Genomic DNA, 68,791 nt, shown 5'->3' with positions numbered 1-68,791 from the left:
CTCCACCCAAATTGGGTTTCTTTTGCTTTAATTAAAAAATTACGTGTGTGTGTGTGTGTGTGTGTGTGTGTGTGTGTATATATATATATTCTTATTGATTTCAGAGAGGAAGACAGAGAGAGAGAGAGATAGAAACATCAAAGATGAGAGAGAATAATTATTTTTTTCTTTTTTATTAAAACTTTATTGTTCAGATTATTACATTTGTTCCTCTTTTTTCCCCCCCCATAACTCCCCTCCTCCCAGTTCCCGCCCCACCCTCTGCCCTCACTCCCCACCCACTGTCCTCATCCATAGGTGCACGATTTTTGTCCAGTCTCTTCCCGAATCTCCCACACCCTTTCCCCCCCCAAGAATAGTCAGTCCATTCCCTTTCTATGTCCCTGATTCTATTATAATCACCAGTTCATTCTGTTCATCAGATTATTTATTCACTTGAATCTTAGATTCACTTGTTGATAGATGCATATTTGTTGTTCATAATGTGTATCTTTACCTTTTTCTTCCTCTTCCTCTTCTTAAAGGATACCTTTCAGCATTTCATATAATCCTGGTTTGGTGGTGATGAACTCCTTTAGCTTTTCCTTATCTGTGAAGCTCTTTATCTGACCTTCAATTCTGAATGATAGCTTTGCTGGATAAAGTAATCTTGGTTGTAGGTTCTTGGTATTCATCACTTTGAATATTTCTTGCCATTCCCTTCTGGCCTGCAAAGTTTCTGTTGAGAAATCAGCTGACAATCGTATGGGTATTCCCTTGTAGGTAACTCGGTTTCTTTCTCTTGCTGCTTTTAAGATTCTCTCTTTGTCTTTTGCTCTTGGCATTTTAATTATGATGTGTCTTGGTGTGGTCCTCTTTGGATTCCTTTTGTTTGGGGTTCTCCGCGCTTCTTGGACCTGTAAGTCCATTTCTTTCACCAGGTGGGGGAAGTTTTCTGTCATTATTTCTTCAAATAGGTTTTCAATATCTTGCTCTCTCTCATCTTCTGGCACCCCTATAATTCTGATGTTGGTACGCTTGAAGCTGTCCCAGAGGCTCCTTACACTATCCTCGCATTTTTGGATTCTTTTTTCATTTTGCTTTTCCCGTTGGGTGTTTTTTGCTTCCTCGCATTTCAAATCATTGACTTGATTCTTGCGCTCCTCTGGTCTGCTGTCGGGAGTCTGTATAATATTCGTTATTTCAGTCCGTGTATGCTTAATTTCTAGTTGGTTCCCCAATATAAGATCGAGGGTCTTATTAGTTTTCGTGTAGATCTCATTAAGTTTATCGGCAGCTTCTAAACAGTTCTTGAGAGACCTTAAAAGTGTGGTTCTGAACTCTATATCTTCCATTGACAATTTTGTCCTGTTTCTTTGTCTCCGCATTTTGTTATGCTTCCTTGGTGCACCCTCTAGTGGTCTTTGTTCGCAGTCTTATAGTTAAATCTTGATTGTTGTAGCTAATTCCAGGGAGGGTTTGACCTCCAGGCCAAGTGGCTATGAGAATCAGCTGTGTCAGCAGTGAGAGAACTTCTGTCCTCTAGGGAGGTGCTAATCTAGCCTTTGCCTGAGGCTATCCGGCAAATGCCTCTGTGCAGGGCTTGGGCGGGGCGGGTCGCACAGGATCAACAGGGTGGGCCGGAGAGAGCAGTTATGGCGGCTCTCAGTCCTGTCCCCAGGGGCTCTGCCTCTCTGAGTCCCAGCACCCGCTGCAAAGCTCGGAGAGAAAGCTGCACTCGCTCTGACCGAAGCCAGACAGTCCCCGCTTCTCCCGTTTGAGTCTGGGTCCCTAAAGACTCGCCTGGATCTGGTGCTCAGAGTCTGCGACTCCCTCCCGATTGAAAACAACAACCGCGCCCTCCGCCGCCAGCCCGCTCCGCGCACTCCGCACCTCAGAATTTGACTTCAGCACTGCGTCTCCTCTGAGTGTCCGTATGCGTTTCTCTTTCCTCCTAGTTGTAGGACTTCCACTCAGCCAGCATTCCTGTGGTTCTGGGTGATGTCCCTTCCGTTTTTTGGTTTCACTTTTGAAGTAGTTGTTCAAAGCAGCAAACTCCGGCGTTAACCTATGCCGCCATCTTGGTTCTCCGAGAGAGAATAATTGAACGACTATCTCTTGCACACCCCTCATTGGGGGTCAAGCCCATAACCTGGCATGTGCCCTGACTGGGAATCGAACTGTGACCTCCTGGTTCCTAGGTCAACACTCAACCACTGAGCCACACCGGCCGGCCATGGGGTTCTCTTTATATGTTCTTCCTGGTCAATCTTGCTTACACCCATGTCTTCTTGTCAACTACCCAAGATGACTCCCACATCTCCACCTCCTCCCACCCCTTCCTCCCAGATACAGAACATTTTAAACTGCACTGCCTGCTGGGTTTTATCCACTTGGATGTTTCACAAGCAAAGAAAATTCACATGTATAAAAACTGAACTCACACCAGCTCCTCTTCACATAGATACAGGCAGACATCAGAGATATTGACTTTAGGTTCCATACTACCACCATAAAGTCATGATCGCAATAAAGCAAGTTGTAACCTTTTTGATGGTGGGGGGTTGTGCCTTCCATTCACGGAAAACACATCTGTGAAACGCAATAAAGCTAAGCGCAATAAACAAGGTCTGCCTATACATCCCCTTCTGATTTTCCTGTCACTGACAACATTATCTGATACCCTATCCCCACAACCAATCAGATCTGTTAATTCTACAATAAGTAAATATCTCTTCATTTTCTCCTTTTCTCTCTCCAGCCTTATTCCTGCTCTAGTTGACCATCCTCTATATTTGAGAGTGGTCTCCCCAACCCCCTGATATAAACATCGTTTCTCTCTGCTATTGCTGTTATTTCACTTACAGATTTTATAAAATACGTCATCTATGATTTCATTATCTAGAAATAACCTTTGTCTACATTTACAGGTAATCCTTCCAATCTTTTTCTATGTAATTTTTAAAAAATGAAATCATGGCCGAAACCGGTTTGGCTCAGTGGATAGAGCGTCGGCCTGCGGACTGAAAGGTCCCAGGTTCGATTCCGGTCAAGGGCATGTACCTGGGTTGCAGGCACATCCCCAGTAGGAGATGTGCAGGAGGCAGCTGATCGATGTTTCTCTCTCATCGATGTTTCTAACTCTCTATCTCTCTCCCTTCCTCTCTGTAAAAAATCAATAAAATATATTTAAAAAAAAAAATGAAATCATGGACAGTGATTTCTGTGTCACCCACTTCTCCACTTACAATTCTCTGAGAGCCCCCCAGCTGATGGGCTGAAGTTCGGTTTCCCTGTTGGTGTTCAGGACTCTTCACCACTGGCCTGGATGTTCCTCACACAAAATTCTCCGTCACAATCAGACTCAGAGCAGCTGCTCTCAGCATGTGTGATGCTCTTATGTTCTTCCCCCACCCGCTCTCTCAGCCTAGAATGTTCCCCAGCTCAGCTCATGCAAACTGGTGCCTCGCAGGCCTGCCATGGAGAGAGCTTCCGGAAGAATTCAAGTGTCTTACCTTTTATTCCTTACCTCATGGCACCTGGCATAGAACTGATGCTCAACAAATATTCAATGACAGAGGAGTGAAGAGAACAGGGGTCTCAATCTCACCTCTAAAGCCCACCAATAACCAACACTCCAAAGCACCAACAGACTCCTTTAAATTACATTTAGGTGAATTTTGTGTCTTCCAGATACCAAGCAGAAATAATATACTTAAAATAACTTCTCAGATTTGACAAACCACCTGGCAGGAACCCTAGACAATGAGAGAACCACACTTGTGAAATTTAAAGTAGTGAGGAAAGTTTGGAGAAAGTAGGTAAAACTTGTGTGTTTTCCAGTGTAACCTGAGAATACACTACACACCTGCTTTTAATTAGTGCTATGATCAGCAGGATGGGGAGCAAACCACAACCACAGTCCTGCCAACCTTACTTAGAGACACAAACAAAAAGCCTGCTGTGATGACTTTTGCTCTCTTCCCCATCCTTCTAGCATCGGGGTGTATTACAGATTAAATTGTCCTGACCCAATTCATATGCCCCAATTCAATCCACCTGGATTATATTTAGAAAAAGGGCCTTTAAACAGGCAATTAAGGATAAATGAGGTCATAAGGAAGGGGCCCTGACCCAACAGGTCTAAGAAGAGGGAGGACACAGGAGAGGCTTCACCCAAAAAAAGCTCTGGTGGCACCTTGGTCGTGGACCTTCCAGCTTCTAGAACTGTGAGAAAACACATTTCCGTTGCCTAAGTTCCCAGTCTGTGGAATTCCATTCTGGCAGCCCTAGCAGACTAATACAGGGTGTCATACAAAATCACCTGCTCAAAATGGAAATTTAAGGTAGTTTAAAACTAGAATCATTAGATATCAGATAAAAGTATAAGGTATTAGGCTGAATATTTAAGTCTCATCCTCAATCTGTTAGGGCAAATAACAGCTTTTAAGTCTAATGAAAAGATAAAGTATAATTCTTCCCAGGATAGGGCAAGGGTGGGAAGGTGGATATAATCTCCCACAGAAGGAACAGCTGGAAAGGAGGTGACAGTGAGAAAGCGCCTCTAACTAAGGAGGCACCTCCTCCCTCACACAGAAAACTTGCTCCTTACCATTCCTTTGGGGCTCCTGCTGGATCTTCTCAGGGTAGAGCTGGACAGCCAGGGACTCATGTGGCTGTCCCAAGGGGGCCAACTTGTCCAGAAGTGTGTCCTGTATTTCTGACTTGGCCAGGACCTAGGAACAATGAAGCATGGTTGAACTTGTAAATTTTGTGAAAGAACTGAAAGAACTTCAGAGAAGAGATCAAAAGTAGCACCTGCCAAAGACTACGGATATAGAAAAAGGGACAAATTCTTGTTAAGCTGCAAATGGGAATAATGACTAAAAAATAAGAGAACTCTGGGGGCTAATCTCTACTGTCTGGACACAGAGTGACAGTCAGTGTGCCTTCTCACAGTGACCTGCTGAAGCCCAGGGTTTTCAGTCCTGCAACATGGAAGGCACCTTAAAAGCCATCGAGTCCAACTCCCACCCAACGGGGTGTTTCTCCTATCACTTGTCCCGTGTCACAGCCACGAGCAAAATGTGTTTACAGAACACCTGAAACGGGGCTAGTAAGAACTGAAATCTGCAAAGTGTATAATAAACACCAAATTTTGAACACAATACAAAAAACAGTTCACTATTATCTTGACTACATATTCTGTGATGAATAAAATATACCATCAGTTTCACTTTTTGCTTGAATGTGGCTCACATTATATTTGTTTGATGACGCTGTTCTGTCATGCCCCTGCTATCTACTAACCCCAAGCTGAGTACTCCAATGAAAAGGTGGTATTTTTTTCATTACAAGGTAGCCAAGCCTACATGTGGCTACGAACGTTAGAAAATTGTTTTCTTCTGATGCGCACGTGCCTTCCTGTAGCTTCTCACTGACCCCAGCCTTCCACACCCACACAGATTCGATCCGGTGTCTCTTACTGCGCCCTCCCCAAGTCTGTTCTTCCCCAGAATCACACATCAAACAACCCGGGGTGTCCTTTCCAATGCCCTTTGCTTGGCTGCTCTGACCTCTGCCGGCCGCTCCCTCGCCACCGGCTCTGGAGGCTCATCGAGCTCCCTCTCCAGATCCTCCAGCACAGCCACCGCCTGCGCCCCGGTCTCGGGATGGTGCCCCTGCACCCACTCCCGCAGGTCCCCGGGCAGGATGCTCAGGAACTGCTCCAGCACCAGCAGGTCCAACATCTGCTCCTTCGTGTGGTGCTCCGGCCGCAGCCACAGCCGGCAGAGCTCGCGGAGCCGGGTCAGGGCTTCCCGGGGCCCCGGCGCGTCCCGGTAGCTGAGCTTCCGGAAGAGGCGCCGGTAGCGCTCCCGCCCGCGCAGCGTGGGCATCGGTGCCGCGCAGCCCCAGCCCCAGCCCCAGCCCCAGCCGCGCGCCTCCGCCGCCTCGAGCGCAGGTCCCGGCTGTCCCCCGGGGGCCGGGGCTGTGGCCATTCCGGGCCGATCTTCAGATTCGCCCTCTGTTTGGAGCTGATTCAGGAGAACCTTGGCGTCTTGTCTCGGGAAAGGAGTTGTTGCCACAGAAATAACGAGCTGCTGGGAACACAAATGCCCTGACGGAGGCAGAGGCCTCGCGGGGGCTGACGCGGCTCCGGGACTAACTCAGAGCGAAGCCCCCACCCGGTCCCGTCGGGCGATTCTCCCGATCGCCGGGGGGAGGCGTGCGGGTCGCGGCCGGAGCGCAGTCGGCGCTGCGCGGGGCGGGAGCAGCGGTGAGCCCGACGCCAGGCCCCGCAGCGGGGCGGTCGTGCAGGCCCCAGGCCGCGGGGGAGAAGGGCGGGGTGGCCGCTGGCGGCCGCGCCGGCCCCTCGTCCCCACCCACGAGGGGGACTCGCCACCTCCCGCACCGCTCGCTCGGGGCAGAGCCGGCCGACAGAGCGTCCTCGGGCGGCGGAAGCAAAGGCGGTTAACGACCACCCGGCGCTCCCGGCCGCTCTAGAAAGCCCGTCTCGGTGGCAGCCCCGCCCGTGGAGGACCCGGCTGCGGTCCTTTGGCGGATGGAGGGAGCTGGGGCCAGTGAGCACAGCTTTGAAGAAAGCTTTTCCTCCCTCAAGATTTTTCCAGCTTAATTATTTAAAAAGCAATATAAACAAGGAATGCATTCACATGGCTCAATATTTAAAATAGAATTTAAAAGAATTAGTGTCCTCCAGCATGTTTTCACTCATGTCTTTCATAACATGTACCACCCTCACTTTCTTCTACACAAATGACAGCATTTCCATACCTTTTTGCCTCCTACCGATTGATTGCGGAGATTACTTCCTAGGTCTTGCTCTTTAAAAAACACAAACTACTACATAATATTCAACTGCCACAACTTATTGATAATTACTCCATTAATGTTCATGCCGGTTGTTCCTTTTTTTTCATTCAGACGCAGCTCCAGTAAATTACTGCGAACATGTTTCTCATGTGTAAGGGCAGACCCATTGCATACATTCCTAGAAATAGATTTACAGAGCAGAGTACCAGCATCTACACTTTTGGTACCAACTTACCAATCGTAGAACACACTACGAGGCTACCTCTATACTTGTCAAAACGTTATAAATATTTTGATCTTTGCCAATCTGACGGGTTACTTAATATTTAGGTGTTTTCCCCTCCCTCTTAACCTTCCTTACACAACTATTGATTAATCACCTACCAGGCAAGGCACTGTTCTGGAAGCAGGTACTATAGGTTAAAGCAAAACAATGCCCTGCCTTCATGGAATTTATAAGTGTGTGTGTGTGTGTGTGTGTGTATGTAATACACAGATGGGGAGGCAGACAATAAAAAGAAAAATATAGTTTATTAGATGGTGGATGTCAGCACTAAGGAGAAAATAAAGGAAATACGGAGTTTACAATTTTCACAGGATGGACACTGAGGACCTCACTAGCACTGACACTTGAGCTAAGACTGAGGGCCATGAGGCATTTGGGGTGAAGATGTTTCAGGGAGAAAAGCAGCAAGTGCAAAGGCCTGGAGTGGAGTGTCTGAAATATTGTAGGAACGTGAAGGATGTGTGTGTCTGGAGCTGCAGTACCACAGGGTGCTGGGAGTACAAAGAGGGAGAGATATGAGGACTGTGGGTGAGTGCAAAGGTAATTGTTTTTTACTCCAAGATGGGAAGCCATTTGGAATTTCTAAGCAGAGGAGAACATGATCAGACCTAGGTACTGAAAGGTTTTTCTGGTTGCTGTGTTAAAAACAAACTTGTAGGGGAGAGATCAACCAAAGGACTTATATGCAAGCATAAAGGCCTAACCAATGGACACAGACAACAGGGGGGTGAGGGCATGAGTGTGTGTGGGGGGAGAGTTGGGGGGTAACATGGGGTAAGGACACATATGTAATAACTTAATAAAAAAAAACTTAAAAATAAATAAACTTGTGACAGCAGAAGTGGGGAGACAGGCTAGGAGGCTCTTGCTACCTTGCAGTGTGGAGGAACTTTCTAAGCATGACATAAAAGCCTAAAAACATAACTGAAAAGCAATAAAAGAAAAGATAAATAGAACTGGTAACTGAAACATTTAGGATTTTTGAATGAAGAGAATAAAAGTTAGAATATAGTCTATTGATGTTCTTTGTGAACGGTGACGCTGAGATGAGCTTGGCGTGCAGGATTGAGTTTAGAGAAGCAGAGGGGTACCGCTCGCTCAGGCGAATAGCAAAGCCCCCAAAGCTCTCATGGCTTTTATTTGGGGAGTCCAGCAAATAACAATGGAGTACAGCAAGTGACAATGATTAACAGGCATGCTGATGAGATCATCTGAGCTAAGTTGTACATGACACGATTCATTTCCTCTGTTATACAAAGACTCTTTCCACCTGCAGCAGTGCACCCTCCCTTGAACTTTCCATGCCCTCATGGACTATTTATCACCTCAAGGAAAGTTCTGCCTCTAAACAATAAGTCTTGTTTGCAAGACTTTGTTCTGACGTGGCCTGCTTGCAGGCTCCTGTCTTTTCTTGGCAGAAAAGTCCTCTTCTAGTTAACTTCTCATTCCACTTGTCCAGCTATAAAGTCAGACTAAAATATGTCACATCTAAACGACACAGGGCTAATTTTCCTAATATGCAAAGACCTCTTACAAAAAAGTAAGAAAAACATAAACAAGCCAATAGAAAAATTGGCTAAGGGTTTAAAAAGGCATTTATAGAATACAAATATTAACAGACAAAAATGTGCACAGTATTTTTATAAGAAAATCTGGAAATTAGATTCTATGTGAAATATGCAGATTCTTAAAGAGTTGCTATTATTTTAAATTACAAAAAACTAACAAACAAAAACTATGTGGGGCTTGTCTGCCACCTCTGGATAAAGACGTGAAAGGTCCCTGTGGATCAGCAGGTTGATCGATCCATCCAGCCTTGACCCATTCCGGCCCTGCAAAGCATAATCCATTCCAGTATAACAAAATAGTTTTTGTCTTTCACCATGTTTTTAGTTTAAATAATTGATAGATTAATGTATTTGATCAAGTTAACCAAATATTGAGGTGTTGGTGGTTTTTTTTTTCCAAAGTAGTTCAGAAAAATAGGGAGAAGGGGAAGAGGAATATAAACACTAAGATTTCCTGAGCAACTGACTTCTGAGAAGTTTGACAACACGAATGGGCCCATTCAGCGCCCCAGCTCAGCAGGTGATGTGTTCAGTGGGCAAAGCATCCCATGCTGCTTGGAAGCTGTGTTCACGTGACTCTGGAATGAGTGGCAGGGAGTGGAGAGCTCAGCACTGTTAGGGCAACACCATCGCCAGCGTGCATCTTGGTGTCCTCGGAACGAGTGCCAGGAGTAGCTCCGCACACTTGTGTCACCAGGGCTCCTCTCCCATGTGGATTCTTCTGGGTCCCAGATGTGAGCTGTAACTGAGGTCTTCCCACCCTCCTCACACTCATAGGGCCTGAGCTCAGGCTGAAGCATTTCCCCCAGTCGATGCTCTGGTGTGCCTTGTTCCCTGTGCAGGTCCTCTGGTGTCGGATGTGACTGAGCTGTCATGAAAAGCTTTGCCACACTCACCATTCTGGAAAGGCATTTCACCAGTGCAGGTCCACGGATGCTGAACAAGGTGTGAATTGTGATAAAGGCTTTCTGCACTCCTCACACTGATAGTTTTAACCTATAAAACAGGCTATGTATTCTCTGACGGTCAATACGTTGTGAGCTTCTGCATTAAAATTGCCACAGACATTACATGAACAGTGTCTCTCTCCAGTGTGAATTCTCTTTTGTCTAATGAGGCTTGAGTTCCGAGTGAATCTTTTCTCATGTTCATCACACTTATACCTTCTCTCACTTGAAGTGCTTCTTTGATGTCTTTCTGTCCATCCTTCCGGTTCTTGGGTGTCTCCACATCCAGGACCCTCTCTGTTGGTCGGGCCAGATAGCTTTTCTTGGGATTCCATATCTACAGTAAGATCTTGCTTTTAAATCAATTCTCCTTTCTTATTTCTGATCCTATCATCTGAAATAAAAAGTACAGCATTCTAATGTAACTGAAATATACAGGAACATTATTATACTACTAGTAGCCTGGTGCACAAAAATTTGTGCACTCGGGGGTGAGGGTGAGGGGTGGGGCCAGACCCCTCAGCCCAACCTGCACCCTCTGTCATGTTCCAGGACCCTTGCCACTCCTGGCCTAGGCACAGGCCTACAGGCTTGGGGCAGCCTGGCTCCTGAGGCCCCATTTTATCAAGAGAACAAAGTTGGCGTTAGTTACAGCCCTCACAGAACCCAGTACACTGCATCTGTGCATACAACTGCCTCGTTCATGTGCCTGCTTCGCCCTACTGAAGTACTAACATCTTGAGGACATAGCTCTGTCTTATCCTGCTTCAACTTCAGTGCCTGGCCTGGTGCCAGGGACCTGAGAGGGTTTGCTGAGTGAATAATGAGTGAGTGAATGAGTGAATGAATGAGCGAGAAAGTGAATGAGCACGCAGCTACTAGCCGGGATAGTTTGCACTTTGCTCTGGGCTGCCTGACGCAAACCCCGGGAAGTTCCCACCCTGCTCCCAAAGGCCCCACTCCCCTCTCCTGGCTGTATAGTTTGTGCAGGGCAAAGGCTGCCCGGGTGTGCGTTTTGGCAGATCGGTGCATTAGCACCTGTCAGCTGGGGATCCCCGAGGGAGGGCTGTTTGTGGGCGTGGCTGGTGGCCAATCGCTGCGGTCCCGCCACCAGCCCTGGGTCTGTTCCCATACGGGCCGCCTGCCGCCAGGGTCGCAATAGCAGGCCCGGATGGCAGTGGGGCAGGCGGGATGGCGCTGTCCTGCCCTGCCTGCAGTATGCAAATTAGCCACCATCTTTGTTGGCAGTTAATTTGCATATTTCCATGATTAGCCAATGGGAAGCATATCAGAGGTACGGTTAATTACCATGTTTGTTTATTATTAGATAGGATTATGTTATATTATATTACATTACATTATAGTATAACTAGAGGCCCATGCATGGGTAGGGTCCCTAGGCCTGACCAGTGATCAGGGCCAATCAGGTTCCCCTGCCTCCTCACCTGCCTGCCTACTCCTTCCCTAGCTCCCTCAGCACCACACTGCTGTAGCTGGTCACCTGCCATGTTCCGTGCCACCCCCTGGAGGTGAGTGTACGTCACAAGCAGCAATCCAACTCCGATTCTCCTGATCGAGCTCCCAAGGGGACACTTTGCATATTAGCCTTTTATACATATAGGTTATATATAGTTATAGATATAGATATAGATATAGATATGGACATACATACTAGAAATACACGGCTTACATATTCCAACAAAATGGTTTGACAATGTTTGAAGAGAAAATTAGAAGATGGCAAATGACAGGACGGGCTGGTGTGATTCCAGAGAAGGGTGCATAAAAGTCAGGAACAAGAGTGACCTGAAGCGCTGACCAGTTTGGCTCAGTGGATAGAGCGTTGGCCTGTGGACTGAAGGGTCCCAGGTTCAATTCCCATCAAGGGCATGTACCTTGGTTGCGGGCACATCCCCAGTGGGAGGTGTGCAGGAGGCAGCTGATCGATGTTTCTCTCTCATCGATCTTTCCAGCTCTCCCTTCCTCTCTGTAAAAAATCAATAAAATGTATTAAAAAAAAAAAAAAAAAAAAAAGAGTGACCTGAAGACCAAGCGTAGCAACGAATAGAATAAAGACCTGAGAATGGGCTCATCAGGAAGGCCAGACATTGAGTGGAGAGGAATGAAGAACAGAACTATGGGAAGAGGGAAATGACAGTGTAAGGACCAAGCTTGAAACATAAAACAGCTGCTACCTCATGGGGACAGACGGACATCACTATTCTTGCAAAGGTGACACTGGGAACCTGTCAAGCCTGAAGGTACACTGTAGTTCACTGACGACTTCCCAGAGCAGATCCTTCACCAGACCTGACACTCCCATCTGTCCTGACCCCAGAATTCCTATGCCTGTGTTTCCTAGAGGGTCCTCTGGGCAGAGTCCCAACACCCTAGGGTAAGACATGTGGCCACTTCCTCAATGGTCAGTAGTTTCTGAAAAAAAAAAAGTGAAATTGCCCCACTCAAAAATATGTCCCCTGAAGGAATCTCATTTTAAGACCAAGAGTGAAGGGCAGAATTTGTAATCATGTAGGAATAATACAAGGAAAAGTGGTATGCTTTGTGTCAATTAGAGACATTAAAATAAAAGAAAAAAGGAAAAGACAGCCAGGGGGATGACTGAAGAATGAGGGCACAGCACAGTCAGAACTTACCTAGGCATAGGAGTCAGGGACTTGAACTGGAGAGTGTCATGAAAGATACAATCACAGGCCACCAGGGTCTTGGGCTGCTATCCATAAAGGGCAGAGACCCAAGACCAGGCCAAGAAGGAAGGTTGTCAAAAGGAGATGAGCTTGCTCTGTCGGTGTACTCAGTGGTTAGAGCATTGGGCCACTCACCAAAGGGTCTTGGGTTCACTTCCTGGTCAAGGGCACATACCTGAGTTGTAGGTACATTCCGGAGGCAACCAATTGGTGTGTTTCTCACATCAATGTTTCTCTCTCTATATCCCCCTTCTACTCTCTCAAAAATCAATGGAAAAACATCCTCCAGTGGGGATTAACAAAACAAAATAAAAGAAAAAGAGGAGGTGAGCTTTCCTTGGGGCTCCTTCAGGGACAGGCCCTGCAGTAATTTCCTCACCAAACCAGCTTGACACACTGGTTAAAAATCCTCATGTTTACTGGTTGTATAAGGCTTCAGGGCACTTTAAACTTCAATTTATGTTTTAGCTACCTTACATATGTCCGAGTGCAGAAAATTAAAGCAAATTACACAAAGACACACATGTATGCAAAAACTAGTCTTTTAGAGCCATGAGCAAATAACAAATGACTCCTGTAGATGGGACCCAAAGAGCATCGCAAACAGAACTACACCCCCATCAGCATAAGAAGCAGATGTATGCATTATTACAAAAAAGCACAGAACATACACTCAATTTCTAACTACTAAAAAAGATTGGGAAAATAGTGTCCTTCTAGTCGGATGGTAGTGAGTTCATGCTCAGCTCCAAATACAAAGCGTGAGAGATAAAAAGTTAATCTAAAAGCTTATCTCTGCAGACGAAAGGACAAACCGCGCAACCGTGGCCACTTGACAACAGAGGACAGCGGGGGACCAAGTGCTCCACAAGGAGGACGGGCCCCAGCTCACGTGTGATCCTAGGAATAAGTCAAGATAAAGAACATGAAGCCGCTTCTAAATGTTGCCTTCCACTAGTTTATATCTTCCAAATAATAAAACATAGTGAGTTAACCAGTCAGACTATAACACCTTCCCCATTTACCCGGAATGCAAACCCAACTGGCACATCATCGAACAGAAACACCAGTAGTCCCGGATTCAGGGACCTGACAGACCGCAAAGTATGCGGGAGTTGGCGCAGCGCATACAGCGCGGACTGAACAAGGAGGGGACACCCACATCCGACGAACTGGAGTCCCGGACACGGCGCCCCGCTCTTCCGTGCGACTGAGGCGAGGGATGGACACTAACCAGCTCCTCCCCACGCCAGCCCCGCGAGAAAGTGCGTCAGCGAACCCAATGAGGAGAAACTGCGAATGCCAACCAGCCTAACTGAAATGCAACCCCTGAAACCCGCCCTCCAAAAGCATAACCTAAACCTAACCTGGAAAAAGTACACTGACTATCCCAATCACGAGGAAGTGCTCTTATAAACCCGGTCTGAAGGAAATACATTCAAGAATACGGTCCGGAGGAAGTGCTCACGTACTTTTGGTCCGGCGGAAGTGCATACAAAGAATCTGGCCCGACGGAAGTGTTCACGTAAATAGGGTCCGGCTAAGTGTCACATAAAGTAGGTCCGGCGGAAGTGCACTCAAGAATCCCGTCCGGCGGAAGTGTTCACGTAAACTCGGTCCGGAGGAAGTGCACACAAGAATCCCGTCCGGCGATCCGGCGGAAGTGTATCCAAGAATCCCGTCCGGCGGAAGTGCTCACGTAAACTCGGTCCGGAGGAAGTGCACACAAGAATCCCGTCCGGCGGAAGTGTTCACGTAAACTCGGTCCGGAGGAAGTGCACTTCGGCAGAAGTGCACCCAAGAATCCCGTCCGGCGGTCCGGCGGAAGTGTATCCAAGAATCCCGTCCGGCGGAAGTGTTCACGTAAACTCGGTCCGGAGGAAGTGCACTTCGGCAGAAGTGCACCCAAGAATCCCGTCCGGCGGTCCGGCGGAAGTGTATCCAAGAATCCCGTCCGGCGGAAGTGCTCACGTAAACTAGGTCCGGAGGAAGTGCACACAAGAATCCCGTCCGGCGGAAGTGCTCACGTAAACTAGGTTCGGACTGCCAAACCGGTTTGGCTCAGTGGATAGAGCATTGGCCTGCGGACTGAAAGGTCCCAGGTTCGATTCCGGTCAAGGGCATGTACCTTGGTTGCAGGCACATCCCCAGTGGGAGGTGTGCAGGAGGCAGCTGGTCGATGTTTCTCTCTCATCGATATTTCTAACTCTCTGTCGCTCTCCCTTCCTCTCTGTAAAGAATCAATAAAATATATATTTAAAAAAAAAAAAAACTAGGTTCGGAGGAAGTGCACCCAAGATTCCGCACCGGCGGAAGTGTTCACGTATATAGGGTTCTGAGGAAGTACATCCAAGAATCCGGTCCGGCGGAAGTGTTCACGTAAACTGGGTCCGGCGGAAGTTTACCCAAGAATTTAGTCCGGGGTTGGGGCCGGGGGGTAGTGCTCATGTATATTTTGCCCGGAGAAAATGCACTCATGAAACCGGTCCCCAAGAAGTGCTCACCTAAATTGGGACCGGCTTCGGCCCGGCAGAAGTGGACCTGCGAATCCGCTCGGCCCTGCCCCTCACCTCCCTACTGGCCCTAGTCCCCGCCGCTCCACGTGCCTGCAGCTGCCATGCTGCCAATCGCAGGGAGGGCGGCGGGTCGGACATGCGCTGAGTGACTTGTGGCCTTTTCCGTGTATATCTTTGCAGTTTGTTTATTTCAGCAGACAAAAGTAGTACGGAAAATAAGAAATTTAAGGAACTTAATCTACATCAACAACTGCAAGCGACATAATTTGCAGGCTTCATGCTGAAAGTGGGACCCCTTGTTTAAAAAGCAGGAAAACGTCATGTTAAAGGGATTAGGCCATAAAACCGTTTTTATCTTCCCACCCCACATACTGACTCTTGATTCGTCATGTTTTTGTTATTTAATGTCATTTTAAATAAAGAAAAATTGAAACGATCACTATGAGTTTTCCTGTTCACCTTTATATTTTGCAATGCCAGTTTAAATGCAAATATAAGCACATTTAACTTGTATGTGGAAACACCAAAATTATGGACAATTCATATCTTGAGGCTCCCAAACCGGGGTAGGCAAAAGTAGGTTTACAGTTGTGCATATGCAAGTTTATTCTTGTATTAATTACTGTATTATTTGTATTAGAACTGTAAACCTACTTTTGCTTGCCCCATAAACTCAGTCAGTGGACATGCTGTAGAAATTGAACCCTAACTCGCTCTTTTTAAAAAATATATATTTTTATTTGAGAGGAAGGGAGGAAAGATAGAAATTTCAATGACGAGACTCATTGATTGGCTGCCTCCTGCATGCCCCCCCACTGGGGACCGAGCCTACAACCAAGGCATGTGCTCCGCAGGCTGACGCTCTATCCACTGAGCCAAACAGGCTAGGGTGAACCCTCACTCTTGACAGACACACATTCTGCCTGATGGGCAAAGACTGACAGGAAAGGGGATAGAGGGCTGCTCTCCTTCCCTTTCCTTCTGTGTTGTCATTGTCAGTAAGTGGTTGCCTAATACAGGGAAGTAACACACATAAGAAAGAATATTGTAGGGCTCCTTGGTTGTTCCTGTTTCTTAGATGCTTCCACTTGCCAACCTTCTGACTTAGAAGCAAGTCCTGTCGCAGCAGAAAGTACACTCTCACCTGGCTATCCGCACACAAGTGACTCAGATGCAGACATAACACGCTTACCGTGTGTGTGTAGAAGTGGGAAAATTTCCTTCTTCCCTTCTGGGTTCTTTAGCCTAATAATCAAATTCACAGAAGACAGACTGACAAGAGAAAAACAATTTTAATTTTGTACATACGAAAGCACCAACAAAGATAAGATCCAAAGGCAGTTGAGGCTTGTCTGTCACCCTGAGCTGAGGAATGGGGGGCGGATGGGGCCTGTGCTCCAGGGGAAGGTGATTCGCAGGAAGATAAGGGCAGATGCTTGGTTCTGAGGGTTGCCCTGTCCTACATAAAGGTCACTCAGGTAAAAGTGAACTCTCTTCATAGCTCTCTTTCTAGGACAGGCCCACAGTAAAAATTTTGGATAGTTGAGGGAGCGGTTAAACTTTTTCCTGAGTCTGCTGGGTCTCGATTTCCTTCAGCTCAAAATAATTCACATGCCAAAGTGGCCCATTTTGGGGTGGCCTACTCTGCTCCCCTTCATATTCTGAGCCTCAGTGAACTCCCAAGACTCATGGGCCCACTGAAATCTGTGCTGATGGGGAACACAAATGCTCGATACGACAGGGGGGCAAAGAAACACAGATATGTCCTCTGCTCAGGCACAGGGCCCTCTCTCCTATTTAACTCACTCACAAAGCACAAGTTTAAAGATAAAATCAGGAGTCCTAGCTGGTGCTTCTCGGTGGTCACATCGTCAGCCGGAGCATCGGTCTCAGGTTTGAGTCCCAGTCAGGGGCATGCACCTGGGTTGCAGGTTCAATCCCCAGTCCAGTCAGTCAGGGCATGTGCGGGAAGCAACCAATCGATGTTTCTCTCTCACATGGATGCTTCTCGATGCCTCTCTCTCTCCTTCTCCCCCTCCCCCTCCTCCGCCTTCCCTTCCACTTTCTAAAAACCTATGGGGAAAGATACCCTTGGGTGACCATTAATAAAAACAACCAAAAGATAGAATGAAGAGTTTCCAGGCTGGACAACAGCACCGAGCCCAGCTCAGGACCTTCCGGGCACTCAGCCACCACCTCTGAGGTGAGACCTGCACGTGACTCACCGGGGGCAGACGGGGAAGGCAGCTGTGCAGGTGCCTCAGACAAACAGGTGATACATGTTGGGAAAATCTCACCTGGAATTCGAATCTTGTCAAGCACAGGGGAAACTACACTGTGGGAAAGCCTATGTTCAGCGCCCCCAGCTTTCAGGACACGGGAGAACCCAGGTCGGGAGAACTGTGTCACTGTCGTAAGTGCGAGAATCCAAGGAGATAAACTCCACGCATGTGATGAGAGTGGGAGAGGTTCCAGGTGGCTCAACTCTGAGAAGGCACCGGACGGCCCGCACGGCCGCACGCTGTGGCAGTTTCACTAGGAATTCAGGAACAAGAAGATGTCATGGGGATGAGCAAGAGAAGCTTGAAGGTCTTGTCCTCTGGACGTGGCAATTTTTCCAAGTCAAACCCTCGTATGGGGGTGATCCTTTAGACAAACAGTCATAAACCTTCTCTGCAGCGGCCAGATGCCCTGGGTAATGGCTCAACCGTTTCTCTAGATGAGCAGCTGAATCCTTCTTTTCACCTCATAATCTTCTAACTGTTGACAAGTTACTGAACTCCTTTTAACTCAAAATTTTCTCCAACGAAATAAGGATAATAGCCACTCTATTATTCACCAGGATATTACAGGATAAATGGGAACACGGGCAAGGCATTTGGAATAGAGGCATTTCTGTGCTGGTTTAAAGTTTCAGAGGCCTTGTTGTTGGTACCGACTCCCTCTGCCCTCCTCACTTGTCCGTGGCCAGTCGAGAGGCCCCAGAACGCAGTCTCTGTCCTCTCAGCCCAGGAAGGTGTCCACAGACACCCAGCACACGTGGCAGGAAGGTTCCCGTCACAGGACTGCATCTGTCGCCTCCAGATCTAGGCTCCCTCCCACTTGAACACATTGCTCACCTCTGGCCCCACCTCTTGCCCCGTTTCCTTCCACACCCCTCCTTCCTGTTGGAATCTCTGACTCCAGCCTCTTGCCTTGGGTGTGCTTCCGGGCAGGGCCTTGATGCAGATCACACCCTACCTGTCGGAGGGCCAGCAGTGCTTAGTCCCCTTTCACACACCCTCCAGCTCTGTGCTCGGCAGCCTTCGTGTGCAGAACCACGACGTGGGGCTGAGGACGACTCTCTCCGGAGCCCCCCCCCCCCCCCCCCCCCGTCGTGATCAGGGTTATTTTCTAAGAAGATCCTTTTCTGTCCTCTCTCCACCGCTGGGCTAACCTATTTATTTGCCTCCCCCAACTCTGCTCAATGTCTGGCTCGGCAGCCGAGCCTTTCAGAAAGCAGAGAGGTCAGACCACAGGCAGGACCGCACACTAGAGGACAGAGGGAGGAGAGACGCCGGCTGTCAGCCACTCACCCCACCAGGATTTACTTTGTCGTCAATGTTTCCCGCATTTTGCTATTTCCTTAGCATGCCCTATGAACTTAAGTCCCTCACATGAATAGGCTGTCCCTCTTGTGAATTCTCCGATGTTGGCTGAGGTGCGAGCTCTGACTGAAGGCTCTCCCGCACTCGCTGCACGCATAGGGTTTCTCTCCAGTGTGGACTCTCAGGTGTCGAATGAGGTGTGAGCTCACCCTGAAGGTTTTCCCACATTCACTGCACACATAGGGTTTCTCTCTGGTGTGGATTCTCTGATGCAGGATGAGGTGTGAGTTCAGGCTGAAGGCTCTTCCACATTCTTTGCATTCAAAGGGTCTCTCCCCAGAGTGGACTCTCTGGTGTCTAATGAGATCTGATCTCCCGCCAAAGCCTTTGCCACACTCGTTGCACTCATAGGGTCTCTCTCCAGTGTGGGTTTTCTGGTGTCTGGTAAGCTTTGAGCTGTGCCTGAAAGCTTTCCCACACTCACTACATTGATGGGTTTTCTCTCCGCTGAAAACTGCTGTCTGTTTAATAAGGTTTGAGTGCTTGAGAGATTTTCCACGTTGGGGAGTTTTTTCTCCAACATAAATTTTTTGATGCATAATAAAACCCGAATTCCACTGGAGACTTTGGTCATAGGTACTGTGTTTACAAGATCTGTGGTGTGTAAATTCATTTGGGTTCAGATGTATGCGTCTGTCACATCCATTCTGACTTATTATTTCACCTGAAAGTATATTTTTGTGGGTGAGGGTTTTGCTAAAACCTCCGTCCTGAGCAGACGATGGTCTCCGAGCCTCCCCAGGCCTGTTTTCCTGTTGCCGCTTTGCCTGGCCCGCAGACCTGGAGGCGTCCCAAGGCTGAGCAGACTCCTCTGAGGCAAATGTCGGAGGTCGTCCTGACACAATTCTCTGTGAGCCTGTGTTTTCATGAGCGTCAAGACTTGACAGAGACACGTTGTTTTCACTCTCATGACCTAAAATGACAATAATGACAGAAGAGGTCTGCTGAGCTGGAAGAAAATAAATTGTTCAGATACACCCAAGATAGTTACAAATTGGTACCTCATTTGGCCATTCCAAAAACATGGCCTTTCAAAAGAGAGGCATGAACCACGCAGAAGAACAAATCAGTATAAGCTGGTCCTGTGTGCAGTGGTTGGCAGAGAGAGGAGACACCCACCAGGATGAGCAGATGAAACAGAAAAGCCTGGGAAGAGGAGCTTCGCCAGCAAGAACAGGAGGGGAAGACAAAGTAGGAACAAAGAACTCCGAGTGGGACTGAGGGACCCAGGGGGCTCTGGATCTAGGGTACACGTCTACGGTAAGGCTTAGAGGAAGAAGGGGAGGCACCATCTCCAAAGAAAGCAGATGAGGATGCAGATGCGTGAGAAAAGTAAAGTTGTAAATGACTCCGGAGTGTGCGTACAGAGAGCTGAAAGCATCCGTCCGTCCGTCCATCCATCCATCCATCCACTTCTGGTTGGCACAGAAAAGGACCACCCACAGCTATTGGGACAGTCTAAGAAGGGAGAGCCCCGTCCCTCCGTCCACGGACACAGCTTTACCCAAGTTCAGTGGGAGAGAGGGTTCTGAGGAAGCCTGAAGGTCCTTGGTGTCCACTGGCGGGAGCTGGTCAGTACATGCTGGTCCAGGAGATGCAGCCTTCCTCCTGAATATTTCCTGTCCATGTCCAGGGACTGGAACCTGAGAACAAAGTACATCTGGACTTAGGAGAGAGTCCCTGTTAGAATCAAACATCTCCCCAAACAAAGAGAACCTCCTGTAGGAACACAAACTGGGGAAGGAAGAATCAAGTCTGACTCAGCAGCGAGATATGGCGTATACCCAACAGAGAGCAAAGGAGACATAAATGCATCCTGAACTAGGAGCTCAGCTCTCCCACTGTGGGACGCCCTCCGTTCTGGAGGCCTTAGCTCGCCCATCGTCTCTGTACCTGGAGCACGGCTTCGCCGCTGCCTCTCTCGCCTTCCAGCGCTGCCACCACCTCCTCCCCGCTCTGCGGGCGCTGCTCTCGCACCAGGGCCTGCAGCTCCGCGGGCAGGATGCTCAGAAGCTGCTCCAGCACCAGCAGCTCCAGCATCTGCTCCTTGCTGTGCGTCTCGGGCTGCAGCCACAGCCCGCAGAGCTCACGGAGCCGGTGCAGTGCCTGGCGGGGCCCAGGCGCGTCATGGTAGCTGAAATGCCTGAACAGCTGCCGGCACAGCTCCTGCTTGAGAAAATCACTTCTCCCTGAGCCAGCGTCCTGCCCCCAGACAAAATCTTCCTCCACCTTCACTCTCAGAAGCCCTTCATCCTCCTGAGGATTCTGAGCTGCAGCTTTCTTGAATTCTGTCATCATCTTGGGATAGAATGAATGATCACAAAACCCACTTCTGCCTTGTGAAGGGTCTTTTAGCTTCAAGAGCTCTCCTGGAGAGTAAAAAAGAGTTACTATTATTGTCTAGAAAGACCACACTATGGAACTAGTCATTTTCTATTACACAAAGAGGTACTGGGCGTTTACTCTGTGAAAATACTGAAACGCCTGCGTTGGGAATACAACTGCTACATAATTCCTACCTCAACGCAGTTTAACCTTCAAACTGACAAGCAAGACAATTGAGGGAGCATTTGAAATCCTGCCCCTGGCATATTCCATAAGTTTGCCTCCAGTAAACTCATAAAAAACACACACACCACCACCAAGGTGATTTAAATGAGAAGCATTTAAATATAAATACAACACAAGACTGAATGTTAACATGCCACATGCAATTAAATTATTTCTATGTGCCCTAGCCACTTTGGCTCAGTGGATAGAGCGTCAGCCTGCGGACTGAAGGGTCCCGGGTTTGATTCCGGCCAACGGCATATGCCCAGGTTGCGGGCTCGATCCCCAGTAGGGGGTGTGCAGGAGACTCCAATCAATGATTCTCTCTCATCATTGATGTTTCTATCTCCCTCTCCCTTCCTCTCTGAGATCAATAAAGATATATTTTTAAAAAAATTATTTCTAAGTTATACAGGCAATAATAGAAGAGCTTCAAAAAATTGCTTTTAAATGGCCAATTCCACATAGGAAAATGTTCTGTGCTTCTCATTGGGTGACAAAGGACCACCTGCAGCTATTGGGGCCGTTTGAGAAGAGGGTCCCTGTCCCTGCCCTCCAGCGACATGACCTCACGGACGTCCAGGGGCAGAGGGGGTTCTGGGGGTGCGAGAGGGCACAGGAGTCAGCAATGGTCAGGGAAAGCCACTGAAAACTAGCTTCTGAAGAATGGAGGGCACTTGAAGAGGATGTGGGAGACAGGAAATGACAAGCAACGGAGAGGCCGGCCGAGTGGTTAGGAGCAGGGACACAGAGCTGGGAACGCAAGTTGGACAGGTCTGTCCAAGGACGTGACAGGAGCACAGGCCCTGCCCTGGAAGCCTCTGATGTCAGGTGCCTGGAGCAGACTTTCTCCGTTAGGCACTGGGCAGCCAGGAACAGCTCGTGGGAAGAATGGCCTCCCACCAGGTCCGTGTCTGCCTTCCTAGTCCCACAGTCTGTCCAGGTCTTGGACACTAAGTTCAACCATCTCACCGATAAAATAAAAGCCAGCAACGTAACTTTCGTATCTGTCTTCTGTGAGTCTAGTGATCGAATATCACTTCCTCAAGACCTGTGAGCACGCGGGCACGGTCCGTCTGGTTTCTGAACTGAAAACCGCAGTGACAGGAAATCAGAGGTGCAGCCTGGAGGGCACAATAGTGAAATGCAAACATCAGTGTTTCAGGTCTGTCCACTGAACATTCCACCAATGTAGCTCCTGACTGTCCCGCTGACAAGCACTTTATTAACAACGAGAGGCACGGTGCACGAAATCTGTGCACGGGTAGGGTCCCTAGGCCTGGCCGGCAATCAGGGCCAATCTGTGGGGGTACCGTGGGGCAATCAGGGCCCTCACTCGCCCCCCACCTCCAGTCGGGGCCTGAGGGCTGAGCTGCCCCGGTAGTCAGTGAGAGCCATAGCGACCAGCCGGTCTGCCGGTTTGCACATTAGGGCTTTATTCTGTAGGATGTTAACACCCCCGAAGCACTGGGCTCCCAGAGAAGTCTGCGTTTAGAGCTGGGCGGCGGCCCGATTGCCACGTGGGGCTCTGTCAGAACAGATTCCTGGGCCCGGCTCCGGGGCTCCGGGATGCTGACTTGGTTACTGTGAGCGGCACCTGGGAATCTGGATCCTGACGTGTGGCTATAAAGAATTGAAGGGGAGCGTTTGAGTTTGCAAGAAATTTGAAAATAGTTGAAGAGAAATAACATAAAACACCTGGATGTAAAACAAATAACATAAGGCGCTGCGAGTGTTGGAAGCTTCGCTACTAAACACGCTGTACGATGGAGGCCCTAACCCCGAGAGGCAGAGGCGGGGTGCGATGCCTGCCTGTGGACACGGGTCGCCACCATTTCCTAGGGGGCAGGGGGTCCACATCTGGTCGCTTATTGGATAAAAGTGGAAACGAGGGAGGCTTCCGATGCTTTGTGTTTTGAAAATCCTACATTTAGGATGATAGTGACATATCCTCTGGAAAAACACTTCCACCCCAAGTCACGAGATCGTCCTGGAGAGGAGGCAGGAATGGAAGGACGGCGACGAGACCACAGAACGGGCGATGGAGGCCCGCCCGGGCCAACCCCGAGCCCAGAGACCAGGTCCCGGCGCACAGAACCTGGGAAAGTCTGCGCGGCGGACCCGAGGACGGACGTGGGAGGGGTCAGGCCTGCGCGGCTGAGACCGGCCCGGCCTGGTCCCGGGACGAGGTGATGCTTCCGGGGCGTCGTCACTCAGCGCGGGGGCCGAGGGCCCGGCTCGCTCTCCAGCCCCCCGGCCGAGCGGCGGCTGCACCCCCGGCATCTCCTGCGGAAAGGCCGCCGGTAGGTGTCTCCTCGCTGCGCACCGGGGGAAACAGCCCGCACTCCAGGTCCTCGGCCGCTTTTAAACGTCTCACTAGCTTCGAGCTCATAAACATCCCGCGCGGCCCCGCGAAGCCCGCGTCCGGGAGAAACCGACGGGCAGAGCGACGTCGGGAGACGAGGGACCGACCGCCCGGGACGGAGGGGGCCGAGTCGGCGCCCCGCCCTCGGGACTCGCTCACTCGCAGTAACTGCGAGAACTTCCGACGCGAGGGCGGCGGCGACTCCTGCGGGAAGCGGGCGCCCGGGGCCGGCTCCGGGCGAAAGCCGCGGACCCGGAGCAGGCACCACCCCCGCGGTCTCCCCACGGCCGGGCCACTCCGCGCCCGGGAGCCCCCGGAACCCGCCGACTGCAGGACGGCCCGCCTCTCCTGGCCACGCCCTCGTCCCTCCGGAGACGCTAGCGCGCTGGTAACTATGGAAACCACATGCTCCCCTCCAAAGGGGCGGGTGCGAATGCCCTCTGGACGCCGAACCCAGTTCCCCCTTCCCTCGGGACCCTCCGAGTTCGGGAGGGAACATGCGGGGGCTGTGTATTTGCAGGAGACAAAGGGCCGGTCACCCGGATCCCCAAGCCCGGACTCACCTCTCCCACGGGACTGGTTCCGATCGGACACTTCCGGGGGAAGGACAGCGTCGCGCCACCTGTCCACGTTTCCGTCTACGGACACTTCTGAGTCTGCGCGGAAGACACGCCAGCTTTGGACTGCGATTCCCAGAAGCCTCCGGGTCTCCTCGGCGCTCGGACTCCATTTCCCAGGCATCTCGGCCCCGGTCCTGAAATCCTCGGAGCTTGAAAGAGGCGGAGTCTGCTCTCGGCTTGGCGGCGTCGTGGACGGGCGCTCCAGGCGCAGCCGCAGGGCCTCCGCCCGGGTCGGACTGGGGAGTCCAACCCCACGTGGTGGACGCAGCGCGCACTTGACCTTTGCAAAGCCTTCCCGGACTTTCCGGACCCTCCATCCATTCCCACCCCCTGCCTTTCCTTGTATTACTTTTGGCTTTACATTGTATCTTTTTGATCTGTCATTGCTTCGATAATGTGTCTTAGTGTTTATAGGTTTTCCACTTCAAATCCATCATTTTGCAAAGCAAATTCACCCTTTTGCAAAATCCTCAGTTACTTCAAATATTTTTTTGCGAATTTCTCCGAAGATTACTGTGGAAATTGGATGAAGATAATTTGGGGGATGTGTGGTTGGTTTTGGACAATGTAAGCCTCCACAAACCCAGGAAGTAGGTGATCTCGTTGGTGAGACGAGGCATTCCCTGCTATTCCTGCCACCATATCTCCAATGATGAGGCCCACTGAAGGAGTTTTTTCAAAGGTTAAGTTCTGCGCGAGAAATATTTGGCAGATCCTTCAAACCATGAATGTTTAACAAATGTTATTAATCATTCTGTAGCGACCGTTACTCCAGAAGATTATCCTAATTTATAAATATGTATATGAAATTGCCACAAGCAGCGACAGGAGAACCATTATAAGGGACATTATAAGTATTTCTGACGTTAAAAAGTATTTTATATTTATTACTATACCAGTATACATGCAATAAAACATTTTAACAACTTTGCTTATGATTTATTTTTGTTACAAAGCTTTTGAAGTCATTTTAGTAGAAAAGTTTGCTTTGCAAAAGCATGAATTAGCTTTACGAAAGGATGAATTTGATTTGCAAAAGGCTGAATTTGAAGTGGAAAGCCTGTAGGTCAACGGTTCTCAACCTGTGGGTCGCAACCCCTTTGGGGGTCGGACGACCCTTTCAGGGGTTGCCTAAGACCATCAGAAGACACATATAATTACATATTGTTTTTGTGATTAATCACTGTGCTTTCATTATGTTCAATTTGTAACAATGAAAATACATCCTGCATATCAGATATTGACATTACGATTCATAACAGTAGCAAAGTTAAAGTTATGAAGTAGCAACGAAAATAATTTTCTGGTTGGGGAGTCACCACAACATGAGGAACTGTATTAAAGGGTCGCGGTATTGGGAAGGTTGAGAACCACTGCTGTAGAGGATGGAAGATCCAAAGATAATGATCTTTGACATACGAGAAAGGACTTGCTTATAGGCTGGAGGGAAGGGAATGCTCCAGCAGTGAAATGAAAGTGCAGAAAAGAAACAAGAAAGGGAGGAGCTGAAAAGAAAAAGTATTCAGTCCACAAGGGACGGTTCAGCAAGAGTTCATAGCAACAGAACAAGAGGATGTGAGCGCAGAGGCTGGCGGTCAGGGACTTGGAAGGCAGCTTGTTCTTTCTTTTCTTTCTTTAATACTAGAGGCCTGGTGCACAAAATTCATGCACTGGGGTGGGGAGTGTCCCTCAGCCCAGCCTGCACCCTCTCCAATCTGGGACCCCTCGAGGGATGTCTGAATGCTGGTTTGCCTAAATACGGGACTGCTGGCTCCCAACTGCTCACCTGCCTGCCTGCCTGATTGCCCCTAACTGCTTCTGCCTGCCAGCCTGATCGCCCCCTAACCACTCCCCTGCCAGCCTGATCGATGCCTAACTGCTCTCCTGCTGGCCCAATCGTCCCCAATTGCCCTCCCCTGCAGGCCTGGTTGCCCCCAACTGCCCTCCCCTGCTGGCCCAGTCACCCCCAACTGCCCTCCCCCTGCTGGCCCAGTCACCCCCAATTGCCTCCCCTGCAAACCTGGTCCCCCCCAACTGCCCTCCCCTGCTGGCCTGATCACCCACAACTGCGCTCCACTGCAGGCCTGGTCCCCCACAACTGCCCTCCCCTGCCGGCCATCTTGTGGCAGCCATCTTTGACCACATGGGGCCCGCTATCTTGTGCAAGGGCATGAGAGTCAATTTGCATATTACCTCTTTATTATATAGGCTATTTTTACTGATTTCAGAGAGGAAGGGAGAGGGAGACAGAAACATCAATGATGAGAATCATTAATTGATTCCCTGCACATCCCCTACTTGGGATGGAGTCTGTAACCTGGGCATTTGCCCTGACCGGGAATTGAACTGTGACCTCCTGATTCATAGGTTGACGCTCAGCCCCTGAGCTGCAGTGGCAGGGCAGGAGTTTGTTCTTTCTGATGCTTCTTTTCACTGTGAAATAAGAAGAAGGGATCTCAATATCCCCCCACCCCCCGCCAGGAATCACAATCTTATTAACACTTCAAGTATATTAAAGCAATGGAATATGCAAACTACTAAAAGTGTCAGAAGGATTTATTTATCTTAGTATTTGTTTATCATGTTAACTGGAATATTCTATCCTGCTTTTCCTAATTCTCTCTTACTATCATTTTCTTTCTACACATTAAATAATATGGAATTTGTGAAAATGCACAGCAGGCTTTCGTGCACATCACAAGCACTCCCTAAGTGTTTTATGATTGCTTCCGTTTTCTCAGTAAATTGGGGCATAAAGTTTATCAGCTGAGAGTGAGAGTGAGCAAGGAGGTATTGGTGATCTTAGGAACTAGAAGAAGAGGTGAAATAGTTATTCATGAAAGTGGAAAGGGAAGGGTTAAGGAAGTATAATACAATAGCCTGGCAACACTAAGAGTTTACTTGAGGTATGTGGGCGTATATTTAAAATGAAACTGAGTTTTCTCCAGTCTTACTCAGCTGCATTAGGAGCGGTACAGGGTTGACAAGTTGTGATATTGCAAATGTTGGCTAAGGAGAAAAAGAAGGATAGGATTGAGGCGAGTAAGAAAAAGTGGTAAACTCAATGGGTGGGAGAGGTTGGATGGTAAAGAGTAAGTCAGCTGGAAAAATAAAAGTTGTTGCTTGACAGGGATGTTAGGAGTTGGGACTATGAAGAGGATTCAGGTGGTCAAGTCAGAAGTTTAAGCATCACCCATGAGTCAGTCCTTTTCCTCATTGTTTGCGTGGGATCAATACTCTGTGGGTTTATCCTCCTCGGTATCTCGATATTTTTTAAATTTGTTTTTACTTTCCATTGCCGTGGCTCACCCAAGTTACTACAATGATTTCCTAATTTCTCTCTTAGCCTCAAGCCTGTTCCCCTCACATTGATTCCCACGTGCCAGTGAGAAGGCTGGCACAGAAGTGTAAGTCTGTTAATGGCACATCCCAGTTTAAACCAGAGCAGGGACTCACTTCTGCCCAAGCCCTCCACTGCGATCATTGCAAAGTTTAAACTGTTCACAGGGCTCACAACTCCCTGCAAAATCACTCCAACCAATGCAAAACTTTCTTCACATTTTATGTCATTTGAGATTTATCCATTTAGGCATTTTCTGTACTGTAATATATACCTTTGTATGAACAGACCACAGGGCACTAATCAGGGCTCTTACTGATATCCATTTAGGTGCCTTCCAATTCTCTGCTATTACAGGTAAAGAGGACATAACATTCTGGTTATCTCTTGAGTATATGTGGGAGAGGGTTTCCATATGCATGAAATTTATCAGACACAGAGATGAGGAAAATAAGACTTTTTTTTTGGGGGGGGGGGGGGTTACTAGCAGCCTGACTCTGTACCTAGTTAACCAGTATCCCTAGTGCACATTCCTGTTAGCCTATAATCAAGTCACTGCCTCTTCCTTACTTATCTGGACTTGCAAGACCTATTTACCTAAATACTCACATGTTACAGAGGCCATGAACCATGAACCATACACAACCCCTGGAGGGGTTATCAGCACAGGCTTTAAGGTGTGGTCTCAAATCCCCCATCCAAACACAGGGGGCTTTTTGCAGAGCCCGCAAAAGGTCCGGAAGTCTGATCCGTATTTGGGGGACAAAGAAACCAAGGGGTATAGAGAGAGAGCTTCCTCCATACTGGCTTGCTCAGGATTTAAACAGGCTCCCCTGAGTCACGGAACTAGTGCATCTGGAAATAAATGGGTTTTTCCTGTGTCTCCGGGGACTCCTGTGTATTTTTCAGTCTCCTGGTCAATTCTGCAACAACAGTATATGTGAGTCTTCAATTTTATTATATATCACCTGTTTCGATAGACTTTATTTCTCCATTTTATTTATTTTTAACCCACATATGCATAGTGGTCAAAAACTACGAAATGTGTACTAATGGTAGAGATACATGAAGAAGAAATAAGGTATAGTCACCATTTCATTGTCCATATGAAGTCAATACTTTTGCTCTCAGAATTTACTCCATCAAAAATTACTTATCCCTATTTTTGTTTCAAAATGTCCTTTGAAAAAGGTAGCGAGTCTTCCCAGAGCCTACTTACTGTACTCTATACATTAACGGATATCGTCAACAACTATCGATCACCTATGTATGAACACTCTGCAAGCGGCAGGGCCGTGAACACAATACTGATGGGAAGTGGAAACATCGTGGAGTGGAAGCAAGGAGCCACTAACAAACACAAGAGAATAAAAACTAGTGGCCCTGGGAGAGACCAGCTCTGCTCCAGGCTCAGCGAGGTCCCTGCTGGGTAAAATGCCATCCTGAAGGGAGGGCTGGCGCTGCAGGGATGTTTGGAAAGTTGGGACTTGATGGTGCAGAGGATATTGCTGGGGGAACCCCGGGCTGTTGAGCGTCTCTGAGGCTGAGTGCCTGGTGCCCACCCCCCTCGCTCCCATGGCAATCAGCTCTTATCAAGGTCTTCCTCTGAGACAGATAACCCTGGAGATTGCTCCACTTTATGAGTGATAACGAAGCCCTTCAGGAACTTTTCATCGCGGAACACCTGCAGGGAACAGGCTAATGAGTCCCAGCTTCTCTGGGCGAGTTCCCCCGTGGACGCGGAGAAGACAAGCTGAGCTCCTTGCTAATCGTCATTCTAATGAGATCTCCACGGTTTTGTTCTTCCAACTTCCCTAAAGAGCTGCAGAGGTTGGAAATTGCTCTTCTGTCACCTTAGTTGTAAATATTACTCACTGACTGCATCATCCACAATCTCTCAAGACTCCCCACAATTACCCAGAGGGAATCCATGAGTCAGTGTAGCCATTGTTCAATTTTACCAGAAAGCAGAAATGGCCCTAAGAAAAACTGCTTTTGTCAATAGGTCCAAGCATTTCTCATTCCCCAGTTTATCCGGCTATAGTTCCATCCATCCTTTCTCATCCTGGGAACCTAGCTGTCAGGGCAGAGAGGTCCATTATCCAATGAACTGATGGACAGACTCTGTTTTCCTTTTACTTAGAAAACAAGAGGGGGTGGGGGATGAATCGATATCCTGCATGTTCTTCTTAGTTATTTAATTAATTTTATGTAAATATAAAGAACTGCAAACTATTTAAAAGTAAAAAACAAAGTACTGTGGTACCTGCTCTTCCTTCCAAATGTATGTGCTCCATTACATTGTCTTAGCTTAATTTAAACAAACCTAGTAGTTTGTGTAAAAATGCTTTTGGTAGTACTGTGTTTACAGGTTCCATTTGAGCCTGCTGCAGAATTTACCAGGCGACCGGAAATCACAACGAGTGCTCAGAGACTCGGGAAAACCCTTTATTTAAAGCAGCACTGCCGGCTCAGGGGACTCGAAGACCCAACGCCGGAACCCCTACACCGTGAGATCACTCCTTCTCTCCATTCCTGGAGGTCTTTGTTTCCTATCTGTTTCCTAACTGCGGGCTTCTGTGGCGGTTTCACAGCCCCTCCTGAGTCAGTCAGAATGGGGAAGTGAGATTGCATCCAAATGCCTGGCCCGTGGCCCCTGCAGACTGGGAGCACCAGGGAAGCAGACTACTGCCTAAGGAAGGGGCAGTGACCTCATTACAGGCTGACCAGAATGTGCCCTGGGACACGGGCCACGGACAAAGACTCAGATTGCCAGCCCCCGCCCCCTGTTTGCCCCTGTATTCCTCCTCAAGCCCACAGAGTTAGCACGAAGTTTACAAATGCCTAGTGGAAACTGTGCTGGATTTTATCAGTCAAATTGTGATTTGGGCCCTAGCCGGTTTGGCTCAGTGGACAGAAGGGTCCCGGGTTCGGTTCCGGTCAGGGGCATGTACCTTGGTTGTGGGCACATCCCCAGTGGGGGATGTGCAGGAGGCAGCTGATCGATGTTTCTAGCTCTCTATCTCTCTCTCTCTTCATCTCTGTAAAAAGTCAATATAATATATATTTTTTTAAAAATTGTGATTTAGGTTAGTTCTACAAATTGATTTGCTGCTTTGATTTAAAAAAAAAAAACAAACACGTGTTTTTTTTTTTTTAACTAAATGTCACTCTGTGAAAGAGGCAAAGTTATTTATTTTCTACCAAATAAAGTCCAGGGAGTCTGAGGAAATAATGGAGTAATCGATGTAATTGTGTGGTTACATGAACGTGGGTCAGAAAACCGGGCAGCTGGGGGGGCCCTGGAGCAGTGGGGCCCCACTTCACAAACGCAGGCTCAGGGGCTCTGGGAGTCACGTCGCTGACCACCGCGATTTTCATGCGGGAGGAACGAGATGCAACCATAGGTGATCTTTGTGAGATGAAGATGGCTGGCAATCGCTGCTGTAATAAAGTGAAAGCTGAAAAGATGAGCGCTCTTTGCAATAAAGAGTTAGCAAAACCCGTGAGCCGTGAAGCAGAAGCCAAGAGGGCACAGGCCGGGGTGGGGGTGGGCGATCAGAGGCCTCGAACAGCGGTGCCGGGGTCATGCCCCAGCTCCGGAGAACGTGTTCCGCAGGCCCCGCCTTGGAGAGATCGCAGCTGCACCCACAGCCACCACAGGAGACAGCTCTGCCTGTGCGCCGAGGTTCCGGGAGCAGGGGAGCGAGCTGGCCGTGGAGCAGGGATCTGGAAAGCAGCTGGAGGGGAACAGGGACATTCGGGTGTGGGGTGGGCCCAGGAAGGACACTGTGGCGGTGGTGTTTCCCAGCAGAGTGAAGGCAGAGGATTAAAGAGCAGAGCGGACTAGCTCCCCCCGAGGCCTCATCAGAGAAACCCAGAACTTCCCGGGTCTGTTTCAGCCTCTGTTAGCACGCATTCCAACACCAAGTCTTTAGCACTTCACAGGCATCTGGAAGAAAAGTTAGAGGGACACACCATGTCAAAAGACAGGGGTTTCACATGCAGCTATTGGAATAGATGACGTAGTGGTCGAAATGGACATATCTTGTACCAATTTAGTTCCACATTATTACAGAAAAGTAATGTCATCGCTATTTACTATGAAAAATAAAATAATGGCCCTTGTGTTTGCATCAATCATAGGTATAAAAGGTCTGCTTCAGAGTGAGTTTATTAAAATTCAGAAGTACTACAAGAGTATACATTGTCTACGTCAGAGAAAGTGGGGATGAGGAAAAAACAGAGAGCAATCAAGAAGAATAAGAAAGAGCCCTGGCCGGTTCCCACGCCCCAAGAGGTTGCTGGCTGGAATCCGGGTCAGGGCACATGCCCAGGTTGCTGGCTCGGTCCCCAATAGGGGGCGTGCATGAGGCAGCCAATTGACTCATCAATGTTTCCCTCTCTCTCCCTTCCTTTCTCAAATCAATAAAAACTTATTTTTTTTAGGAAAAGAATAAGAAAGTGGTGTAGACAGAGGGAGAGAGATTATTTTAAATATGTATCTCATAATTCTACAAAACTGGATCTGCATATACCTCACATGTAATAAAATATATCTCTAAAAATCTCTAAAATGCATTCACATATAGAAATTTATGACCTAGGATGTACTTACACAACTTTTTAAATTACATTAAAAACATCACTAATAATGCTGCATATACACAATTTTGACAGTTGCCTCTCTACTGTACTTAACACATTATATTTGCTTCCTTGGTCTTTTGTAGGGCAGTAAAATTAAATATACAGACAGCACCTGAAAACACCACCAGTCCATTCTAGTACTTAACTCTGGCCCGCAAGATCCCAAAAGTTACGACACCAGCTTAACAATAACTGAACATTCATTGGCTGTGCATGGTGAATTGGTGTCAGAACTCAAAAATTCAGTGGCCAACACATTCCCTTTCCTTCTGTTGATTTCATTTTCACATATTACCAACAATTAGACTGTGTGGAATTCATAACAGGTGGGAAATATCTGGGCAGATCCTTCAAACCATGAACATTTAACAGATGTTATTAATCATTCTGTATGAACTACTACTCCTGTAGATTGTCACAATCACTTTATGAATATGTACATGAAATTGCCACAAGTGGTGATGGGAGAACCACTATAAGGGAGATTATAAGTAAATAAGTATTTCTGATGTTAATAAAGTATACTATGTTTATTACTATATACATGCAACAAAATTTTAACAACTTTGCATAACATTTATTTTAGTTGCAAAGCTTTTAAAATTATTTTAGTGGAACAATTTGCTTTGCAAAAGGGTGAATTTGAAGTGCTTCTCTTTATAGTTAGACTCCTAGGCAGGTTTTATTTTATCCACTGCCTCCATTTCAGACCCATCTACGTCTTGTTTCCTGTGTTCACTCCAGTTGGGAATTCACCCTCTCAGGTGCAGACGCCTCTCTTTGCTGGTTTGCGAATGACACCCATGTTCCTGAATCTCCTGGTCAGTTTTCTGTGCTAATCTCACTGGACTATTAGCAGCGTTCAGACAGTTGATCACTCATTCCTTCTGGAAACACTTTCTTTCTTTCCTGCCAGTATAACCCTTGATTTCCCTCCAAATCTGTGGACACGGTTCAATCCTTTTCTGGTGCCTCCTCACCTTCTGGACCTAAATATTGTGCTGGCTGCTCCCTCTGCCGGGAGCACCCCCACCCGGAAAATCCACTCTACCTGCCTCCTTACCTCCAGCAGGTCTTTGCTTGAACACATTTCCAAGCTCTTCTGCACTTAAAACCGCAGCCCTCCCTACTTCCCAGCACCTATCCATGACGCTTACCTTCACAGCACTTATGAACATACTATCATGAGTTTCCTTTTTCCATTACCCTGTTGTTTCTCTTACCCACTAAATGCAAACTCAATGCTGTGGGGATATTTTCTCTGTGTGTCTGTTTTGTTCCAGGACCCAAAACAGTGTCTGGCACAATATATATTTGCTGAATGAGTGGATGAGGAGGAAAAACGTGAACCTAGACAAGATATACAATAGATTAAGGTTGTCTTACATGACCCATCAAGACAACAAGATGGAAAATGAGCTAATAATCAGTTTAATAAGCATTGATTGAGCTCCCTTCTCAAAGCTCTTCATTTACAATCACAGGAAGTATGAAATCACACGTGAGCATATATGTAATATTTCTTTCTCTTGGAGGAACTTTGAGCACCATGGCTAAAAGATATGTGATTGTACACAGCAGGCGGAATCCTGATGTTCGTTTTTACCTAAACCTCCATCCATGTAAAGGCCAGTCTGTAAGGATGAAGCAAGGGTCAGTGAGAGGAAGAATGTATGCGTACAGGACAAAACAAAATGCTTCTGGGGTTTGTTTTGTTTGTTTGTTTGTTTGTTTGTTTGTTTTTACTATGGAGGGTATTCTGTCATCCCCATGAAATGGCAGAAAGGTTGGAATATATTTGATTTTTCCTACTTTGTGCCTAAGTGAGTAAACTAAGTAAACTTTATAAATTAAGTAGAAGGTGATGCTGGGCCATCATAATGTCCTTAAGGCCACAATATCTGACTCTGAAAGTCATTATTGCCTATAACCTATCATAAGGGCTCTGTGTTTTTTAGAGACAAGTACAATACAACTTAGCTCTTGTGGGGTCAAGGGGGAGATAATATTATTGATTCTAAAGTAATATCTAAAGAACATACAGATGAGATTTTAAAAATTGTGATAACCATTGTTTACTAGAGATTGATTCTAAGAGGATTTTTGTCTATTTAGAAATGTGCCACATCTTTTTGCGCCAGTAGGGTACGTGCTGTACCTTGTTTTCAGTAGAAGAGATGGGACATGCTAAGCAACGAGGCTCCACATTCTGGAGTCTGGCTGCACTCGTCAGGCCCTTGACAAACATCACCACAGCTCCGGGCTACCTCTTACTGAGCTTATGAGATAGGAAGATTCAACTGCATTTTGGGGGGAAATAACAAAATATTTTCTATAATCAGAACTAAACCACAAAGCCATTCTCACAAGCCCTAACTAATCTACAATACAATCTATTCCAGGGGTCCTCAAACTACGGCCCGCGGGCCACATGCGACTGGCCGAAAACATTTATCCAGCCCGCCGGGGGGTTTTGCCGCCACTGTGTGCATAGGAATTTGTTCATAGTTTTTTTTTTAAACTATAGTCCGGCCCTCCAACGGTCTGAGGGACAGTGAACTGGCCCCCTGTTTAAAAAGGTTGAGGACCCCTGATCTATTCTACCTGAACAAAGTGTAAGAATTACTGCCCAGAATAGGAAAATATGTACATTATATCTGAAAATGATATATTTGGAGAACAATTTATTAGGTATTTGCTTTTGTTGTTTTTTCTGAGGACTCCAGTTTGACCGGAACTTTCTTAAAATTTTTGAGAGTTTAACTGAGAAATTGCTAAGTCCATCTTTTATCCTGTTCCTAACGATAATGGTGGCAATACTCCTAAATTTCCGTCAGACTGGGGAGGGGCTGCAGTCACTCACGTGAACGTGAAGAAGCCACCATCCCCCAATCATAGAGCTCCAGCAGCTCCCCAGAGTCCACCTTCTTCTTCTCGGCCTCTGTCCAAGATCATCGGGTCATGTGTGCTAAAGCAGAGATGAACAATCCTCCACAATTTTAAGACAACCCCCTAGTTTCCTTCTGCCATAAACGAAGCATGAAGTATTGACTGTAAGCAAGAAAGTTTTCCTTTTATTTGAAGCAAATGCCTTATGGTCTTTCTTTGCGTCCTTTCTTCTTCTTCTTCTTCTTCTTCTTCTTCTTCTTCTTCTTCTTCTTCTTCTTCTTCTTCTTCTTCTTCTTCTTCTTCTTCTGTGTGTGTGTCTCCATGCTCTTTTCTTTTTTTTCTTTTTTTATTTTATTTATTTATTTTTTTATTGCTTAAAGTATTACAAAGGGTATTACATATGTGTCCTTTTTTCCCCCCCACCCTTGACAGTCCCCTAGCCTCCCCTATCCCCCAGTGTCTTATGTCCATTGGTTATGCTTATATGCATGCATACAAGTCCTTGGGTTGATCTCTTACCCCCCTCCCTCCTGCCCCCCAACCCTCCCCGGCCTTCCCACTGCAGTTTGACAATCTGTTTGAGGCAGCTCTGCCTCTGTATCTATTATTGTTCAAAAGTTTATAATGGTCTCTATTATCCACGAATGAGTGAGATCATGTGGTATTTTTCCTTCATTGACTGGCATCTTTTCTTCTTTATTCTCTATTGCCTCAGAAAGTCAAACATACATATCATAAAATTCAGCTACATAAATTATTCCAAGTATGCATGACCCACATGAGGGATCTGGGTTGTGGTGTTGGAGGCATTGAGTGATAGATAATTGAACAATTTGTTTTGCCTCTTCTTGAGGCATTTGGCACTTATTAAAAAAATATAATTGAACTTTCTAGAGAGAATAAGTACTTCCCTACTTCTAAGTGCTTTCTTTTCAGATACCGTGAGGACTGGTCAGTACAAGCTGGCATAGGCACCACAGGCAGGGCTCTGCATTCACGGCACCAGGCATTTCTGCAAGCAGAGCTCACGGCTGGGTCCGAATGGGAGCGTTCCCAGCGAGGAAGGCTGACCTCCAGGGACCTGAGAGGAACGCGAGTGATTGTCAGCTTAGGAACATTGCATTGTCTCCACCCAGCTGGCCCACTGCCTTCCGTCTCATTAGGTGTCTCTCAGCCGTAATGTCAGAGTCTGTGCTCCTAACCGGCAGTGTGTGGTCACAGGTGACGCGCTCGGCCTAACAGCAGCCACGGAGGCTCGCCAACAGAGAACCCACACTGGGCCACTTTTGACTATGTGTCTGCACCCCCCTTCCCGAGCACCCTCTTCATGGCCTCCTTGACATCTCTGTTCCTCAGCGTGTAGATGAGGGGGTTCACACTGGGGGTGACGATGGTGTAGAAAAGAGTCAGGAACTTCCCCTGGTCCTGGGAGGACGTGTTGGCTGGCTGGAGGTACATGTAGATGATGGTGCCGTAGAAGAGCGAGACCACAGTCAGGTGGGCGCTGCAGGTGTGCCAGGCTTTCTGCCTCCCGGCCGCAGACCGGATCCTGCACACCGCGCGCGCGATGTGCCCGTAGGAGACGAGGATGAGGGCGAGTGGGGCCAGGATGACGAAGATGGCCAGCGCGAACGCCAGCGCCTCCAGGGCCATGGTGTCCACGCAGGCCATGCCGATCAGGGCCGGCATCTCGCAGAGAAAGTGGTCCACCCGCCGGCGCCCGCAGCGGGGCAGCATCAGGGTCTGCGGCGTCATGACGAGAGAATTGCCGAAGCCGCTCAGCCAGGCCAGGGCCGCCAGCTCCCGGCAGCGGCGCGGGCGCAGGAGGACGGCGTAGCGCAGGGGCTGGCACACGGCCGCGCGGCGGTCGTAGGCCATGACGGCCAGGAGGACGCACTCCACGCCGCCCAGGGCCAGGACGAAGAAGAGCTGCGCGGCGCAGCCCAGGGAGCTGATGGTCTTGTCCGGGCCGCGCAGGTTGTAGAGCATCTGCGGGACGGAGCCGGTGGTGAAGCTCAGGTCCAGGAAGGAGAGGTTGGCCAGGAAGAAGTACATGGGGGTGCGCAGCCGGGGGTCCAGCGCCGACAGCGCGATGATGGTCACGTTGCCGAGAAGCGTCAGCAGGTAAAACGCGAGGACGACCGCAAAGAGGACCAGCTCCAGGCGGGGACGGTCCGAGAAGCCCACCAGGACGAAGCCCTCAGGAGAACTTCCGTTGTCCCTCTCCATCACCTGGGACCACCGGCCACCTGCTGTGAGAAAGGCGAGCACCTGTGACCAGTGTGGCGATGCTCCCTCCACATGGAGGGCTGGTGAAATGCTGGGTGCCCCACCCGCCAGTCAGCGTCGCTACTGCTGGGTCCGAAGAGTACAGTACCGGGGAGTGGAGTACAGTACCGGGCAGTGGAGTACAGTACCGGGGAGTGGAGTACAGTACCGGGGAGTTCTTCGGGCTCCTGGCTGATGGTTCACCAACACTTTGCATCGTTCTTTTAAAGATTTCAGAGAGGGAGATAGAAACATCAGTGATGAGAGAGAACCGTTAATTGGCTGCCTCCTGCATGCCCCCTACTGGGGATCCAGCCCACAACCCAGGCATGTGCCTGTGACTGGCATGGAACCCAGGACCCTTCAGTCCACAGACTGATGCTCTATCCACTGAGCCAAACCAGCTAGGGCTGCATCATTCTTTTCAGATTGCCAGAAATGAACACTCCAAATTGTCTACTTTTTCTTTTCTGTTTTTAATGAGGAAGCACCAAATCTTCTAGTCACATGTAACCCATGGATAGGACGGGTGGCTTGTGTCTCCACGTCAGAGAACCCAGCTTGCTGTTGGCTGAAATCTCGTTCTAAACAACGTCTCATCAACACTGGAGACACCAGAGTCATATCCAGCTCCAGGGTAAAAGTGACCCAGGGAATCCTAGAAAGAAGGTGACCCCACCATGACCCTACCATGACCCCACCATGTCCCCTGCCCAGCCCTATCCTAAACCTCTGATGAAATGATGTTTTAAATCCTCATGGTGCATTTTAACCCTGGGGTTGGGTGACTTTTCTGAAGTGGAGAATGCTTTCCTATAAAGACAAAAAAGAAAGAAGTAAAACTATTGCCAGAACTCAATCCCAATGGAACTAACAGTCAATGTTGTGTTAAGAGTCTTTCTCCCCTCTTGTTTACATTTATCCTCACAAAGAACTCCGCTTCCAGGAAAACTACATGGGTTATTTTATGCATGTGTCTCTTATGAACCCATAGAAATGAAAGATTTTTTTAGCCTTTGACACTTCATTTTTAATATATATATATATTTTTATTGATTTCATAGAGGAAGAGAGAGAAACATCAATGATGAGAGAGAATCATTGATCAGCTGCCTCCTGCATGCCCCCTACTGGGGATTGCACACCCCACACTGGGGATTGCACACCCCACACTGGGGATTGCACACCCCATACTGGGGATTGCACACCCCACACTGGGGATGGAGCCCGCAACCCGGGTATGTAGCCTGACTGGGTATCAAGCTGTGATCTCCTAGTTCATAGGTTGATGCTCAACCACTGAGCCACGCTGGCCAGGCTCTTTATGACACTTGACACGTTTAATTACTGGGCAGTGTTTTTATGTCTTGGGGGAATTTGTTGTGTAATGTAAGTTATCCAGGGGCACAGTTTCATTCTGATAGTTTTGCATATTTTCCTAAGCAGTTACTAAGAAGTAATAGAGTTGCGACGCTTAGTAAAAGGGAATGTATTCCATCTCTCAGGTGATTAGGGCACAAAATAGGGTTCCACTGCTCTAGGAATGCTCCAGTAATTAAGTCAGGTTGTGGCATGTGTTCTCAACAAGAGTTCTAACAAGGCTTTGCACCTCAGAACGGACGCTTATTGGAAATTACAGGATTGTCCAAGTCCTCACTCCAGAGGCTGCAGCAGCGCCCCCCAGTGCAACGGACGCATGTGACACTATCTCGGGGATGGACCATCCAGTGATTACATAACTGTTGGCCAACACTCGCAACGAAGCCAGCATCCCAGCATTGCAGAGTGGAAATTATATATACCAGTCTATGTTTAAGAAAAAACAAATATGTATATACAAACAGCCTGGGAGGGCAGACACCACACTAATGACAGGGAATGTTTCTGGGGTAGGAAACTGAGTCAGGGACAGGGACTTTCTTTAAATCTGCAACATTTTATTTCTTTAAAAACGGCTGGAAGTATGACCATAATGAATAACTATTAATTCTGAAGAGTGGAGTATATGTATTCCTTTCCTACTAGTCTTGTAAGTTTGCATATGTTTAAAATATCTAAAAATAGGAAAGAAAACAATACAGTATAAAGTACAAATCATTTCAATATTAACATAACTAATGCTTATGGACCTTGTGAAGTAGGCGGGAATGTCAACCAGTTGACGTGGTTTACCTCCTTTCATGCTCAAAGCAGCTCCAGGGGGTCAGCAGGGTCATTAGGCACCCCACCCCCACCCCCAGAATAAGCCACGGAGGCCAGAGTAACCCAGAACCCTCCTCGTTGGAGTTCAAAGTCCAGTGTTAACACTGAACAGCCCAGTTCCTGAGAGCCCAATATTCAACATCCTCTCTGGTGACACAGATCAGAATTAGTATTTTACTCTTAAGGTTTTTCCAGTTCAGTAGATTCCACTTACCTTTTAATTCATGTTTTTGATAAGAACTCTATTGAGTTCAAAATCTCTCTCCAGCTTTCTCATAGAATGAGTGATATTTAATCACCATCTTTACTACTTGATCAAACCTACGTTAAAGTGCATGATATGTCTAATGGCCCACAATTCAGCTCTAGTCTATGGTTAAAACAACAACAACAAAAGCCAAAACCGGATGACTGGGTGTAGGCCTGAGTCCCATTTCTTCCAAAAGGATCATTAACTTACCGAATTTGACGGCACCCGGAGACATGCCATGTCTACCATTCTTTCCTTTCCTGGGACTTCACTCGGGAGTCCAGGTGGGATGACCAGAGTGGAAACAAGGAGAAAGCAAAGATGACATGGGGAAATCTGTGAGGATGGAAAGGAGATAACGAGCAGCTGGACCTGGGTGGAGAGAGAATGTTGATGAGCAAACAGCAGCCACCCCGCCTGGGGCCCTGAACACCCACCTCTCCCTGCTACTTGGGGAAGGGAGATGGGCTCTGAGGTACCCGCAGCACAGGGAACACAGCCGGGTTCCCAGGGTCCAAGTTGGAAAAGAAAGAACGTCATATGGGTTTCAGAGCTGATATAGGCTTGGACACTTCCTTTTCTGCCTCTCCCTGTGGAGTAAAACGTTCTTTTTAAAAAAATTCCCTGAACTAATTATCTCTAACAAGGTTTGGGAGACTGTGAGGTCTCAGAGGAAAGATTACTCTTCCCAACACACACACACACATGCACACACCCCAGAGAGAAAGAGAGAGAGAGAGAGAGAGAGAGAGAGAGAGAGAGAGAGAGAAGCCCTCCTCACTGGGTCTCATCAAGACCAGGAGTCAGTACTGAGCATTAAGGCTCAGAAAGTGGCCACCTCACTCTTCTCCTTCAGAAGAGCCCGGAATCGATGGAAGATGTGGGAGGACCTGCCTGTGTGGTCTCCTCTGTGACCCGTGTCCTCTGCCCCCTGCTTGGGGCCAGCAGGGCAGAGAAGGGCTGATCCGTCCTTCACCATTGTACTTACTCAGATGTGTTTCCTCTGCAAGTTTAAGTTCCATAATAATAAAGTTTAACCTGAATATTTTCTATTTAAGACAGATGCGTCAAGAGGAGGGTGAGAAAATGAAAAGATTGACTTTTAAAATTAGTACAAAAGCAAAAGAGTCCAAAATGTTAAAATAATCTTATTTTGATTTGCCAAATTTGGTGTAAAATTATTACGATTATCTCAAGAAAGTTACTGTGTATCTGACTGACAGATGACTTTAGCTGTCACTAGAATAAATGAGCAGGTTTTGGTTTGTAAGGAAGCCAAAACACAAAACAAAAAACCAGTAGGATGCGGGTGCTCCTTCAGATCACTTCACTGTCTGCTACAGTCCTGGGGAACAAGGCAGAAAGAAGTGCATTTCGAAAGCACATTCTCTACAGGTTTTCACTTCCAATTCACCCTTTGCAAAGCAAATTCACCTTTTGCAAATGAAATTTAATTCACCCTTTGCAAAGCAAATTTTTCCACTAAAATAATTTCAAAAGGTTTGTAACAAAAATAAATCTTATGCAAAGTTGTTGTTAAAATTAAATATTTTATTGCATGTATATAGTAATAATCATAAAATGCTTTTTAACGTCAGAAATACTTATTTACTTATAATTTCCCTTATAATGGTTCCACGTGTTCAGATTCGAGAATCCTGTCATGATTCCTTTTAAGGTTATGCACGGATTTTCTTCAATTATCTGCTCGATTTCGTTTAATATCAAGGTGTTTAACTTGCTAATGCTCTTACCTCCACGTTTTTTTTTTTCTATCAACAACCATTCTTCTTATACTGATAAAGAATTGACTTTGCCATATTGTTTTTAATACTGGCGATGGCAGCTGATTCGTTTACCATTCTACCATCTCCATAACATTTTATTAAAATAGAAGGCAGCTTCCTCGCACAGATTCAGATTGCTAGCCGCCCCCCCAACCCCCCACCAAAAAAAGTCTTATTTTCCCTTACATTGTACCGTACACAGGGAAAAACATACATCACATCAACATGTGAATCTGTGCTAGTGACCTGCCTTTTTTTTTTTTTTTTAAGTTGCGGCTGTTACGATCATATGTCGGTGGATTATTACATTGGACAACAGGGCTTCTTGATCTGGATCCCTCAATTTCCAACGCATTCCTCAGCACACACGTGTTGGCAATGAGCTTCCAGAGCTTGATTCAGTGTTTGATGTATCCATTTTCAGGGTCTAAAAAAAATATTCAGGATTTATGTAAAAATACCTTAATGGAATCAAAATATGTAAAAAGCCAATTAACAGCATCACAAAGTTAGGTTCAGAGAAAAAAGAAAACATGTTGATGTGATGTATGTTTTTCCCTGTGTACGGTATAATGAAGAGAAAATAAGGCATTTTTGGGGGTGGGGGGTGGGGGGTGGGGGGGCGGCTAGCAATCGGAGTCTGTGCCAGGAAGCTGCCTTCTAACACACACTCTTGCTGGCCGATAATTAACTCCTTCGATGCCTGTCCTGTCTTGCAGAACCTGTTTCCCAGAATATCCCATTTTACAGAGGCCATAGACCAGGAACCACACACAACCCCCAGAGGGGTTATCAGCACTGGCGCCAGGCCAGGCCTTTGGGTGTAATCTCACCTCCCCCATCCCAAACACGGGGCTTTTCGCAAAGCCCGTGAAAGGTCCGGAAGCCGGCCGTATTTGGGGGACAAAGAAACCAAAGGGCATAAAGGGAAAGCTTCCTCCGTATCCATCGCTCAGGGTTTGCAGACTGACTCCCCTGAGTCACGGCACTAGCGCAATCTGCAATAAAGGCAACTTTTCTGAATTTTCTCTGAGTGCCCAGCTGATTAATTCTCCGGCACTGCCTGGCAGCTAATCTGCAACAGTGTAAAATAAACTACATAAAATTGAAGCAGTTCTGTCTTTCCCAGGTGCATACTCTCTAGACTGGATTCAGTTATGTACATGTGCATATTAACATTTAACTTGCCTTAGTATCATACCACTTATAGGAAAGTGTGATTTTTGTAAGTACTTTGTGATTTGAAGTTACAGGGGCTCACCAATTGAAAGAAAACTGTTTACAATGTAAGATCAAATCACTATATGTATATGTATCAATTGATCACCTAGCGAATGCTAGTTCATATGACTGGCCTGAACGCATGCGTTAACTTCAAATACAATCACACACACACACACACAAAATGGCTCTATTGTGTTACCTCACTCTATTTTCACCCCAAAGTGAATTTGCCTTGCAAAAGGGTGAATTTGAAGTGGAAAACCTGTATGTATTATTTGACTACTGTTTAAAATTTTCAAGTAGGGTTTGCAAATAGTTCTCATTATAGTTTTTCATAATTGTCAAGCAACAGTGTCCAAGGTAGCTATAGCCAAGCCTTTGGGGGAAAGGCATGCGGAAGTTAACACTGGGGGGAGGGGGGGGGAACCACACACACACACACACACACACACACACACACTCAGAAGTTAACCCTGAAAAAAGGAATAGTTTGAATGGAAACCAGAGTCTAAAAGAGAAATGAAGCCAGTCATTCCAGAGAGAAGCACCAGGGCTCACTACTTAGAACCCAATGATCCCAGTCAAGTTACTTAACATTAGTGGCTGTTTTAGTCTGAAAAACAAATGGAAGTAATACTTGTGTTTCAAGGTTGTGGTGAGGCCCACATGAAGAATTATGTTACCAGCAATAAAAAAGAAAGAACTCTTACTATCTGCAACAGCAGGGAGGGACCTGGAGAGTATTATGCTGAGTGAAATAAGCCAGTCAGAGAAAGGTAAGTATCACATGATCCCACTCATATTGGAATCTAATGAACAAATAAGCAGATGATCAAAAATAGACCCAGAGCCATAGAAGCATGGAACAGACCGTTAGACCTCAGAGGGAAGGCAGGGGAGGGTGGATGGGAAGACATCCACTAAGGAACTTTTGTGCATATATGCATATCCCGGGACACCGACAATGGGTGGTGAGGGACTGGGGGGAGGATGGGAACGGCCTGGAAGAGGCAAATGCGGGAAAAGGAGGATCTATGCAATACTTTCAACAATAAAGATTTAAAAACTCAAATACAGTATGTGTGCTGGGGCGGGGGTGGGGGGGGGGGTATGTTACCAAACAAAGAGTTCACCCACCGCATTGGCAGAACCGAACACTGCACACCGAGAACTGCAGTGGCGAATTAGAGTCGCTTTATGTTCAGAGACTAAGCCAGGAGTGCGGGAAGTTCTTGCTCAACAGCCCACCCCACCCAGGGTCCGGGGTCCGGGGCGGGTGTGAGCGTTCAGGAGAGACCGGCAAGTGGGAGCCAGGCCCGCAGGTTTAACTGGAGGACGTTGGAATAAGGGGGCGTCAGCACCAGGTCTTCCTGGACAGCGGATCCCCCTCCGAAGGGCTCCAGGTTCAAGGTCCGGTCAGGTCCTGGGTCTTGGTTCCATGGGGGGCAGGCCGAGAAGTTCTCCCCTCTTAGCGCCTCATGACTTGCCGTTTTGTTCTGTTGTCTCAGCGTCGTGTGACCAGAATGGGGCCATTCTGAGCTGTTCCTGCTTTTCCAAACACGAATCCCAGAACTACCGGAGCTGTGAGCCCTCCTTGGCCGCAACCTGAACTCCAATGCCAAAGCGTGTGCACATGTTTCTTCCCGGTCTGGCAGGGGTACTGGTAAAGAAACGCCACGCCAAAGTCACTACCTCTTCTTTGCCAGGAGAAAGGAATCGAAGGTAGGTCCTAGTCAATAAGAGCGAAACGCCATCTAAACATGGTTTTTTAAAGGAAATGAACTAATAGTTCGGCAAAATAGCGGGAAAAAAATACCTTCTTGGCGCCAGGCAACGACTCCAGCACGTGGGCATTGGTGGTTCAGTGGTAGAATTCTCGCCTGCCACGCGGGAGGCCCGGGTTCGATTCCCGGCCAATGCACTTGGACCTTTTTTCTTTTTTTCTTTTTAATCCTTCCAATCATGTTGAAATACCCAGTTCGAAGGCCGGGGACTTTCCACACTCGAATTTTGGCCTCCTTGCACATCCTGACTAAAGGAATGGAGTTGTTCATGCTAGGCGAGGGGCGGGCTGGAAACCAGCTCTTTTCTAACAGAAACATCGAAGTTTTGGCCTTTAGAATATTTGAACTCAACGTATTCTGGACTCATTGTTCTGTTCTGAGACGGACTAAAACCAATAAAAAGTCTTTGAAGAAAAATCATTTTTAACATACAAACTTTTAAAGGGAAGTAGAATGAAGGAATGGTTTTAATTGAGCAGCCGACCTGCACGGAGCAGAGTGGCGCAGCGGAAGCGTGCTGGGCCCATAACCCAGAGGTCGATGGATCGAAACCATCCTCTGCTAGTTACTTTTCCAAAACTATGTCGGAGGCGGCATTTGGAGAGCCATCTTATACAACCTTCTCTGGGTATGTCTTCTCCTCCTCCCCCGCCCCCCACGCCTGCGGAGGTGTCTCTAACTGATGGAATCTTGGATAACTGCAGGGAACTTCTGAGACAAAAAATAAATAAAATACACCACACGTTTTTCTACATGACATGAAGCTTCTTTCTTAAAAGTTTATACTTTTATTTTGATGTTTTGCTTTCTAATCCATGTATTTGTAGACTGGACTTACTGGATTATTAACTTGAATTTTCTTTCACATGCAAAATAAATACCACAAATGAAAAGGTTCTAATTGAGGCAATGTCATATGTACCCTCTCTGAGAGCAGAGAACATTAACCCATCAGCTGAGGGATGTCCATCTCTGCCTACCACCATACTGTAAACAAGAATTCAGTTTAGAGTTTGAAAGGAATATATATATATCTTAGATAGATAGATATAGATATAGATATAGATATTTTCCATTTCAGAGATTCCGTTAAAGGGAGTTGGGAATATTTAACATCACAAATCTCCCAACAATCTCAAATCCTTGCTCCTTAGCACTTACCACAGTGTAGTAGATTGTATCTTTTATTTGAATACTAAATGACTATTTAGTATTTTCTCCCCCTGAAGGGATGTAAATTTACAAGAACAGAGATTTTTGTCTGTTTTCACACTGTGGTTACTATAACATCTAGAACACGGGCTGACACATCTTAGTCGCTGGTGATTTGGTAAATACTGTATGTTAGAAGCTGCAATTTCTAACACATCCAACACCAGGATACGGCATTAGTCTTCACCTTTTTCCGTTAATTAAAAAAAAAAAAAACCCACAGAAGAGTACAAAAATGACAACACAGAATTGATCCACTGTTTAACATTAGAACATATTAAATATAAACCTCCTTTATAGTTAAAGACAAAAGCACACATAAAATTAAAGTATTTTTCACACATAAAATTAAAGTATTCTTCAACTGTTAACTTGTAACCATCTAGGCTACCAGTATCACAGTGCATGTGTTTAAGAACTCTTCTTTTACTTAATAATGGCTCCAAATCGAAAGAGGAGTGATGCTGGCAATTCAGATATGTCAAACAGATGCTGTAAAGTGCTTCCTTTGAGTGAAAAGGTGAAAGTTCTTGACTTAATAAGGAAAGAGGGCAAAAATTGTATGCTGAAGTTGCTAAGATCGACAGTAAGAATAAATCTTCTGTCTGTAAAATTGTGAAGAAAAAGAAAGTTGTGCTACTTTGCTGTTGCACCTCAAACGGCAAAAGTTACAGCCACGGGGTGTGGTAAGTGCTTAGTGAAGAGGAAAGTGGCATCCGTGTGCAGGAAGGCATGAGCCGGAAACTGTTCTGATTGGCCCCAGTGTTTTGCACCTGAAAGCACTGAGCCTACGGGAGGGGACGCCCTGAAACGTGACAGCATTCACATACCGTTCTTTGTAGTATGTTGTTATACTTGTTCTGTTTCAGTATTATTGTTGCTAATCTCTCACTTGCCTAATTTATAAGTTAAACTTCATTATATGTGTGTATAGGAAAAAAACGGCACATGTAAGGTTTGGTGCTATCCATGGTTTCACGCATCTGATGGAGGTCTTGCAACTATTAGGGGCAGAAATAGAATATTAGACACTAGCTAAGAAATATTACCAGTAATCATACTCTTTAACCGTGATTGTTCTTTTCTGATTACAGAAGGCACATTTTCATTTCCCTGGGAGTGTACGCCCTGGAACATGGGCGCTCACAGCGGAATGCAGGCCATCCTCCTGTCCCGAGAGCTGCCTATCATTATGGAAAGATTGGCAGCCTTGTGGCTGAGACCATCTAGTCCCAGAGGCACCTGCTCTTTACAAACCAAGTTTATTGCCTGTGATCTGGTCCTGGGGCACCTGGAGGTGCCTGCCCTCTGTGACCTCCTCCCGCCCCCGCCCCCCTCCGCCAGCCCTCATGGCTTGTAACCTGCAATGAGTATCCCGTGCCCACGTCCCCATGCCTGTAATTCCTACGTTCCCATGTCATCTTTGTTCTTCTGCCCAATATAGAGAGCTGGCTTATGGGAGGAGGGGGGTTGGGGGGAGAGCAGTTTTTTGTGGATGGCCTGTTGCTCTTCCACACTGCCGGAAATATTGGAATAAATGCTCATATAGGATTCAGCCCCATCTCTGCTGAATTGGCAATTATAATACCTCTGGGATAAGGAGGACTTACTGCACTGCATTTCTCAAGATTGAATCAAAGCTATGTCATATGTCACATCGTTAGCAATAGCTTCAGGTGACCCATGAGAAGATCATTTCTGTGGGAAGGGACTTCGGGATAACTTTTAGTCGAGGAGCAAAGACTGGGAAGATAAGACAATGTGGCGAATGACAGGGCATCGTGGCAGCCAGGATTCCTCAAAGTATCAGCCTCCCATTACAGACTTCATTTTGGAGGTCTGGTGCTGACCTTAGAGATCTCCAAGCTTCAGAATTCCCACACCCACCCCAGAGGCCCAGAACTCCTTGTGCGGGCATGTCCCTCTGGCAGAGACTCGAGTGCCTGCTGGTGAGGCTGGGAGCAGGAAAACGGGACTGCGACTGGCTTACCTCCCCGCTCCCCCACCCTTGTCCCTCTCCCCCACCCGCCACCCGCCCCCTGCCCACCGTTCCAGACTCCTCAGCCAGAGCCATTGCCTTTCATTAGCACTGGTGTCTGATGAAGGGCAAGAGTGTAGTGGCCACTGTAATGAGAAGGCATCTTCACAAGATCAGAGCAGGCAACTCCACAGAATTTATTGCAGATCATTTACTTACAGGACAATTGGGCTGCAGCAGCCAGCCAGCCGGCAATATTGCACAAAATATGCTCCCTATCTGTTGCAGTGCCATTTAAAATCATATAATTCAGGTACCAATGATGGACAAGACAAAGGGACAAAGAATGTGGTAGCACTGGGTATATACTCCTGGTGGTTTTGTGATGAATGATTGGTTTTCATCGATACTATAAACAGTTTGATACTTATCTCAATTTTCATGGCATCCTGGCTATTGCTAAAATATATACTTATGGTATGTGGATGAAAAGGGGCCACATGCTAACCTGACTACTCTGGGAAGGCCTGCCTGACAGCCTTGCAAACTCAGAGACCTAAAGTAACCACAAAGGATGTTCTGAAATGAAAACCTTTTGATTAAAAAACAGTTTATAGTAGGTAGGCATGTCCTAGGCCAGTATCTTCCTTGACAAAGACCAACTTTGATCTTTACTGAGCATGTTGTCTTTTTGCATCTAAGATAACATACCTGTGACATGTCAGGGTAACTTGCAACTTCCCTTTTTCCGGACCCTCAGGGTGCAACCAATGGCACCAGAGCAGAGACCACTCCCTCTTTGTTGTTATGTTAATTGTTGCCTGTTAACTATCCTGTACTCATCTCTGTGTGTGAGGGAAACATGTCTATCATTTTACTTTTTATCCAGTCACCAAGGTTTCCCCACTTTGCTTTCTCCCACCTCCCAGATCTATCACCAATGGATTTCCTGTAACCCACTTGATGGTAACTTATAAAAATAGGTGAAAAACCACCATTCTCCAGTGCATTGTCTTAATTCGTTGAGATTCTGCTCTCGGCAATGGTGGACAGTTCGGCTCAAATGAACTCACATTCTTTACCGGTCTGAACGTTCCTCAGGTAACAGCTGTTGTAAGGAACACGGAGCCGCCAACGAGAAAGCGTGGCTGTGCTGGCTAAGGACAGTGACGTTGGTCAGTCACAGCGTGAAACAAAAATGAAAGGACATTCCGGGCAGAGAAGGGGCTGGTGGTGGAGGAAAGGCGTGTCCGACTGGTGGTGAGTCCCGGAAACGTCACCGGGATGTTGTCCACTGACAACGAGTGTGTTTCAGAACCAGGATCCCATTGGTTGAACAGAAAGGGCTGTAAGTTGCCGCCAATGGCACAGACTCACGTTCGCGCCGCGGCGCGACTATAAAGAGCGCAGCTGCGGGCGACTCAGCTCAGATCAAGGTCTGAGCGGAGGTTTCCTGTCTACCATGTCTGGACGCGGCAAGCAGGGCGGCAAGGCGCGCGCCAAGGCCAAGACGCGGTCCTCGCGGGCCGGGCTGCAGTTCCCCGTGGGCCGCGTGCACCGGCTGCTCCGCAAGGGCAACTACGCCGAGCGCGTCGGCGCGGGCGCGCCCGTGTACCTGGCGGCGGTGCTGGAGTACCTGACGGCCGAGATCCTGGAGCTGGCGGGCAACGCGGCGCGCGACAACAAGAAGACGCGCATCATCCCGCGCCACCTGCAGCTGGCCATCCGCAACGACGAGGAGCTCAACAAGCTGCTGGGCAAGGTGACCATCGCGCAGGGCGGCGTGCTGCCCAACATCCAGGCCGTGCTGCTGCCCAAGAAGACCGAGAGCCACCACAAGGCCAAGGGCAAGTGAGGAGCACGGCGCAACATCCAAAACCAAAGGCTCTTTTCAGAGCCACCCACGCTTTCACTAAAGAGCTTGCCGTTGCCATGTAGGAGCAGCTACTTGAGAATGTTCCCTTCCACCCACCAGGAGGCGTCGCTGTAAACACCCTGCAGACGGGAAAGGAGCTCCAGTGAACACAAAGCTAGCGACAGTGTGGTCACTAAGGGATAGAGACTCTGCACCCGGTAATTAACGCATGAAAGCTGCAGGCCCTCGGGCTCAAACTAGGAGAAAACACGACGGAACACGCTGGGTGGGAGGTGACTAAATGCAAATAGAGTTAGTGGCCCGCAGGGCGATGAAACCACTCTGTCTCTTGTTCGTGTGGTTTTGCATCTTAATGGCACACATCTTCGCTAACGCCCACCTCCTAGCCTAGGGGGACCTAGAGGGTTGTTAATAGGAAAGCAACGCTGCCCGCCCCGGGGTCGTCCCTTCCGCGGAGCTTCTCTGCGCGGGGCCCAGCGTGACTGGCACCGTCATCTTTCTGTCCACTTACTCGTTTGAGGACGTGTTTTCTTAACCCCTTTTACACAAGTCTCACTTCAAATGGTTAAACGTAGTGGAATGCTGCCTATGAACGTGGTAGGGACAGGCAAATGTCAATCGAGCTAGAATATCAAATGTGAAATGGAGTTCAACAGACATTTAGAAAAAGCCTACAGAACATTTTAAAATCTCTGAGTTTAAATAGAGAAATGAAGAAACTGACGGGAAATCCTCTTTCCTAAACCTGCATGAGACTGAAAAGTCACTTGGCCAATCCCACGTAGCGCGCGCTTTTTTCAAAAAGATCAAAGGGAAGCCAGTTTCCGGCGTCAAAATTTAAAAATTTTATTCCGCGAACAAGATATTTACATGAAATTCTGCGGAGCAAAGACAGGACATTGTAAAGAAAATGCGTACAGACCGAGCGACGAGAAAGGGTAGGAAACAGCCTCTGCTGAAGGGTGGGTGGGAGGAAGAAGTTAATTTCTGATCCAAACGCCCGGAGGCTCCGGGGATCAAAAAGCGGACGCGGCTTCCAATCACGTCACTGCCGGCCTTGATGGGCAGGCGCCTCCTCCAATCACAGCGGCACTTGCCTTATATATACCGGTTGCGAGCCCGCGCTGCCATTCCTTCAGTAGTTCTCTGCTTGTTTGTGTTGGAAATGGCTCGGACCAAGCAGACGGCGCGCAAGTCGACGGGCGGGAAGGCGCCCCGCAAGCAGCTGGCCACCAAGGCCGCCCGCAAGAGCGCGCCGGCCACGGGCGGCGTGAAGAAGCCGCACCGCTACCGGCCCGGCACCGTGGCCCTGCGCGAGATCCGCCGCTACCAGAAGTCCACGGAGCTGCTGATCCGCAAGCTGCCCTTCCAGCGCCTGGTGCGCGAGATCGCGCAGGACTTCAAGACCGACCTGCGCTTCCAGAGCTCGGCCGTCATGGCGCTGCAGGAGGCGTGCGAGGCCTACCTGGTGGGGCTGTTCGAGGACACCAACCTGTGCGCCATCCACGCCAAGCGCGTCACCATCATGCCCAAGGACATCCAGCTCGCGCGCCGCATCCGCGGCGAGAGGGCGTGAGCTCTTGGCGGGCGGCAACCTGGAACCCAAAGGCTCTTTTCAGAGCCACTTCCAGCCTCACTGACAGTGGCTGTTGCACTCCTAGTTTACGCGTTAAAAACGCAAGCCCGGCGCACAATTTATGGAAATAAGGCTCCCTCCAGAACGATGGGTATCATTTTCCTCAGCCAATTGGGTGTCAAGATTGGCAAGGCCTCACGTTCAGTGTTCACAGTATAGTAGCTATTTAGGGAAACTAAGTTTCTTAACCAACTGTTGCTTTAAACACCAGCACTTTCAAAGGCAACTATGTATCTGCGTAGATAAAGACACCGCTTGGACCCTTTTTAACCGCGAGGAAAGAGCTAAAGTGACTATTTAAATGCAAATAGAGTTAGTGGCCCGCAGGGCGATGAAACCACTCCTGTCTCTTGTTCGTGTGGTTTTGCATCTTAATGGCACACATCTTCGCTAACGCCCACCTCCTAGCCTAGGGGGACCTAGAGGGTTGTTAATAGGAAAGCAACGCTGCCCGCCCCGGGGTCGTCCCTTCCGCGGAGCTTCTCTGATTCTCTACCGAATCGTAAGAATATTCATCAGAATGTTGTTTGTGATAGCAAAAAGGTATAGATAATTAAAGGCAATGAATAAATAAATAGGAATTAAGCCTATCCCGTAACAAGGGGTTCAGCACATAGATCTTGGCACCTCCCGTACCCACTTCTGATAGACACAAATATGCTAATTAGGTCTGGGAGTCGAACCTGAAAATACCTCTCATGGTCTGGACAGGCAATTTATGCTCCCTCTCTAGCTCTACTAGAAGTTTCTCTTCCAAAGGCCCTCAACTACTGGAGGATAAGGCCACGCAGGTTCCTTTCAACAAGTCTGGGAAGGAAAGGAGAAGATGGAATTCAGCCTCCAATGGCTCTAGGAAAACAAAGTTGAATTAGGGTTATTCTGGTTTTCACTTGCCTAAGTGGCCTATAATAGGGTTTGGAGGAATGACAGTTCTGTGTTAGAAACTTTGAGTGTAGTGGTTTATTATTCACTTTGAAGGAAAAGAATCTTATTTTAAAAATGGACACAGCTGAGTGGCTAGCAATTATAGGAATAACTTTTTTTTAAAAAAAAAAATATATATATATATGTTTTATTGACTTTTTACAGAGAGGAAGGGAGAGAGATAGAGAGAGTTAGAAACATCGATGAGAAAGAAACATCGATCAGCTGCCTCCTGCACACCTTCTACAAGGGATGTGCCTGCAATCAAGGTATATGCCCTTGACCGGAATCGAACCTGGGACCTTTCAGTCCACAGGCCGATGCTCTATCCACTGAGCCAAACCGGTTAGGGCTAGGAATAACTTTTAAACATCACCTGTAATCAGATAATGCAAATTAAAACAACAATGCATAACACCCAGCAGATTATCAAAATCCGAAGTTAGGTTTGCCGAGCATGAGAGGTGCAGAAACTTACTTTTATGTGGTGGTTTACTGATGGTGGTCTATACAGACATTTAAAGAACCATCTAATTTAGTAAAACTGGGTGTGCCCAGGCCTGTGCCCCAAGGAAATTCTCCTACAGAATCATAAGAATATTCATCAGAATGTTGTTTGTGATAGCAAAAAGGTATAGATAATTTACGGTAATGAATAAATAAAATACTCTAAATAAAATACTTGTTTCTAAGGTCAAGAAACAAGTACATAGGGTGTGTGTGGGGGGGGAGGAGACATATGCAATACTTTCAACAATAAAGATTTATTTTTTTAAAAAAAAAAAAGGTGGGAAAATTCCTGGGCAAGTGGAATGGGGAAATAGATGAGATAAGCAAGGCCAAACAATTTAAACAACTTACAGCTAGTGGATTGAAAGACTTATCTTCCCTAACTGAGGACACTTGAGAACAAATGGTTTCTATCTCTCCTCCCTAAGCGAGAATAAAAAGCTTAAATTCCTCTGGTCAGGGAGATAGATAACAGAGATCTTTTCTTCTTCTTACTTTCCAGTAAGTTAAAAGCAGCCCTGTGGGAAACTGATATAGGGTTAAGCCTCGGTCTGAACTGCTGGCAAAGTCACAAACAAGTCCAGCTTAGAGGGCACAGTCCTCTTAGCATAATTAGGCTTGGCCTTATAACACTCCCTAGATCTTATCTGGGAATCTAATGGGCTGAGGAAGTGCAGGAAGTATAACCATGGTGTAAACAAGTGAAACTCACAAGAAGTGTAACTTTGGTAACCACTACCTTGTTTACCGCTCACTATAAAAAGCTTGGTGAGGCCTGAGCACAGGGGAAGTCCTTCCTCTTGAGTTGGACTTGCCACCTGGTCCCCCAATATTCCCAAATTACCTCCTGTTTTTTCTTTTTCATTTGTTGTGCGGCTCCTCTTCCAGACCCGAACCCTGAACCACGCAGGACGTGGAGGGAAACACTTAGGACACAGCCCCACCTTGGCTCACTTCTTTCTTATAAGGTTTTTATGGAACCAAAGCAGACTACCACCTTGGCTCTCCCCTGCTGCTTCTACAAACCTTTCCTTTGTTTCACTGTCCCCAGCTTTAATAAATGTACTTTAGCCGAAACCGGTTTGGCTCAGTGGATAGAGCGTCGGCTTGCGGACTGGAAGGTCCCAGGTTCAATTCTGGTCAAGGGCATGTACCTGGGTTGCGGGCACATCCCCAGTGGGAGATGTGCAGGAGGCAGCTGATCGATGTTTCTCTCTCATCGATGTTTCTAACTCTCTGTCTCTCTCCCTTCCTCTCTGTAAAAAATCAATAAAATATATTTTAAAAAAATAAATGTACTTTAAAAGGAAAAAGAAAGGAAGGAAGGAAGGAAGGAAGGAAGGAAGGAAGGAAGGAAGGAAGGAAGAAAAGAATGAAGTAAATGGCAAAGACAAGACCTGAACCGTTATTCAGTTCATACCTGGACACCTGTGCTATGATCTCCAACCATTTACTTCCAAATTACCTGTAATAAACACCAAAGCCAAAGGTACTAAATCTGAGTACTTTTTACACACGGTTTGCAAAACACCAGCGGCTGAGTCCGTTCAGGCTGCTGTGGCTTAAACAGCAGAAATTTAATCCTCACAGTTCTGGATGTTGACAAGTCCAAGAACAAGGCCCCGTCGGACTTACTGTCTGGCGAGAGCCGCTTCCTGGTCCAGGCGCAGCCGTCTTCTCCATTTGTCCCCTGAGATGGAAGAGGTAATGGGTGGCGGGGTCCTCTGACAGGGGCTCAAACCCAGACAAGAGGGTGCCCCGACCCGCGGCACAACAACGGGGGAACGAAGAGACACCCTAGGAGAATGAGACAAACAAGGGACACGAAAGAATGGAGGCAAGACAAGTCCTGATCAAGCCTCCAACTTTATTCTCACCGCGGCGGAATATATACTGTTTTAGGGAAGGGGGGTGGGTAAAGGGGTCTATGGGCAGTAACCTATTACTAGAGATTATTTAGGCTCCTGGTGGCTGTGCTTATCAGCGGAGATGTGTGATTTAGCAGGCTCCGGATGGCTGTGTGTTTATCAGTGGAGATGTGTGATTTAGCAGCTGTGTGAGGGTAGTTTATCTTTAACTGCTGGCCAATTTGCAAGACACAGGTGGTTTCTGGTAATTAGGAGTTTCTGGAGGAACCAGAAACTTATAGTTTTTAAGATGGCTTTGTCTAAGCCAATATTTCTAATGGCTCCCAACAAGAGGGCTCTGAGTTTATGACCTAAGCAACTCCCCAAGGCCCCACCTGCAAACATCAGCACATTAGAGATTAGGTTTCAACCTAGGAATTTTGGTGAGACACCAACTTTGTCTATAGCAAAGTCTGATTTCAAAGGACAGAAGTGTAGGCACTATGTTCGCCACCCCTGTCTCTATTCTCGAGCCAGGGAGGTGACACAGGAGGAAAGCCCTCATTCTTGTCCTGTCAACATCCAACCCTGAAGATATTAGTAAGGGGAGGTACAGGAAAGAAAATCAGAGCTTCTGTGAGGTATTATTTGGTATATTTCAATCATGAAAACCAGCGAGTTTTAACAGAAGCTTAAGAGGAACATGAAGACCATCAGTGGTCATATGTACGAAACATGGTAGGTTTTTATGTAAAACGAGGCATGAAAAGCTTTATAAATTGGAGGATACTTCTGGGTCCTGAGAGAGTTTCAGGAGAAAGGAGGGGGTACCTCTGGAAGTCAGTTCTAAAGCCATAAGCAGACAAGAACATGGTACAGTGAGCCTCAGGAAAGGGTGTGGTAAGATGCAGGGAGAATGAGGCCTGAGTTTGGGGGACAGTGGAATCTGGGTCTCCAAGTTTGTTTAATTGATATTTTAGCAATGGAGGCAGCAGAAGCTTAAGCAAGTGTAAGGATGAGAACAGATGGTGATGGCTCTCAGGTGTGAGCAAGAAGAAGGGACGCTCCATGCGTTCATGCCTCATTGTTAAGATTCTGACCTGGACACTGTAGAACGGGCGGGAGATCTGAGGGCATAAGTTCACGGAGTAGAAACCACCCCAAAGGGCTTCTGTGTGTGTGCTGACGGATGAATGAGTATGTGTTTTCAGGATAGAATAGCTGAGGATTAAAATAGGACTCATCAATAGGAAATCAAATAATGTTAAATGCAGAGCAAGAGAAAAGTAAAAGAGACACAGCACAACCTATCAGCCAATTCTAAAGCCTCAACCCAAACAAACAAAACAAAGTCAGGTGTCAAGGAAATAAACATGTGGCATAAGAAGTTGAGGTATAACCACATTGAAAAGGATCGACTCCACTTGTACTAAACATTACAAAGTGTCAGTTAGACCAGTGTGGGTCAATACGCAACCCTCAACATTGCAAAGGACGGTATAGCTCAGGTTTTCATCTGATTAAGGGGAAATTAAAAGTCTGCCAAATTTCTCTCGGAAAAGAATGTTTCTTATTGTGTGAGGGAAAAAAGTTATTTATCAGAATTATTCAACAATAATTTATTGGGTAACTCATGTCAACCAGCATTATTATTTACTGAGAAAGACAAAAAGAAAGCATCTGAATCATACTTTCTTTAAATAAAATGAAATTCTTAAACTTTTTTTAAGGTAAGAAGTCTGCAGAGCCTGTCTCTGTGTCTCTTCCACAAAGGTGGAAGAAGAGAATGAACAAGTCTCTAATTTAACAGAGAGAAGTACACCTTTGAGAAACATAGATGTGAATGTTAATATCATTTCCAGAGCAAAGTACTGTTACTGCGATTAAGTTACAGATCTTTCAGAGTGTGTTACCTTCAACAGATAGAGGAGCCCTGGCAAATTTCCTCCTGTTTCCAGAAACAAAGGAGTCCTCCCTCATCCTCGGGGAATGTGTTTCTAGACCCCTCAGGGCCTGCTAATCGACTCTCAAGAAAAAAAGCAGACCTTCCTCAAACAACTTTAGAAAATGAGTGTTTCTAACCAAGATGAAGTCACCCCAACCCCAACCCCACCCCCATCTGTTAGCGCGCTGGACAGGATGTGTAGCAGGTGAGGCAAAGGACAGAGAAGCAAAGGTGAGAAGTGAGGAGCCCACCGAGAAGTTCCCTGTAATCAGGGCCATTACTGTCACAGCCACTGACTCAGTCCAAATGACATAGAAAGCATTTGCACACCAGGCTTCCCCAGTGGCCCAGAGGACGGCACTCACTGCTCTTGAGAAGGGTCACTCAGGCCCAGCAGCCATAGGCATGAGGGCCGTGGATGCCGAGGTGACAAAATGAACACAACAACAGGCAAACAAACCTACCCCCAAACAACAGCAAAGCCGGACCCAGACAAAGGCATGGTCGTCTGGAGGGGGCAAGCACAGAACTGTTAGAAGAGCAGTTGGACTGAGGAGGTTTTATTGTTGTTTTTAAAAAATATTTTTGTTGATTTCAGAGAGGGAGAGAGAGAAACATCCATGATGAGAGAGAATCATTGATCGGCTGCCTCCTGCAAACCTCTCACTGGGGATCGAGACCACAACCTGAGCGTGTGCCCTTGACCGGAATTGAAACAGACCTTTCAGTTCACAGGCCGACGCTCTATCCACTGAACAACACTGGCCAGGGCAAGGAGTATTTAATGAGGTTTTAAAACATTTATCTTTGAAGAATTTGTCTTTCTCTATCTGACTTATTTCACTTAACATAATTTCCTCTAGATCCATCCATTTGTCGCAAAAGACAAGCTTGCATTCCTTTTTATGAATCAGCGATAATATATACATCACATCTTTATCCACTCGTCTACAGATGGACTTTTATGTTGGTTGAATAATTTGGCAATTGTAAACAGTGCTGCGACGAACATAAAAGGATGCATATATCTTTTTGATTATTGGTTTGCATTTCTTTGTATAAATAATCAGAAGTGGGATTGCTGGGTTATATGCTGGTTCTATTTTTAATTTTTTGAGGAACCTCCATACCTTTTCCCATAGTGGCTGCACCAATTTGCAATCCCACTATCCGTGCACAGGTCTCCCTTCCCCCACATTTGCTCTTTGGTGATTTATTGATAATATCCACTCTGGCAGGTGCCAGGTGACCTCATTGTGGTTTTAATTTCTTTCTGATAGTGTTATTGGTGTATAAAAATGCAACTTATTTCTGAATTCTGAGTTCTGACGCGTTACTGAGTTCATTTATTAGTTCTAAAAGTATTTTTGGTGGAAACATTAGGGGTCTCTATATAGTATTATGTCATGTGCGAACAATGAATTTTACTTCTTACTTTCCAATGTGGATGCCTTCTATTTCTTGTTTGATATACTATGTTGAATAAAAAAGGGTGAAATGGACATCCTTGTCTTGTTACTGGTATTAAAGAAAAAGCTTTCAGCTTTCTATCCTTGCATATGTCAGCTGTGGTTTTTCCTAAACCAGGAGGTTTGATGAAGCGCCGCCCTTTTCATTTTCGGGAAAAAGAGCGCGGGGCGTGGCGGGGCGGAGCTTGCTCCCAAACAGGTCCGCAGCAGAAGTATATAAGCACAGCCCGCGAGGGCGCTGGGGTTGCATTCTTTCCAACTGCAAGCATGTCCGGTCGCGGCAAAGGCGGGAAGGGCCTGGGCAAGGGCGGCGCCAAGCGCCACCGCAAGGTGCTGCGCGACAACATCCAGGGCATCACCAAGCCCGCCATCCGGCGCCTGGCGCGGCGCGGCGGCGTCAAGCGCATCTCCGGGCTCATCTACGAGGAGACGCGCGGGGTGCTCAAGGTCTTCCTGGAGAACGTGATCCGCGACGCCGTCACCTACACGGAGCACGCCAAGCGCAAGACGGTCACGGCCATGGACGTGGTCTACGCGCTCAAGCGCCAGGGCCGCACCCTCTACGGCTTCGGCGGCTGAGCCACCCACCCACTGGCTTCTTCAGCAAAACCAAAGGCCCTTTTCAGGGCCGCCCACCCCCTCTCGGAAGAGCTGCGCGCTGCCCGCTTTGCGGGGAAATAAGGCAGGAATGATAGGTTGGCCCTCGGGTTCCCCGCGTTTCCAGCACCGGGACCTGGATGATCGTGGTGGAAACTCCTACCCAGGGGCCCGGAAGGGGCTCAGCCACAGGCTCCGCCAAAAACTCCAGGTCCCCCCTGGCGGGGTGCCGGGGGAATTTCTGCAAAGACTCCCGCTGGCCCCTACGGAGACTCACACATTGACACGGGACGTGTCACCAGGATGCTGGCTCACTCCCCACCTGGTCGCGGGCTTCTGAGGAAGGGTGATAAGGTGGAGCCCATCCGTCCCCCGCCCCGGCTCCCCCAAAGGCCCTTTTCAGGGCCGCCCACCCCCTCTCGGAAGAGCTGCGCGCGGTCGTGCTTTGTGGCCGGAATGGGTCCGGCCGCTGGCACAGCTCCCAGAACAGGTCCTAAGGCTCTGGGTGCACCTCGCTTCCTCGGACCCGTAACCCCTCCTCTCTCCCCTGTAAGACGCAGCACTGGCAGGATGCAATTTCCAGGGACGCGGTGCCCTGCAGATGCCACTAGGTTCCTTATCCCGGGGGCAGGGCGGCTGCAAGAGGCTTCCACGTGTTCGTGCAAAGGAGCCCCCAGGCTGCTGCCGCCGCCCACACGAAACCGGAGGGTTACACGGACGTTGCTCGCAGGGGGGAGGGGAGGGGATTAACTAGAGGATTATGTGCGTAACCCGTGGAAGCAGACATTAGTGCGAAAGCAAAAGTAAGGAAAAGTCACAAAAAACACCTTAAAGCAAGAAAAGGGACATTGCCAAGAAAATGCTGGTGGTTAGTTTCTAGTCTTTCCTGCGCGAATTTCAGAAACGATCGGTAGAGGTGGTCTCCCCTCCCCGTCCTCCGCCCTGGCCCCAGGCGTCGGGCTGTGTCCTCACTCCTCCCCAAACGCGAGCCTCCGGTCCGGGCCCCTCCCTGAGCCGCCAGTGAGTCACATTCACCGGACGGAGTGTCGGCGCTGTGACGCGGGGCCCAACCCTCTCTGAGCCCCGAGGCCTCGCTCTGCACCTGAGAAGGAGGGGCTCCCTCCCGAGGCCACAGGCTCCGCTAGGGACGCGGTCTGCGCCTCGGGGGCATTCCGGTGCGGCGTTCTCCAAATCACCGTTTCATGACGGAAAGGCCTTTCGGGACACCCCAAAATCTGCTTAACAGCTGTAGGTGTACCGGTTAACAATGCGGGTTTTTTCACTCCATGGAGTCATACATATGTTGATATATATATGCGATTTGATATGTATGCTATTTTGTTGAGTTGACAACAAGCTTCAAAACTTCATGTGTCAAATTTTCTGAAGGTGTAAACATCATAGATATTTTTACCCTTAAAAATGTTGAATTTTGTGCCAAAAAAAAGCGATGGCACATGGACTTCCTGAGCAGCACTTCAACACATACAAAGAAGTGGACAATTGGGTCTCTGAATGGTTTGCCTCAAAACAAGAAAAGTTCTGTTGGGACTGTCTCCACAAATTACCTAAAGATGAGGGAAATGTGGAGCTAGCGATGGACATTACATTGAACAAAGCACTTTTGATGTTTCTCTTGAAATGATCATGTTCTCTTTGATTACAAAATCTGCATTATTAACCGGTAAATGTTCAATTTGCATTTTTAACTGGTAAAGGTGCAATCCGCAATATTAACCGCTGAGGGACTTGAATGGTGTAACTTGCCCCAAACAGTTTAAGTGCATTTGGGTACCCCTGCCCCTCCCCATGCCCAGCGTGCCCATCCCCGAGGCTGTGGCAGTCTCGGGTGACTCAAACCCACACCGCCGGTCCTGATACCTTCAGTGAAAGCTAGTGTCCAGGACGGTAAATATCACCACCTTTACGGAAAAGCTGACCGGCCCTTGTGCTCTCAAGCTCTTGGATCGACTACTAATCCCGCTCAGGTTGAAGACGGGCGACACCGTGAGGAGAAGTTGAAACCACAGTTCCCCCATTTAAATGATTTCCCTTTCATGCTCAGTTTTAACAAGAATCCCATTAGGACATCTTTTATTTAAACCAGTACAAGGAGCTTTCAGATTCTCAAGACCACATTTTCTTAAGAGTTTTTAATGCATCCTAGAGGCTCATTAAAGGTCACTAAGATTTTCTTTTACATCATCACAGACAGCGAACAGGCGGGAAAACGTTTCCTAAACTAAGAACTAAACCCGCGGGGAGGCAATGGGAGGAGCAGGTACCATCCAATCGGAGCCCGAGAGTCGCTATAAATACAGGGCGGCCGGCTCTCCTTCACGGGTGAGATCCTCAGCATGGCTCGCACCAAGCAGACGGCGCGCAAGTCGACGGGCGGGAAGGCGCCCCGCAAGCAGCTGGCCACCAAGGCCGCCCGCAAGAGCGCGCCGGCCACGGGCGGCGTGAAGAAGCCGCACCGCTACCGGCCCGGCACCGTGGCCCTGCGCGAGATCCGCCGCTACCAGAAGTCCACGGAGCTGCTGATCCGCAAGCTGCCCTTCCAGCGCCTGGTGCGCGAGATCGCGCAGGACTTCAAGACCGACCTGCGCTTCCAGAGCTCGGCCGTCATGGCGCTGCAGGAGGCGTGCGAGGCCTACCTGGTGGGGCTGTTCGAGGACACCAACCTGTGCGCCATCCACGCCAAGCGCGTCACCATCATGCCCAAGGACATCCAGCTCGCGCGCCGCATCCGCGGCGAGAGGGCGTGAGCTCCGTCCCACCCACTTGCACCGGAACCCAAAGGCTCTTTTCAGAGCCCCTCAACTCTCATCAGTGAAGAGCTGTGGCGCCTAGAGACTGCCTGGCAGCTTGTGGAAAAGTTCACTGTGGGGAGGGTTTCTGAGCGCATTTCCCGTGTGACACGCCCTGGCGTCCAGCATCTGGCTGTGCCCTGTAAACCCAACCCCAGCCTCGTTTCTGTGTCTGGCACATTACTGCTTTGTCTCAGCCATGAGAAGCATTTTGTGGAAAAGCACTTTTTGCAAAAGCTCAGCCATGTTATAAGTTGGCTATAAGGGACTGATAGAACTTTAGTTCAGCTTGCTGAGGTTTTTCTAATTTTGATGCGCTTTTAATTTTTTCAAAGATTTTTGGCCCCTGTCCTTAAATGGTTGGTCCCTTTTACTTCCCTGTCTTAAGGAATAACTAGTATTGCCCCAAGTGTTCTAAATATTGCTCATTTTTGTTTCAATGTCCTGTTGAGCTTTGTGCATGTGACCAGTGGGCTGATGTCTTGCAGGCTGTAGGCTGTCCTTTGTAAAGTGAATTCGCAAGACGGCTGACACTGTTTTCTAGGCCTTTGCTAAGTGTTTTAAATATGTCCTTGTCTGTGATTTTTTTTTCTTTTTTCTTTTTTTTTAGATAGGGCCACACTAGGCTATATCTGAGGTGGGATTTTTAAAGCTCTTTCTTGTGTGCACTTAATGATTTTCTGGCTTGTGGGTATTTTTTTTTTTTACAGAACTCGGCTCTTTATTTTGTACAATTTTCCAGCTTTTTAAAGTCTCCAGTGTGCTCTTCAGATATGTGTATCTTTTCCTCATTTTGCTGCTTGCCTTGTGGGGTGGGCATCTTCCCCCCAGGAGGTGGTAGGTTATATGGAAGCAATTGTTCTCCAGTGTCTGCAGCCAGGCAGCATGGGGGCCTTCCCTTCCTGTATTTGCCCTTCCAGAGCGCCTTACATCCCAACTATCAGCTTCCTGGAAACTGGAAGAGGCTCTGAATGCTTCAGAAACCATCCTGACCCATCGGGCCGAAGCCCCTTCCTGCAGAGCTGGGAGCTCCTGGACTGTCAGGTGTAGGGACCCTGGTGCTGCCTGTTCTGAGCTTCAGAGATCGTCCTCTCTCCACACCTTCTCAGATTTCCCCATCATAATAGAACCAGGTGGTCTGTGTTCAAACCTCAGAGCCACCAATTATTAGGTATACAACCTTTGACAAGTTACCCATTCTCCCTCTCCTCTCTCTCTCTCTGTCTCTCTCTCTCCTCTCTCAGCCTGTGGAGTTATAAAATGTGGCAAATGAATGAAAATCTGTAGAGCATCCTTAGATTAGCTCCTGGCACTTAGTAAATGTTCATTGTACATTAGCTGTTCTTGTTATACCTCTCTCCTGCCCCTGAAGCATAGAGGCTTTTACACACACACACACACACACACACACACACACACACACACACACACACACACCCCTGCCACAGATCTAAGAGTTTTGTGATCAAAACAGTGAAAAGTGTTTGGCTAGAACATTTTCTTAAGATTTTTAAAAAAATTCCCATTGTTCTGAAAGAGCCAGGCTTGCAACTATATTCCATGATCCATGTCTATGTGGATGAGTTCAAAGCACAACAAAAGGGCCAGAGAGTAGATATTTTAGATTTTGGTGGCCAAATGTGGTCACTGTCAATATTTTTTTCTAACAGAAAAATCCAAACACCACTTGTAGCTTGAGGGCCTTACAAAAACAAGACACCGGTCGGATATGGCCATCGGCGGCTATATGGTTCCACCTCCAGGGATGCTGACGGAAGTGTGCTGGCTATTTTGCCACAGAGTTGCACAGGGAACACTAACTACTGTTTATTGTGTTAGAGGTCACAGTAACCATTTCATCTCCCTCATCATCCATGCAGGATGGTCATTCCCCATCCTACATGCCTCCAAGTAAACAGCAAACTTCTCCACCCTCCATGCCCACCTCCTGGTCGTTGCCTCAGTTCCCGTGGGTAGTGATGTTTTCCTGAATTCTTCTGAGTTTAGGAAATCCCCAGTCCACCTTTCTCATAGTCAGTTGCCAATTACTTTTATGAAATACAGATCTATGTTTGCTTAAACACAATAATATCCACATGGATGTCTCCTGTCTGCTAACAGAAGAGCTGCAATTTGGACAGGAGTTTGAGAGCATTGAGAAAGCACCTTGAAAATGGACAAAGTCTCATTTGTGCTTTTGAAACTATTGAAGCCCTTGAATAAATTTTTTTTTGGCAAGTTCCAGAGTTTTTTCTAAAACATTATCTGGACTAAACATTTTTTTTAAACATTATTTTAATAGATTTGGGTAGGGACTAAAGAAAGAACACATCTCAATCAAAAACATGCCAAATTCAAGTTTGAATTTGAATCTATCTTTTGATTCTGAAGCCAAAGTAATTTATCTTTTTCCTGGTGCAATGAACTTTTCCAAGTTGCAAAGTACCTGCCCCTAAAGACTAGGCTCATGGAAACTCCTAGGAAGCAGAATCGGGTTTCAGAGGAAGGGCTACCTGGTGACCAGGTGCCCTGAGACCTGCGTTCCTTGCTACAGTTAGAAACAAAGTTTCTATCCAGACCAAGGAACCTAGCGTCTTTCCTCTCGTAAAAATCAAAGGCCAAACGGAGGGACAAAGCTTTTAAAAAAGGCTCCCTTGTTACTTAGTAGAAATTTGTTGCCACATACAACCAAGTAGCGCGATACTCTAAACCAGGTGGGCTCCTGTGCAAAATGGTAGCGATTTAAAAAAAATAACTTCATCCGTTGTACGTGATGCATAAAAACACGAGGAAGCGAGCCGGGAGGCTGTTTTCCGCCCGTGGAGCTTCAAAGCGTCACATTCTGTATCCCAGTTTTGAACATTTAACCAGAATTTTGGGATTAAGAAACAGTTTGTAAATCCAGCCGTTAAAGGCGGCCGCCCGAGGGCGGCGGATTGGGCGGCCCACCAATCACAGCACAGCAGCGGCTTATATAAGTCCGGGCCCGAGCCGGCCGCCTCCAACCTCCCGCTCTGGTTTTGAGTCTTGTCTGCTCTCCCAGCGACTCTCAGCGCCATGTCGGAAACCGCTCCCGCGGAGGCCGCCGCCCCGGCGCCGGTGGAGAAGTCCCCCGCCAAGAAGAAGGCGGCCAGGAAGCCGGCGGGCGGCGCCGCCAAGCGCAAGGCGTCCGGGCCGCCCGTGTCCGAGCTCATCACCAAGGCGGTCGCCGCCTCCAAGGAGCGCAACGGGCTCTCGCTGGCCGCGCTCAAGAAGGCGCTGGCGGCCGCGGGCTACGACGTGGACAAGAACAACAGCCGCATCAAGCTGGGCCTCAAGAGCCTGGTGAGCAAGGGCACCCTGGTGCAGACCAAGGGCACCGGCGCCTCGGGCTCCTTCAAGCTCAACAAGAAGGCGGCCTCCGGCGAGGCCAAGCCCAAGGCCAAGAAGGCGGGCGCGGCCAAGCCCAGGAAGCCCGCGGGCTCCACCCCCAAGAAGCCCAGGAAGGCGACAGCCGCCAAGAAGTCCGGGAAGAAGACCCCCAAGAAGCCGAAGAAGCCGGCGGCCACCGGCGCCAAGAAGGCGGCCAAGAGCCCCAAGAAGGCCAAGGCCGCCGCCAAGCCCCGGAAGGCCGCCAGGAGCCCGGCCAAGCCCAAGCCCGTGAAGCCCAAGGCGCCCAAGGCCAAGCCTGCCAAGCCCAAGAGCGCCAAGCCCAAGTCCGCGAAGACCAAGAAGGCGGCTCCGAAAAAGAAGTAGGATGTTTGCCTCCTGAGAGGCTACCAAACCCAAAGGCTCTTTTCAGAGCCACCCAGAGGCCTCGAGAAACAGCTGGGCACTGCACTCCTTAGGTCTGGGGCTACTGCACTGTAACTAAGATGCACCCGGTTATGTATGGGATACGATTCCCTCCCAGCATTGTTGCCCCTGCCCATCCCTCCGACTGTTTCCATATAATCTAAATCTAAAAGCGGCCAAATGGTGGGAGCTAGGGTAAGACTTATAAGGTTATATTCACATGCCTTCTGCTACAACACAAGCTCTTTAGTGAAAGCGTGGGTGGCTCTGAAAAGAGCCTTTGGTTTTGGATGTTGCGCCGTGCTCCTCACTTGCCCTTGGCCTTGTGGTGGCTCTCGGTCTTCTTGGGCAGCAGCACGGCCTGGATGTTGGGCAGCACGCCGCCCTGCGCGATGGTCACCTTGCCCAGCAGCTTGTTGAGCTCCTCGTCGTTGCGGATGGCCAGCTGCAGGTGGCGCGGGATGATGCGCGTCTTCTTGTTGTCGCGCGCCGCGTTGCCCGCCAGCTCCAGGATCTCGGCCGTCAGGTACTCCAGCACCGCCGCCAGGTACACGGGCGCGCCCGCGCCGACGCGCTCGGCGTAGTTGCCCTTGCGGAGCAGCCGGTGCACGCGGCCCACGGGGAACTGCAGCCCGGCCCGCGAGGACCGCGTCTTGGCCTTGGCGCGCGCCTTGCCGCCCTGCTTGCCGCGGCCGGACATTCTGGCTACAAACTTCACTGCAAGGGGCTGCAAAAGTGAAAGTGCGCGGGCGGCACTTTTTATAAACGTTTGTGGCGCGAAGAAGCAGGTGTGTCATTGGTTCAGGTTTCAGCTTCTTCTAAACCAGTGAACGTGCACGTTTCAGATTCTGGCGCTCTGATTGGGCAGAGCTAAGTTTTGAGCTTGCTCTCCGGAGCCAGCAGACACAGGGCTCTGGTTTATCACCTTATTTGCATGCGAGGTTCTATATAAATAGGACACAGGGTACATCCCTCTTCTCTAGCCCACCATGTCTGCGGAGCTACCGGCGGTTCTCAACCTGTGGGTCGCGACCCCTTTGGCGGTGGAAGTACCCGTTCACAGCGGTCACCTAAGACCATTATGCATATCAGATGTTTCCATTACAATTCATAACAGTAGCAACAAAAATAATTTTATGGTTGGGTCACAGCATGAGGAACTGTATTTAAAGGGCCAGAAGGTTGAGAACCGCTGTCAGCGCTGGCCCTGAAAAAGGGATTCAAGAGAAGGTGGTGAGCAAGGCGCAGAGGACAGATGGCAAGAAGAGCAAGGGCAGCCTTACATGATCCTGGAATGAGCCAAGGACACAGAAGTGCTCATTGGGTCAAGAATGTGGTTTAAGTGAATTTTTTCTTGTGTGTTCACAATGATTCTATTGGAGGATATTTCAACCTTACCCGTGAATGAGGTGCACAGGGAATGGAATTTAGCACCAGGAAACCCCCAAGCACCTACCAAATTTATCTTTGAGTCAAATAATTATAAACATTTCCCACTGTATTGACTCAAGCACTGTGAGTATGTGGTTCCGTAGTGAGTGCAGCGGTTGGCACATCTGCTTTACACGCAGAACGCCCTGCGTTCCATTCCAGTGGGACCAGTGAAACAGCCTTCTCTTCTCTCCCCCCTCCAAGGCAAACAGGGATCTCTTGTTTGCGATTCTGTCCCATTGAGTCTCAGATCCACTGACACCTAAACCCAGGTTGTCACCAACAATTGTCCTGTGACTTCTGCTTCCAGACACAAGGGATGTGGAGAATGGTTTCAGGGAAACCTGAGGGCTGGAGTCACTAACCATCCCTTTTTTTTCTCTCTTAATTTCTATTGTTGAAAGTATTACGTAGGTCCCCCTTTTCTCCTATTAACCTCTTCCAGCCGCTCCCGTCCCCGTCCCCCCAAGGGTTATGCATATATGCATGCAAGTTCATTGGTTGATGTCTTCCCACCCACCCTCCCTTGCCTTCCCTTTGAGGTTCAACAGTCTGTTCATGCTTCTATGTCTCTGGGTCTATTTTGTTCATCAGTTTATTGGGTTCATTCGACTCCACAGATGAGTGGGATCATGTGATACTTATCTTTCTGTGACGTATTTTGCTCAGCATAATACCCTTCACGTCCATTCTTGCTGTTATGGATAGTAAGAGTTTCCTTTTTCACAGCTGTGTAGTATTCCATTGTGTAGATGTACCATATTTTTTATCTATTCATCTGCTGATGGGCACTGGGGCTGTTTCCAAGTCTTAACTGTTGTAAATTGTGCCACTATGAACATAGGGCTGCTTATATCCTTTCTGAGGAGGGTTTCAGGTTTCTTAGGATATAGTCCTAGAAGCGGGGTCTCTGCTCATAAACACACCTGGAAAATGCCCAGTTCAATCTTGTCACCCTCCTGCTTCCTGCAGAGCAGACTTGGCGATGCTCACTCAATGCCACACAATGTCATTGTGACCCTATAACAAGTGCTTGGCACCAAGTACTGCACTGTGCCTGCCAGGCACCCTTTGCTCTGAGCAAACCAGGGAGTGTGGGCCTCCTTCACCTGCTCGCTCACCTGGCACTACAGGTTAGTTCTGCACCAGGTGCAGGACTCTGACCTTCTCACTAATGTTAGGTCTCGTCAAATAACTGAGTCAATACCCCTCCCCTGGGAACTGACCTTTAGGCCACTTCACTACGGATATCCCCTTTTGCTTAGGCCACATGCCACTTGCTAAGACTATTATCTCTCCCCTCCAGACCGTCCAAGGATCCAGACCTACACAGAGAACTCTGTGCCCAGAAAAAGCCCGCCAGAGTCCTTTAAAACCTCTGATTCCTGTCTTTGGGTGCTGGCACCATTGGGGACTCAACCTATCTGGTATCCAGATGACCTAATTCTATATAATAAAGAGGTAATATGCAAATTGACCCTCACTTCATCACACCTTCACAAAATGGCTGCACCCACAGCGGAGGCAGGGTTCCCGTAATGAGCCTTAACGAGTGATCAGCAGGGACCTGAGGCTGCATGGCGCTGGGCCAGGGCGGGGGACCTCAAGCTGCGTCCCCCAGCCAGTGGGGCTTGATGGGGGAGCTGAGGCTGCTCCCTCTGCCTGGTGGGGGTTGATGGGGGGGCTGCCTGGGTCTGGATCTCGCACAATTTCGAGGTGCACGCAGGTGGATGGGGACTTGACCCTGGGTCCCGCGGTGTGCCCCAGACTCTGATAGGAGGAAGATTTTCATATATATTTTACTAATTTTCTTTCATCTCTGACACTTCTATTATAAAGGGCAAATAGCAATATTAAAATATTTCCTCTAATGAATTCCCTTTTAATGTGTATGAAATTCGTGCACCAGGCCACTAGTAAATTTATAATTGTACCACTTTCAGCTTCATGTGTTCCTCCTTCGGCGACCCTAACATATGTCTTTCCAGAAACTTTCCCAGTTTGTCACATTCCAGAACAACATTTACTACCTCCAAATTCATACAGCAGTGAATATTAAATTAAGGTTATTGTAATAAACTGTATTTAATATTAACTATATAAAATATATTTTATAAATGTCATTACATATGTACATAACAAACATAGATATATAATTTATATCGAAATATAATAGTATTACTCTGTCATTTATGGTATGTTATTTTATTAAGTACTAGAGGCCCGTTGCACGAAGAGATTCATGCAATAGGCCTTCCCTTCTCCTGGCTGAAGGCACCGGTTTTCCTCCAGCACTCAGGACCCAGGCCTTCTCTCCAGCCGGAGCCTTCTGTCTTCGCTCTGCCGCTTCATGCCTACGTATGCAAATTAACCG

At 47.9% G+C, this 68,791-nt stretch overlaps 8 protein-coding genes and 2 non-coding genes across 11 annotated transcripts in view; 6 read left to right on the top strand and 4 right to left on the bottom strand.

Annotated features, from left to right (window-relative positions):
* The window catches only part of ZSCAN16 (zinc finger and SCAN domain containing 16), a 7,691-nt gene extending 1,197 nt beyond the window's left edge, over positions 1-6,494 (bottom strand). The window contains exons 1-2 of one of the 2 annotated variants that reach the window (XM_059674547.1): positions 5,556-6,494; positions 4,592-4,715 (exon numbers count right to left, since the gene is read on the bottom strand). In XM_059674547.1, the coding sequence (XP_059530530.1) occupies positions 4,592-4,715; positions 5,556-5,978 (547 nt within the window). In that variant the 5' untranslated portion in view covers positions 5,979-6,494. The remainder of the gene's footprint in view (positions 1-4,591; positions 4,716-5,555) is intronic. The other variant, XM_059674546.1, reaches the window with a different exon arrangement.
* Positions 6,495-16,105: 9,611 nt separating this feature from the next.
* On the bottom strand, positions 16,106-20,848 carry ZNF165 (zinc finger protein 165). The gene is made up of 3 exons (XM_059674545.1): positions 20,373-20,848; positions 19,984-20,122; positions 16,106-19,392 (listed from the first exon to the last, which is right to left on the bottom strand). Exons 1-3 carry the CDS (start codon positions 20,775-20,777, stop codon positions 18,485-18,487), a joined length of 1,452 nt encoding a protein of 483 aa, XP_059530528.1. The 5' UTR covers positions 20,778-20,848; the 3' UTR covers positions 16,106-18,484.
* Positions 20,849-36,183: 15,335 nt separating this feature from the next.
* Positions 36,184-37,128, bottom strand: LOC132221061 (putative olfactory receptor 2W6). The gene has a single exon (XM_059674984.1). The coding sequence runs from the start codon at positions 37,120-37,122 to the stop codon at positions 36,184-36,186; it is 939 nt and encodes a 312-aa protein (XP_059530967.1). The 5' UTR covers positions 37,123-37,128.
* A 7,346-nt stretch (positions 37,129-44,474) lies between these two features.
* TRNAG-GCC (transfer RNA glycine (anticodon GCC)) lies at positions 44,475-44,545 on the top strand. The gene has a single exon. It is a non-coding gene; the product is annotated as a tRNA-Gly (tRNA).
* Positions 44,546-44,900: 355 nt separating this feature from the next.
* TRNAM-CAU (transfer RNA methionine (anticodon CAU)) lies at positions 44,901-44,972 on the top strand. The gene has a single exon. It is a non-coding gene; the product is annotated as a tRNA-Met (tRNA).
* Positions 44,973-49,044: 4,072 nt separating this feature from the next.
* On the top strand, positions 49,045-49,573 carry LOC132220841 (histone H2A type 1). Its single transcript, XM_059674493.1, has one exon. The coding sequence runs from the start codon at positions 49,061-49,063 to the stop codon at positions 49,451-49,453; it is 393 nt and encodes a 130-aa protein (XP_059530476.1). The 5' UTR covers positions 49,045-49,060; the 3' UTR covers positions 49,454-49,573.
* A 70-nt stretch (positions 49,574-49,643) lies between these two features.
* LOC132221136 (uncharacterized) lies at positions 49,644-61,320 on the top strand. The gene is made up of 4 exons (XM_059675091.1): positions 49,644-51,048; positions 58,005-58,379; positions 59,355-59,422; positions 60,724-61,320. Exons 1-4 carry the CDS (start codon positions 50,535-50,537, stop codon positions 61,168-61,170), a joined length of 1,404 nt encoding a protein of 467 aa, XP_059531074.1. The 5' UTR covers positions 49,644-50,534; the 3' UTR covers positions 61,171-61,320.
* LOC132220863 (histone H4) lies at positions 58,062-58,440 on the top strand. Its single transcript, XM_059674522.1, has one exon. It carries the CDS (start codon positions 58,073-58,075, stop codon positions 58,382-58,384), a length of 312 nt encoding a protein of 103 aa, XP_059530505.1. The 5' UTR covers positions 58,062-58,072; the 3' UTR covers positions 58,385-58,440.
* Positions 61,321-64,195: 2,875 nt separating the features above from the next.
* On the top strand, positions 64,196-65,048 carry H1-5 (H1.5 linker histone, cluster member). Its single transcript, XM_059673684.1, has one exon. The coding sequence runs from the start codon at positions 64,270-64,272 to the stop codon at positions 64,945-64,947; it is 678 nt and encodes a 225-aa protein (XP_059529667.1). The 5' UTR covers positions 64,196-64,269; the 3' UTR covers positions 64,948-65,048.
* A 183-nt stretch (positions 65,049-65,231) lies between these two features.
* Positions 65,232-65,758, bottom strand: LOC132220842 (histone H2A type 1). The gene has a single exon (XM_059674494.1). The coding sequence runs from the start codon at positions 65,684-65,686 to the stop codon at positions 65,294-65,296; it is 393 nt and encodes a 130-aa protein (XP_059530477.1). The 5' UTR covers positions 65,687-65,758; the 3' UTR covers positions 65,232-65,293.
* Positions 65,759-68,791: the final 3,033 nt, after the last annotated feature.

Source organism: Myotis daubentonii, chromosome 18, assembly GCF_963259705.1.
Source record: "Myotis daubentonii chromosome 18, mMyoDau2.1, whole genome shotgun sequence".
NCBI lineage: Eukaryota > Metazoa > Chordata > Mammalia > Chiroptera > Vespertilionidae > Myotis > Myotis daubentonii.
The sequence above is the reverse complement of the archived record's forward strand: the minus strand, read 5'-3'. Positions and strand labels throughout refer to the sequence as shown.

Bases quoted from the DNA above. Each gene is read 5' to 3' on its own strand.
- ZNF165 (XM_059674545.1), bottom strand. From the start codon at position 20,777: ATGATGACAGAATTCAAGAAAGCTGCAGCTCAGAATCCTCAGGAGGAT. The intron at 20,123-20,372 runs GTACAGAGACGA...CTTTGTTCTCAG, and splicing joins GCGGCGAAGCCGTGCTCCAG to GTTCCAGTCCCTGGACATGG. The intron at 19,393-19,983 runs GTAAAGCTGTGT...TTGTCATTTTAG, and splicing joins CTCTCTCCCACTGAACTTGG to GTCATGAGAGTGAAAACAAC.
- LOC132221061 (XM_059674984.1), bottom strand. From the start codon at position 37,122: ATGGAGAGGGACAACGGAAGTTCTCCTGAGGGCTTCGTCCTGGTGGGC.
- LOC132220841 (XM_059674493.1), top strand. From the start codon at position 49,061: ATGTCTGGACGCGGCAAGCAGGGCGGCAAGGCGCGCGCCAAGGCCAAG.
- LOC132221136 (XM_059675091.1), top strand. From the start codon at position 50,535: ATGGGCAGGCGCCTCCTCCAATCACAGCGGCACTTGCCTTATATATAC. The intron at 51,049-58,004 runs GAGCTCTTGGCG...GCTCCCAAACAG, and splicing joins CATCCGCGGCGAGAGGGCGT to GTCCGCAGCAGAAGTATATA. The intron at 59,423-60,723 runs GTGAGTCACATT...CTATAAATACAG, and splicing joins GGCCCCTCCCTGAGCCGCCA to GGCGGCCGGCTCTCCTTCAC.
- LOC132220863 (XM_059674522.1), top strand. From the start codon at position 58,073: ATGTCCGGTCGCGGCAAAGGCGGGAAGGGCCTGGGCAAGGGCGGCGCC.
- H1-5 (XM_059673684.1), top strand. From the start codon at position 64,270: ATGTCGGAAACCGCTCCCGCGGAGGCCGCCGCCCCGGCGCCGGTGGAG.
- LOC132220842 (XM_059674494.1), bottom strand. From the start codon at position 65,686: ATGTCCGGCCGCGGCAAGCAGGGCGGCAAGGCGCGCGCCAAGGCCAAG.